Source organism: Lathyrus oleraceus, chromosome 7 (assembly GCF_024323335.1).
Source record: "Lathyrus oleraceus cultivar Zhongwan6 chromosome 7, CAAS_Psat_ZW6_1.0, whole genome shotgun sequence".
NCBI lineage: Eukaryota > Viridiplantae > Streptophyta > Magnoliopsida > Fabales > Fabaceae > Lathyrus > Lathyrus oleraceus.
In genome coordinates this window covers 228,913,890-228,985,978 of record NC_066585.1, presented here as the reverse complement: position 1 = coordinate 228,985,978, position 72,089 = coordinate 228,913,890, and the positions used below count along the sequence as shown (strand labels likewise).

The window sequence follows — 72,089 nt, the reverse complement described above, 5'->3', positions numbered from 1 at the left end:
TTTGTCACTCTAAGCTTTTAAGCATGAGTGTGTGTTTACTTGATTGAAGCTTTTAAGCAAGATCAAGTATGTGTCTTTGAAGAGTGTCTTCTTTTTATTGTAATTCTTGTTTTATATCACTGCTGTGATTGAGGGGGGGTGAGTAGGATCTCATATCTAAGAGTTCTTAGGTATAAGTCACATGGGTAGAGATTAGGTGAAAAGACTATAACTTGAAGTTGTTTACTGAGAGTCTTTGAACTGATTCTATTTAGTGGATTTCCTTCCTGGCTTGGTAGCCCCCAGACGTAGGTGAGTTTGCACCGAATTGGGTTAACAATTGCTTGTGTCTATTGCATTACTGTTCTTTATCTTCTATCTTGTTTGTATTGTTCAAATATTAGTGTCGTGACATTACCTTCGACATCTCATATCTGATACCAGAATTTCAATTGGTATTAGAGCAGGCATCCTACTCTGGTTTTGGGTGAGATCTAGGGACGTTACTTTCTGGTACTATGGATAGAGACGGAGGATCTGTTCACCGACCACCTATTCTGGATAGATCCAACTATGACTACTGGAAACCTCGATTGGCAGCCTTTCTAAAATCTCTGGATAATAAGGCTTGGAAGGTTATGTTAACAGGATGGGAACATCCAGTTGTTACTAAGGATGGAGAAGCTACAACTGATAAGAAGCCTGAAGAACAATGGACCAAGGAAGAGGATGATCTAGCCCTTGGAAATTCTAAAGCATTGAATGTTATATTCAATGGAGTAGACAAGAATATCTTCAGATTGGTAAACAACTGTGAGGTGGCTAAAGATGCTTGGGACATTCTCAAAGCCACTCATGAAGGCACCTCTAGAGTGAAGATGTCTAGACTACAGCTGCTCACTACCAAGTTTGAAAATTTAAGGATGAAAGAAGATGAAAATATTCATGAATTTCATATGAATATCCTTGAAATTGCTAATGCCTCAGGAGCCCTGGGGTGAGAAGATGTCAGATGAAAAATTAGTGAGGAAAATACTCAGGTCACTCCCTAAGAGATTTTCCATGAAAGTGACAGCCATAGAAGAGTCTCAGGACATTTCCAATATCAGAGTTGATGAGCTAATTGGATCCCTCCAAACATTTGAGATGGGAATGTGTGATGGATCTGAAAAGAAGGTCAAAAGAATAGCCTTCATGTCAAACACTGAGGAGAAAGAGGAGGAAAGTGGTCAAGATATTGATGAAGATCTGGCAAATGATATAGCATTGCTGGGAAGACAGTTCAACAGACTTCTGAAAAAGATGGATGTAAGGTCTAAGGCTAATGTCAAGAATATCTCATCTGACATCAGTAAATCCAACAATGCTGGAAGAAGAACAAGATCGGATGAGAAGCCTAAAGAAGGAAAAGGAGTTTAGTGCCATGAATGTGATGGGTATGGACACATTAGAACTGAATGTGGAACCTACCTCAAGAAACAGAAGAGGAGTCTTGCTTCCACTTGGTCTGATGAAAGTGAAACAGAAGAGTCTGCAAATCTTATGACTGCCTTGACTGGAAGATGGGGTTCTTATTGAAGACTCAAGTGATGATGAAGTAACCTTTGAAGAGTTGGCCACTACCTACAGAAAGTTGTGTCACAGAAGTGCAGAAGTGTGTCAACAAGTTGAAAGCCAGAAGAAGGTGATAACACAACTGGAGAATGAGAAGGTAGAACACTTGGAAACCATCTCTAAATTAAAAACTGAAGCAGTGTTTCTGAATTCCAAGCCAGATGAGATGACAAAGTATGTCAGGATGCTAAACAATGGATCTGACACCTTAGAAAAAATTCTCCAGACTGGACAAATGATAGGAGACAAGTCTGGCATTGGGTTCAATGAATCTAAACCTGAGTGCAGCCACACTGGTAGCAAACCTAAACCCAAGTGCAGTCACACTGATAGCAAACCGGAGATGTCACATCATATGTCACAACATTATAAAGGAAGACAACAGAAGGGGAAACATCAAAGATGGAGATGTCATTACTGTGGAAAATATGGCCACATAAAACCATTCTGCTATAAGTTGTATGGCTATCCTAGTCCTTCTCATCATCAACCTAGACCTAAACATCACATACCTGTCAATAGAAAATAATGGGTTCCTAGGACTGGTGTTACAAGCCTGATTGCTCACACTTCCTTCAGAGTTTCAACCAAAGAAGACTGGTATTTTGACAGTGGGTGTTCTAGACACATGACTGGAAACAAAAACCTATTAACTGGCTTTCATCCTCATGCCACTAGCTATGTAACCTTTGGTGATGAAGCAAAGGGTGAAATCAAGGGAATTGGTAAGCTTAATTTCCCTGGAGTTCCTAATCTTGACAATGTCCTACTTGTTAAGGGACTGACTGCAAACCTAATAAGCATTAGTCAACTATGTGACCAAGGTTTAACTGTAAACTTCACAAAAGATGAATGTTTGATTACTAATAAAGAAAATGAAGTGATCATGAAAGAAGTGAGGTCTAAGGACAACTGCTATATATGGAGTTCTCAAGAAACGGCTTATTCTTCAATGTGCTCTCTAGCCAAAGAAGAAGAAGTGAAGATATGGCATCAAAGATTGGGCCATCTGCATCTTAAAGGAATGAAGAGGATTATATCTGTTGAAGCTGTTAGAGGAATTCCCAACTTAAAGATTGATGAAGGAAGAATTTGTGGAGAATGTCAGATTGGAAAACAGACAAAGATGTCACGTCAGAAGCTCAGACATGCCCCCACTTCTAGAGTGTTGGAACTTCTCCATATGGATTTGATGGGTCCCATGCAGGTGGAAAGTCTTGGTGGGAAGAAGTATGCTTATGTAGTGGTGGATGACTTCTCCAAATACACCTGGGTCAATTTTATAAGAGAGAAATCTGATGTGTTTGAAATCTTCAAAGATCTTTGTTTAAGACTTCAAAGAGAAAAGGAAAGCGAAGTTACTAAAATCATAAGTGATCATGGGAAGGAATTTGAAAACAACAAATTTACTGAATTTTGTGCATCAGGAGAAATTAGTCATGAGTTCTCATCTCCCATTACTCCCCAGCAAAATGGTGTGGTAGAAAGGAAAAATAGAACTCTTCAAGAATTAGCCAGAGCTATGATTCATGCTAAGAAATTACCCTACCACTTCTGGGCTGAAGCTATGAACACAGCCTGTTATGTTCACAACAGAGTAACCTTGAAGAAAGGGACTCCTACTACCCTATATGAAGTCTGGAAAGGGAGAAGACATACAGTCAAATACTTCCATGTGTTTGGTAGTAAATGTTATATTTTGACTGATCGTGAACAAAGAAGGAAGATGGATCCCAAAAGTGATGAAGGAATATTTCTCGGCTACTTAACAAACAGCAGAGCATATAGAGTCTTTAATTCTAAAACAAAAGTAATGATGGAATCTATCAATGTTGTGGTTAATGATCAACAGACTGATGTCACAGACGATGTTGAGACATCTGCAAATGATCCCTCAGCTGATTTCTCAGACAAAAATAATGAGAGAACCTTCTCAAGCTGAATTTGAAGATGACAAAATCAACAAGGGACCCTCCATCAGAGTTCAGAAGGATCATCTCAAAGATCGAATTATAGGAGACCCAAATAAAGGGGTCACAACTAGATCAAGGGAAGTGATCTCACATGGCTGCTTTGTGTCCAAGATTGAGCCTAGGAATGTCAAGGAGGCCTTGACTGATGAGTTCTGGATCAATGCCATGCAGGAGGAGTTAGGTCAATTCAAGAGGAATGAAGTATGGGAACTGGTTCCAAGACCTGAAGGAATAAATGTCATAGGTACAAAGTGGGTGTATAAGAATAAATCTGATGAACGAGGGGTGGTTACTAAAAACAAAGCAAGATTAGTAGCACAAGGGTATACTCAAGTTGAAGGAGTGGATTTTGATGAAACATTTGCTCATGTAGCTCGCCTTGAGTCCATTAGACTGTTGCTTGGAGTGACATGCATTCTGAAGTTCAAACTGTTCCAAATGGATGTAAAAAGTGCCTTCTTGAATGGCTACTTGAATGAGGAAGTATATGTTGAACAACCTAAAGGATTCACATATCCAAATCTTCCAAAGCATGTGTACAAGTTGAGGAAAGCCCTCTACGGTTTGAAACAAGCTCCTAGGGCTTGGTATGATAAACTTACAGTGTTCCTCATTAACAATGGATACAGGAAGGGAGGAATTGACAAGACTCTATTTGTTAAGAATGAAGGAGGAAAACTCATGGTGGCTCAAATATATGTGGATGATATTGTGTTTGGTGGGATGTCAGATCAGATGGTCAAACATTTCGTGAAACAAATGCAGTCTGAATTTGAGATGAGCCTTGTTGGAGAGCTGGCCTATTTCCTTGGGCTACAAGTCAAGCAGATGGAAGATTCTATCTTTCTTTCTCAAAGCAAATATGCCAAAAACATTGTTAAGAAGTTTGACATGGAGAATGCAAGTCATAAAAGAACACCTGCTCTTACACATCTGAAAGTCTCCAAAGATGAAAATGGTGTTAGTGTAGATCAAAGTCTCTACAGAAGCATGATAGGAAGTCTGCTATATCTCACAACAAACAGACCTGACATTGCTTTTGCTGTAGGTGTTTGTGCTAGATATCAAGCTGAACCAAAAGTCAGTCACATAAACCAAGTGAAGAGGATACTGAAATATGTCAATGGCACCAGTGACTATGGAATGTTGTATACTCATGGTTCTGGATCTATGCTAACTGGATATTATGATGCTGACTGGGTTGGAAGTGCTGATGATTGGAAAAGCACATCAGGAGGATGTTTCTTCTTGGGGAACAACTTAATATCATGGTTTAGTAAGAAACAAAAATATGTGTCCCTTTCCACTGCTGAAGCTGAATACATAGCAGCTGGAAGTAGTTGTTCTCAACTGGTTTGGATGAAACAGATGTTGACTGAATACAATGTCACACAAGATGTCATGACATTGTACTGTGACAACCTGGGTGCTATAAATATTTCTAAGAATCCTATTCAGCACAACAGGACAAAGCACATTGATATTCGTCATCACTTTATTAGAAAACTAGTGGAAGAGAAAATCATAGCCCTGAAGCATGTTACTACTGAAATGCAATTAGCTGACATATTTACAAAGGCTTTGGATGTTAATCAATTTGAATATTTAAGAGGGAAATTAGGGATTTGTATCCATGAGAATTTATAGCAATTAATTTGGAATGGAAAAGGTAATAAAAATATTGTCTGCCCACTTAAAAGAAAGTGCCCCATTTATGGTAAATCATTACCAAATATTGAAACTACCATCTATAGCATTTCTACATGCAACCTCAACACAACCACTTCCATCTTCATCAAACTGTATCGACCATCTCTGCTAGGGCAACAAAAATTCTTTCACAAGCTCAACAAGATGTCACAACATCCTTCATCTTCTGGTTCTAAACCTACTCACAAAGCAAGAACCCCCTCCATGGATTTTCTGGATGAAGACATTTTGGAAGTTATTCCTCTTTCGGTCATCCCAGGCGACGCCCCTGGTCCTTCTTCCACTGCAGGAAACACTCAAGGTAACAGTTCTGACAACCCTCCTCCTAAGGATGACATGCATTATACTGATCGTGTCATTAGGAATCTGGTCACGAGGATCCTAAATGAAGGACCCTTAGTCAAGGGAGTTTCGACTCCTCTATCTAGAAAGGACCCCTCACCTGAGGTGGAACCTCACAATGAGAAAGATGATGATTCATCTAGGTCAGAGAAAGATATTGTTGCTGAGGGACTGTGTTCTTTAGGGAAAACCATGCCTAGTAAGAAATCTGTAGATGCTTCTCAGAAGCATGACTCTGGTAAGAAAGTGATTGACTTGGAAGAAGAAATTTCAAATGATGAAGATGACACCTTGCTTCATCACTTGAAGCCAAGTGTTGCAAAGAGAATGAAGACCAGCAAGGGGAGGTTTGTGGTTGAGATAATGACAGCCAGAACTAGTAAGAAGGCTACTGTTGTAGGTCCTTCAAAGTCATGGAGTAAAGTGGAGGTCAAGAAGAGAAAGGTCAGAGAAAGTTCTGAGTCAGAGTATGATGTTGAAGACGATGTCCCGGACATCTCTCCTGTAAAAAGGCAAACTGCTAAAAAATCTCCTGCTAAGGTTGCTGCAGTGCATTTAGATAACATTTCCTTCTATCTGGAAGATGGTGCAGCCAAGTGGAAATTTGTAATACATAGGAGAATTGATGTGGAAAGGGAACTAGGAAAGGATGTTGTGGAAGTGAAGGAGGTTATGGATTTGGTCAAGTCTGATGGTTTAATGAAAATTGTTAGTGGGTTATGTAACACCCCTTTTCTACCCTAAAATACTTAATATATAATCAGAGTAAATAAGCACGCATATAAACAAAAGGGCGTCACATCGACGTTTTCAAAAACTAAAAGCTTTCAAAAACCAAACATCATTCATCATCAATATACAATACACCTGGTCATTTAAAATAACACATTTCGCTTATCATGAATATTCAAGCATATGCGTTCGCAGCGGAAAATAATGAATACTCATGTATTTCATAAAATGATCCAAATAATCCTACTCCTCACTCTCCTCACCTCTTATATACTAGTATTCTATTTGGGCTTAAAGAATGATACCTCTAATTTAATTATTAGGCCCAATAAGACCTAGTATTATAATATCTCTATTTAATTCAAATAAATTAAACCAACTCAATATGCACACCAAGTTAATTAATTCAATTATTCAATTATATCTCATATCAACTAAATAATTAATTAACACACCAAATCAATTAATATAATCGATTATTATACTACCTAAAAACCAATTAATTAATTAACACTCCAAAAAAATAAAATAAAATATAGTAATAATAATATAAGAAATAATTACTAAAATTGGGTTGTTACAACTCTCCCCCACTTACAAGATTTTCGGTCTCGAAAATACCTCAAACGAACAACTCCGGATACGATTCCTTCATCTTATCCTCGAGTTCCCAAGTGATATTGCCATTGGCGACTCTGCGCTATATCACTTTCACCAAAGAAATCTCCTTACCACGAAGCTTCTTCACTTCTCGATCTTCAATTCGCATAGGTGATGTATCAACCGTCAAATTATCCCGCACTTGAACATCATCTAATGGAACGACATGCGATGGATCCACAATATACTTCCTCAATTGAGACACATGGAACACATCATGAAGATTAGAAAGTGATGGTGGTAATGCAATCCGATATGCCACTTCACCTATCCTCTCGGAAATCTGATAAGGACCAATGAAACGCGGCGTCAACTTACGCGACTTCAAAACTCTACCAACACCCGTTATTGGCGTAACTCGAAGAAACACATGCTCATCTTTCTCAAACTCAAGAGCCTTCCTCCTCTTATCATGATAACTCTTTTGACGACTCTGAGAAGCCTTCATCTTCTCTTGAATCATCTTAATCTTATCCGTAGTCTCTTGAATTAACTCGGGTCCAACCACAACACTCTCTCCCGATTCGTACCAACACAAAGGAGTTCTACACCTTCTACCATAAAGAGCCTCAAAAGGTGCCATTCCAATACTCGAATGGAAACTGTTGTTATACGTAAACTCGATCAAAGGCAAGAAACTATCCCAATTTCCTCCTTGTTCCAAAACACAAGACCTCAAAAGATCTTCAAGTGACTGGATAGTCCTCTCCGTTTGACCACCAGTTTACGGATGATATGCCGAACTCAAATGCAACCTCGTACCTAAAGCACTTTGCAAACCTTCCCAAAATCTCGAAGTGAACCTCGGATCTCTATCCGAAACAATGCTCGACGGAATACCATGCAAACACACAATCCTCTCGATGTACAACTTAGCCAGTCTCTCCATCGAATAATCCATCCTTATCGGAATAAAATGAGCACACTTCGTCAACCTGTCCACAACGACCCAAATCGCCTCACAATTACTCGATGTTCTCGGCAAACCCGAAACAAAATCCATAGAGACACTATCCCACTTCCACTCGGGAATAGATAACGGTTGCATCAAACCAGACGACTTTTGATGTTCAATCTTTGACTTTTGACAAGTCAAACATGCATACACAAATTCCGCTACATCCTTCTTCATACCTTGCCACCAAAACATCTTTCTCAAGTCTTGATACATTTTAGTAGCACCAGGATGAATACTCAGACCACTTCTATGCCCTTCCTCGAGAATCCTCTTTCTCAAATCCGCAACATCCGGGACACAAACTCGATCACGACACCTCATGATACCATTCTCATCAACCCGAAAGTCACCACCTTTGCCTTGATTAATCAATGTCATAACATCGACTAATTTCAAATCTGACTTCTGACCTTCTCTAATCTCATCAAGAATACCACACGTAAGCTTCAACATCCCAAGGTTAACACATGAAGACGTCGCTTCACAAACCAAACTCAAATCTCTAAATTGCTCCAACAATTCAAACTCTCAAATCATCAACATAGACATGTGCAATGACTTCCTACTCAATGCATCGGCTACAACATTCGCCTTTCCAGGATGATAATTCAAACTAAAATCGTAATCTTTCAAGAATTCCAACCATCTCCTTTGCCTCATATTCAATTCTTTCTGATCGAACAAGTACTTCAAACTCTTGTGATCACTAAACACTTCAAACCTCGATCCAAACAAATAATGTCTCCAAAGCTTCAACACAAACACAACGGCGGCCAACTCTAAATCATGCGTCGGATAATTCCTCTCATGAACTTTAAGTTACCTTGAAGCATAAGCTACCACTTGCCCTTTTTGCATCAAAACACCTCCCAAACCCAACAAAGAAGCATCACAATACACAACGAAAGTTTCTAACGGATCCGGTAAAATCAAAATAGGAGCCGTAGTCAATCTTCTCTTAAGCTCTTGAAAATTCGCTTCACACTGCGAAGTCCAAATGAAAGCTTGACCTTTCCTAGTCAACTGCGTCAATGGTAACGACAACTTAGAAAATCCTTCAATGAACTTCCTATAATAACCCGCCAAACCAAGGAAACTTCTAATCTCAGCAACAGACTTAGGAGCTTCCCATTGAGATACAACTTTAATCTTCGTAGGATCCACAGAAATACCACCACTCGAAATCACATGTCCAAGAAAACTTACTTCACTCAACCAAAACTCACATTTAGAGAGTTTAGCGAACAACTTCCTCTCTTTCAACACCGATAACACAACCTTCAAATGCTCGGCATGATCCTCTTCACTCTTAGAATAAATCAATATATCGTCGATGAACACAACAACAAACTTATCCAGATAATCATGAAAAATTCTATTCATATACTCCATAAATACACCAGGTGCATTAGTCACACCAAAAGGCATCACGGAGTACTCGTAGTGACCATACCTTATCCGAAAAGCAATCTTTTGAATATCCTCAGCCTTTACACGAATTTGATGATACTCGGACCTTAAATCAATATTGCTAAACACACAAGCTCCAACCAGCTGATCCATCAGATCGTCAATCCTCGGAAGCGGATACTTGTTCTTATTCGTCACTTTATTCAGTTGTCTATAGTCAACACATAATCTCATAGAACCTTCTTTCTTCTTGACCAACAGAACAGGTGCACCCCACGGCGACACACTAGGACGAATAAACCTCTTCTCGAGCAAGTCTTCAAGTTGACTCTTCAACTCTTTCAACTCAGAAGCAGGCATTCTATAGGGAGCCATCGATACAGGACTAGTTCCAGGAACTAATCAATCGAAAACTCAACCTCACGTTCCGGCGATAAATCACTTATATCTTCCGGAAATATCTCCGCAAACTCACAAACTATTGGCAATTCTTCAATCGTCCTCTTCTCACAAATATCCAAAGTTGCCAACAACATAAACAACTCGGCACCACCTTGCACTGATTCATCCACTTGCTTAGCAGACACAAACCAATCTTCCTTTGCACCAACTTCAGGAAAAATAACTGTCTTCTCGAAACAGTTGATATACACCCGATTAACTTCTAACCAACACCATTCTCGAATCTGACCTCTCTTCGGGTTCAGGAAAAGCACAACATTCTCAAAACAGATTAATTGGCCCACTGCACTCTTGCATGTAACAACATAATGTCCAAGCTCGATACAATTGGAACATCCAAGAGAAGCAGACGCTTCTCCCCCACTTATTTCATTCCCAGCCTGCAATGGAGAATAAAACAAGCATCGACAGTGTTCTCACACACCTGTCGCATACTAGGGAACGAACATAATTAAACAACCTGGCCGGACGGACCGACCTTCTCTGATACCACTCTTGCCACACTTGAAACACGTCCCAGAATCCTTACTACAATCAACAACACGATGACCTTCAACGCCACATTTGAAACACTTAAGTGGAGTAGAAGATCCTCCCCCATTTGGCTTCTTGCCAAAACTAGATTGTCTCCTCTTGTCATCATACGATTTCCCATGATCCTGGTTTTTCCCCTTCAAACTCTTGTAGAAAGAAGCATTTTCCCTACTATCCTCATCATAAATCCGACTCTTGTTAACCAACTCCACAAAACGAGTAATCTGTTGGTAACCAATGGCCTTCTTGATATCATGTCTCAAGCCATTCACAAACTTCAAGCATTTAGATCTCTCAGCATTAGCAGTATTGTAATGAGGACAATACTTGATAAGCTCCTGAAATCTAGCAGCATATTCAGCAACAGTACCATTTCCTTGCTTCAATTCAAGGAACTCCACCTCTTTCTTCCCACGACAATCTTCTGGAAAATAGTTCTCCAAGAAGACATCACGGAAAAGAGCCCAAGTAACCTCAATGTTGTCTCCTTCAAACCTCTAAAGAGTGTTACTCCACCAATCTTCAGCTTCCTTCTCAAGCATATGAGTACCAAACTGCACTTTCTAAGCATCAGTACAGTTCATGACTCTAAAGATCTTCTCAATTGCCTTTAGCCAAGCTTGAGCTTTATCAGGTTCATGCTCACCCTCAAAGACAGGAGGATTGTTCCGCTGAAATCTCCTCAAAGCACGGAACTCATCATCATCTCCATTTCGGTTACCAGCATTCGCTTGAGGGATCTGACCAATGAAGTCAGCCAACATCCTCAGCGCCTCAGCAATTGCATCGTCATTCCTGCCTGCAACCATCGTCCTGAACAGCCCGAACAACCAGACAAACAGTATCAATCGTGTCAGATACACAAATCAAATACAACGGGATGGAAAACCCTAACGACTATTGACCAACTGGTCAACCAGCCTCTGATACCACTAATGTAACACCCCTTTTTCTACCCCAAAATACTTAACATATAATTAGAGTAAATAAGCACGCATATAAACAAAAGGGCGTCACATCGACGTTTTCAAAAACTAAAAGCTTTCAAAAACCAAACATCATTCATCATCAATATACAATACACCTGGTCATTTAAAATAACACATTTCGCTTATCATGAATATTCAAGCATATGCGTTCGCAGCGGAAAATAATGAATACTCGTATTTCATAAAATGATCCAAATAATCCTACTCCTCACTCTCCTCACCTCTTATATACGAGTATTCTATTTGGGCTTAAAGAATGATACCTCTAATTTAATTATTAGGCCCAATAAGACCTAAATTATAATATCTCTATTTAATTCAAATAAATTAAACCAACTCAATATGCACACCAAGTTAATTAATTCTATTATTCAATTATATCTCATATCAACTAAATAATTAATTAACACATCAAATCAATTAATATAATCGATTATTATACTACCTAACAACCAATTAATTAATTAACACTCCAAATAAATAAAATAAAATATAGTAATAATAATATAAGAAATAATTACTAAAATTGGGTTGTCACAGGTTACCCCAATGTTTTGAAGGTCTTGTGAAGGAGTTTGTGGTGAACATCCCGGAGGATATTGCGGACAAGAACAACAAAGAGTTTTGTAAGGTGTTTGTTAGAGGAAGGTGTGTAAGGTTCTCCCCAACTGTGATCAATAAGTTCCTAGGAAGAGGAACAGAAGGAGTTGTTGAATTAGAGGCCATAGACAATGAAGTCTGTAGGACAATAATTGCTGGACAAGTCAAGGAATGGCCAAGCAAAAAGCATCACTCTGTTGGCAAATTAACTATGAAATATGCTATCTTACATAAGATAGGGTCAGCCAACTGGGTTCCAACAAACCACATCTCAAAAATCTCTAATGCTCTTTGAAGGATAATATATGCTATTGGAACCAAGCTTAATTTTGATTATGGAAGGTTCATGTTTGAACAAATTGTCAAACATGCTTCCACCAATGCAGTGAAGCTGCCAAGTGTTTTCCCTCTATTGTCAATTTACTACAAGTTATTTGAAGGCAGTCATGTCAATGACATTGTCACGACATCTGCGATGAAGAAGCCAGCGTCTCAAGATGGCCTGATTGCTGAACTTAAAGAGACCTGTAAGGAATTAGAGACTGGGATTAGGATGGCTAAGGCTAGGAAAGAAGCTTTAGAGGTTCTAATTAACAGCTTGGAGCAAGGAGATATGCATAATGTTAGTGAAGCCAAGGAAACAGATGCCCACACCTTAAGTGAGAGTTCTGAATCTCAAGATCAATCTAGTGGCAGTTCTAGATCTGAAGCTGATGAAGATGCTAGCTCCTCAGATTGAGTTGTGGTGAAGATGGTCCCTCTATTATGATGATGTTTTGGATGCTTTGATGTTTGCTATTTGATGTTTGTAGTTTTTTTGGCAGTCTTGTCTGATGCCATGATGTAATTTTTGGGCTCTTTATGAGTTCTCTGGATTTCTTTTTATCTCAGCTTTTATAGCTGTGTATAATTATGGTTATGTAACACTTGACATTATGTTCTAACATTTTATATGTTATGACATTCTCTGCTGGACTAATTGACATTTATTTTTTCTAATTGATCTCTTTGGTCTATTTTGACTAAAAAGGGGGAGAAGTTATTATGTGGAGGGAGAGCTGATATTATTATGTTGAACAGAATGATGTTCTGTGGTGTATAGGTGATGTTGAAGGAGATGGCAGATGGGGTGATTCTGAATGTTACAGGTGTTGTTGAAAGAGAAGTCTGTGTTGAACAGACTTAGGGGGAGAAGAAGCACATATGTGTCTAATATGTGTGTTTACTAGTTGCTATTATAGCTAGTAAATGTGTGGTTATTACTTTTGCTGCTGCTTAAATGCTGATATGTTTGTACTCTTGTGAACAAATGGACTGATATATGTTTTAGCCCAAATTTTCCAAAGGGGGAGTTAGTTGGTTCTAAATGTTGGCAACAACTTTGGTAAAACCTAGAGTGTTCACAAGTTGTCACATGTGTTGTCTTGACATAAGATAACTTGTACATGCAGGAAGTTTAAAATGTAATTATGCAGGATTTTACTGTGATGTCAGACCCGATGTCATGACATCTGTATACAGAACATTCAGTCTGAATGTTATGTATTGTGTGATTGCGTTTTTAATGCAAATCTATGTATGATTGATGAGATGATTTAAAAGCGCATTCAATCATTAATTACAATCAGATTTACTTATTTTCCAAAGAGATCTAATCAGCTATCATGAGAAGATTTGAATGGAAAATAGTTTTAGGGTTTTATGATGTCCAAGCCTAGCCAAATGCTTATATAAAAAGGACATGGAAAACCTGATTTTATACACAAGAAATAAAGAACGAAATATTGAGAGTAAATAAGGGTTTTAGTCTTGTGTGGTCGTGTGAATTGTAAGCCATTCAATTCATCCATAGATAATTGAATTGGTCTGATTCTTGAGTTATAATTTGTCATTATAAGCTTTTAAGCATGAGTGTGTGTTTACTTGATTGAAGCTTTTAAGCAAGATCAAGTATGTGTCTTTGAAGAGTGTTTCTTTTCATTGTAATTCTTGTTTTATATCACTGCTGTGATTGAGGGGGAGTGAGTAGGATCTCATATCTAAGAGTTCTTAGGTAGAAGTCACACGGGTAGAGATTAGGTGAAAAGACTATAACTTGAAGTTGTTTACTGAGAGTCTTTGAACTGATTCTATTTAGTGGGTTTCCTTCCTGGCTTGGTAGCCCCAGACGTAGGTGAGTTTGCACCGAACTGGGTTAACAATTGCTTGTGTCTATTGCATTACTGTTCTTTATCTTCTATCCTATTTGTATTGTTCAGATATTAGTGTCGTGACATTACCTTCGACATCTCATATCTGATACCAGAATTTCAAGCATGGTAGGAATACACATATGTACAACATGTGAACATGAACAAAGGTACAACAACATCAATCAAAGATGTATAAAGTTACATGAATATGAATAACATGGATATATCATCATGAAAAAACAAATATGAATGACATAACAGTTCATGAACATGTATATGGATGTCATAATAAGTATGAATGAACATGTGTATGTATGAAGTAAGACATGGTTTAGAAATAACATCAACTTGATCATGAAAACAATTTAATGTATTAAATACATGCATGTTAAGGTTCAATATAATCACAAACAAATGTTCAACATCATACAAAAAGTTTGAACATGTAAGCATACAACTCATACAAAGACATGTTACTACAAGTTTAAAGCATTTGTAAACACATAAACAAAGACAAACACAAGGGAACACATGCACACAAAGGTCCAACAAGACATGAAATAAGGACATGTGAGTCATGGATCAATGGGAAAATAAGCACATAAAATTTCATGGCATATTAACAAAAGTTCAAAGCACATAAACATGTAATCGTACATTAAAGTAAGTCAACATTAGGTAAAAATCAAGAGGCACATATTAAAAACATCAAAAAAGTTCATATATGATTCATAACATTCATACAAGTCATGGTGATCAATAAAAATTAAAGTATCAACCAAAGAAGATTATTTGAAATCCTAAGACAATCCTAAAAAGGTACCAACTTTAGATAAGTATAAGTATGTGAAAAATAAATAAATTCTGGAATTTCTTTATACCATCATAAAATAGACAAAATCATGAACACATAGCAAAAAGAGTAGGTCAAAAACGCTTAGGGATTATCAAGTTATGAGCACCTGAAGTTATGAAAAATAACAAGGTCAAAGGGAAACTAGGGATTGCTAAACTACCTATGACATTAAGTCAATAAAGAGGTCTTTCCCTTGGATTTAGGCAAAAAGATAAACAAAATATAAGAAAGATGAATAATATGTTCAAGCATGACATCAACAAATATAAGCACATGATAAAGAAAGATGTTCAAGTATGACATCAACAAAGATAAACAAATGGTAAATAAGATGTTCAAGCATGACATCAACAAGAACAAACAAGTATGAAGAAGATGTTCAAAAATGATATCCATAAAAATAATCAAATGAAGAAGATGTTCATACATGACATTAACAAGAACAAACAAGGATGAAGAAGATGTTCAAACATGACATCCACAAAGATAATCAAATGAAGAAGATGTTCATACATGACATCAACACGAACAAACATATGATAAAGAAGATATCCAAGCATGACATCAACAAATATATAAAAGCATGATCATAATAATATCAAGCATGGTAGGTATACACATATGTACAACATGTGAACATGAACAAAGGTACAACAACATCTATCAAAGATGTATAAAGTTACATGAATGTGAATGACATGGATATATCATCATGAAGAAACAAAGATGAATGACATAACAATTCATGAACATGTATATGGATGTCATAATAAGTATGAATGAACATGTGTATGCATGAAGTAAGACATGGTTTAAACATAACATCAACTTGATCATGAAAACAATTTAAGGTATTAAATACATGCATGTTAAGGTTCAATATGATCACAAACAAATGTTCAACATCATACAAAAAGTTTGAACATGTAAGCATACAACTCATACAAAGACATGTTACTACAAGTTTAAAGCATTTGTAAACACATAAACAAAGACAAACACAATGGAACACATGCACACAAAGGTCCGGCAAGACATGAAATAATGACATGTGAATCATGGATCAATGGGAAAATAAGCACACAAAATTTCATGGCATATTAAAAAAAGTTCAAAGCACATAAACATGTAAACATACATTAAAGTAATTCAAAATTAGGTAAAAACCAAGAGGCACATATTAAAAACATCAAAAAAAAAGTTCATATATGATTCACAATATGCATACAAGTCATGGTGATCAAGACAAATTAAAGTATCAACCAAAGAAGGTCATTTGAAATCCTAAAACAATCCTAAAAAGGTACCAACTTTAGACAAGTATAAGTATGTGAAAAATAAATAAATTCTGGAATTTCTTTATACCATCATAAAATAGACAAAATTATGAACACATAGCAAAAAGAGTGGATCAAAAAGACTTAGGGATGATCAAGTTATGGGCATTTGAAGTTATGACAAATAACAAAAATAAATAGGCAAAAAAAAAACAATGAATAAAAATGGGTCTGTGACAAGCAAGATTCAAACCCCAAACCTCTTGCACACACAAAGCCTTAACACACACACTCTAACCGCTGGGACGGTGATACATCTAGTAAACAAAACGCAAACACTAATATACATAAGAAAGGGTTTAAGAAATTGGAAAATGACATCAACTCATCATCTTCTTCCTTGTGTTCTTGCATGTTTCTTTTCATTTTTTCTCAAAACTTCATACAACCATAACTTCCTAATTTTCCATGAAATTAAAAACCGTAAGAACCTAAATTGATCTATTTTTCGTAAGGAATCTAATGATATCATTATCTCATCCTAAAACTCAATTTACAAAGCGTGCCATGGCAAAAACCAGAACTGCACTTTTGATTTCCAAACAACAAAATCTCAATGCATGAGCATGGTATAATGCATACAATAGCAAACATACAACAAACACACTATGTACTATATTTTTACTTCAATAAATACTCAAGAATGATGCATGAACAAGAGTTTTCAAGTGTAAGTGCACTTACCTATTGGAGAAAGTCCAATGCTTCTTCTTAGCTACTACATAGATAAGAGAGAGATTCTACCAGCCTTGTTGGTCCTTGAGGATAGTGTTTGAACAATGAGAATGGCCAGAAACAACTTGTATTATCTCACACAAATTTTCTTGCAAAGTTAAGAAGTGAAATGGTGAATGATAAAATAGATGTTACAGAACTTGTTCAAGTGATTAAACAAGCTTTGAATGATGTCTAGAGATGATTTGTGGTGCTTGTTTGGAAGATACATGTGGAGAATAAGTTTGGTTAGAGAACTTGCAAAAATAGTGTGTTTTTGCAAATTCTAATGGAATGGTAGTTTGATGAAGTTTTGAGGGGTTATTGTTGTGTGTTTTGAGGATTAAGGGATCCCTCTATTTATAGGAGACGAGTGAGGATTGGAAATGATTAGAAACAAAAGTTGTGAAGTTATGGTTTTGGTTGAGAATGAATGAGAAGTTTGCATGAATAGTTGAGTTTCAAGGAGTTTGTCGTATTTCCCTAGCCTCTACAAGATTGCTTTTGATCTCTTAAGATTGTTTGTGATCTTTAGGGACAATTTTCAAGGGTGAAAGAGTGAGTTGTTGGCATAAAGCTTGCTTTATCAAAGTAGTAATGTGACCTTTTGCAAATTCACCCATAAATGGTATAATGTAATGGACAAAACCTCAACTCCTTGTGTAATGCACTTAGGATTCATATAAACATCTGATTATGGAGAGATTTATACACAAGAGGACCTGCAATCAAGAGATTTTCACATCTGAAATGGTTTTCCTCCAAAAATTCATCATGAACATGACTTGAAATTCAAGTTTGGAACCCCAACTTCCCATTTTCGAAACTCCCAGCTCATGCATGGGAAAAAATGTACTTGTACTTTTTAAAAATCCTCAAACATGCTGTACAACTTTCATGTTTTGAGTTTTTTCTGAATCAAAGTGGATCATGATGAAAACTGGATGTAAAGTTTATCACTTTTTAGGGATCAAAGCTGACTTGAAAATTTTCTAAGTGTTTCAACTTGAGACACCAACTTTATGTCCTCATAACTCAAAATCCTTGCACTTTTATGGAATCAACCCTATAGGACAAAATTGAAGTATGGAACAAGAGCTTTCATTTGAGCTTTGTAGCAAAGAAAATGGCTGCTCGGATTAGAAGTTATGGCTTGAGAAAGTAGTGCACTTGAACATGAAATTTGGGCACTTAGTGAAATTTTCAATGTTTTCAAGATTGCCCTTTTTGCAAGTTACCTTATTTATCTTGATTTTTCTTGATCAAATTCATAAATTAAGCATATACTCATGAAATTTAACTTGAGAAGTTCATATTTGATCATAAATCTCAAAAGTCAAAGGTTTGACTTTGTAGTGCAGTGGTTGTGTATCAGATGAATTTGAATTTCTTGATCTTCAATGGATTCAAACTCTTGAGCTAATTGAACATCATGTATGGGCTTTAAGATGTACTTTAGTGTGTTGATCCATATCTAAAGGCTTGATATCATGTCTTGATCAAAATTCTCAAATGAAATTGAATGTTGCTGAGAAACCCTAATTTGTGAGCCAAATGAAAGTGAAGCTTGATGCACTTGTGATTAGGCTACAATACCCTTATTTGTTGATGGAGAGAGATGTATTGAATGTATGAGAACTTCATTTATTGATGACCAATCCAAAACTTTGAATGATCAATCCTTTGAGCTCTTTAAGGGAAACCCTAATTCACATATGAAACAAACCAGGTATATCATGATCTTGAGGTTAGCTATGCATGAATGATGTTTATGATGAAAATGATTATGAAATCTAGGGATAAAATTTGGGGTGTGACAGTTGCCCCTATTTAAATAACTTTGCCAGATGGCATGAGTGATGATAATACTCATGAAATCAGGGTGAAAGGTATTTAAATATAGAAATAATCGGAAATTTTGCCCTTAGATGCAATGGCATGCTATGCTATGGACAAACAAACTCTCTTTTTGCTATTTTTTTCTTCAGCTTGGGATATGATGAAAAATGCAATGAATTCTAGCATGATGATTTATGATGAATGATGAATATGATATGTAGAAAATGATGGAGATAAAGTATAATGTCAATGACCACGAGCAACAACTCACTAGGGATAACATGTATTGGGATAAAACAAATTGGGGAATATTCAAAGCAGTTGATCACCAGATCAAGAAATAAACAAATTGGAAAGAAGTGATTGATCACCAGGTTCAGGCATGACCGGATGACACTAAAAATAGAAAGCTGAAAGTATTCAAATTGATTGATCAACAGGTTCAAGCATGACCAGTTGACACTAAAAATAGCAAACTGGAAGTATTCAAAGTGATTAATCAACAGGTTCAAGCATGACCGATTGACACTAAAAATAGCAAATTGGAAGTATTCAAAGTGATTGATCAACAAGTTCAAGCATGACCAGTTGACACTTAGAAATATCCTCATTGGAGTTTTCAAACAAGATAAAACATCCAATCCTATGGAAATTCCTTACAATGAAGAGTTCAAACATGACCTTCGGGAACCATCAAGAAGAATACAAGGTAATGAAACTCTTGTGTATGTGCCAAATCAGGTTCGATTTTATACCACAAGCAAAGGTATCATGACCACCTTCTAGCGGATTTAATGCCAACAACAACTGGACTTTAACAATGATGTCAATAATAATTAGACTTTCAAAGTAGAATGCCAGTAACAACTGGACTTCAAGGGGAATATTGGGGTTAACCAATTGGACTTTCACAAGGGACACCAATAACTTACTGGAAAAAAACATTGGTCATGTTCAAACTTCAAGGTACCAACAACAATTGGATTTTCAACTAGTGTGCCAGTGATAGTTGGACTTTTGGAGTTAGAAGAACGACAACTAAGAACAAGAATTTAGATTAAATGTCAAATGCACATGATTGAGCATGATGTGAATGATCATGATATGCAAATGCTGACTCTGGAGAGACAAAGAGTTTTATGGAGACTTAATGGGGAATACATCCTCAACACCAGTAACTTAACTAAGTATCACAAGATGGACACTAGGGAGATCCTCAAACTTGAGAGTTGCACACAATCGAAGGATTTATCCAAGAGTGCTTGTCAGTTTAGACTTCAATGGGGATTTCTATATTGACAGTGTAAAAATGCTTCTGCAACCTTGAGACTTATTGGGAAGACAAAACATTTACCTTTCAATGTTTCCATATGTCAAATAAAAATTAGGTTTTTCAAAGTTTTTTCAAAATATTTTTTTTTCAAAACCTTTTCATTTTCAAAAATCATTATTAACAAACAAATAACGTTTTGCATAACAAGGAAAGGTAAGAGAAGTACAAATGAAAAAATTGATAGGAAAAGTCTATTTTTTTATTCAAGAATGGTAGCTTGCAAGTGGCAAAAGCTCCATGGAGTATTACATTTCGAAGATGGAAATAGGGAAAGGTTTACATTGAATCCAATAACCACTACTATCCCTAATAACTAAGATTTTCCCAAAACTTTGCTTCTGACGAGAGCAACTGGATTGATCTTCAACTTTGATTCTTTAGTAATGGTAAACAATCTGATACAGTCAAATGCCTTTTGTCCCTAATTTTTGCCTGGACCTCCCTTTCGGGTTTTCAATCCACCAGAACGCTCTTTTTGCCTAAGTCGCCCTTTCGGGTTTTCAACTTAGCGAGCTTTCATTTTTTTATTTTTACCCCTAACTTTTTCCTGGATCTCCTTCATAGGTTATGATCCTCCTAGATACCCATTTTTTTGCCTTAGTCGCCTTTTTAGGTTTTCGACTTAGTGGGTTTTATTTAGGCATAATATTTTTTTACCGCATCAGAGTTCACAGGGTGCGCAAGCTCTTCACCATCCATAGTTGTGAGAATCAAGGAACCTCCAGAGAATGCTTTCTTCACAATATATGGACCTTCATAATTCGGACTCCACTTTCCACGCATATCCTTGTGTACGGGCAAGATCTTCTTGAGTACTAGATCTCCTTCTTTGAATTCACGAAGATGGACTTTTTTGTCAAACGCCCTCTTGATCCGCTTCTGTTACAACTGACCATGACACATAGAAGTCATTCTCTTCTCATCAATGAGGTTCAATTGGTCATATCTATTCTGGATCCATTCAGCTTCCTCTAGCTTGGTCTCCATCAAGACTCTCAAAGATGGTATCTCTACTTCAATTGGGAGAACTGCATCCATCCCATATAATAGAGAGAAAGGGGTTACCCCTGTTGAAGTGAGAACTAAGGTTCTGTATCCATACAAAGCAAAGGGTAACATTTCATGCCAATCTTTGTAAGTTTTCACCATCTTTTGCAGGATTTTCTTGATATTCTTATTTGCGGCTTCAACAACTCCATTCATCTTCGGACGAGACGGAGAAGAGTTGTGATGTTCAATCTTGAAGGTCTCACACAACTCTTTCATTATTTTGTTGTTCAAATTTGTCCCATTATCCGTGATAATTATGCTTGGAACTCCATAGCGACAATTAATTTGGTTCTTAATGAAGCGGGCAACCACTTGCTTCATCACGTTGGCGTATGACGTAGCTTCTACCCATTTGGTGAAGTAGTCATTGCAACCAAGATGAAACGGTGACCATTGGAAGCTTTAGGCTCAATTTACCCAATCATGTCGATGCCCCACATTGCGAAAGGCCAAGGTGATGATAAAACATTCAACAGTGTCGGAGGCACGTGCACCTTGTCAGCATAGATTTGACATTTGTGACATTTTTTGGCATAGTTGAAACAATCAGATTCCATGGTCAACCAATAATAACCAGCTCTCAAGATCTTCCTAGACATGGCATGTCCATTGGCGTGAGTTCCAAATGATCCTTTATGAATCTCTTTGATCAACAGGTCTGCTTCGTGTCTGTCCACGCATCTGAGTAGAACCATGTTATAGTTTCTTTTTATATAGCACCTCGTTGCTAAGGAAGAATTTGGATGCCAACCTCCTTAAAGTCTTCTTATCTAGGGTTGTTGCATTTACTGGGTATTCTTGATTTTGTAAGTAGTTCATGATATCATAGAACCACGGTTTCTCGTCAATTTCTTCTTCAACCAATAGGCAATAGGCTGGTGCAGTTTTCCTCTCAATTTTGATGAGTGGTGCCTCATTGAGAAATCTGACTTGGAACATAAAGGCTAACATAGCCAAAGCATCTGCTATCTGATTTTCTGCTCTCGGAACATGATGGAAGGTGATTTCATCAAAGTACTTTATCAATTCCATAATGTGGGCACGATATGGGATTAACTTCTCATCACGAGTTTCCCATTCTCCTTTGACTTGGTAGATAACCAAGGCTAAGTCTCCATATACTTTAAGGATCTTGATTCGGGTGTCAATTGCAGCTTCAATACCTAAGATACATGATTCATACTCTGCAATATTGTTGGTACATTCAAAACACAATCTTGATGTGAAAGGAGTATACCCACCATTGGGATTCATCAACACAACTTCCACACCATGCCCCATGCAATTGGAGGAACCATCAAACATCGTCTTCCAACAGGAACCTGGCTCGGGACCTTCATCTGGGCTTGGAGTTTCACAATCTTTCACCAACATAATGTCTTCATCTGGGAAATCAAACTTCAATGGCTCATATGAAGGTGAGAAAAACAAGAAAGGGGGGGGGGGGGTTGAATAGTTTGGAAAATAAGCGCTTTTTCAAAATGAAAATCACACAAGGATTTTATACTGGTTCGCTTATAACACAAAGCTACTCCAGTCCACCCGGCCAAGGTGATTTCGCCTTCAACAAGGACTTAATCCACTAATCTTGAAAGATTGTTTACAAACAACGTCTAAGAGAAAGATCTCTTAGTCCTCTCAAGTCTACAGACTACACAGAGTCACTTGAGGAAAATAGAACAATAGATGAAAGCTTATGTAATCTAGAGTGCTTCTAAGATAAGCAAATATTACAACAAAAAGAACAAAGTATTTCACGTACTAAGCAAAAGCTTCGTGAAGATTGAGAGAATAAACAGTATTTTTGTGTGTTGATGTTTCAGTAAAATCTTGTTGTATATCTTGTACTGAATGTTGATTTGCAGTCCTTTATATAGAAGAGAAGGATCCGTTGAAAAATCATGGCAGATAATAACTCTTGAATAATAATTAGTGCCATATCTTATGTTGCTTGTTGTCAAAGCAACTTTCTCTTCTTGAATGACTACTTACCACAAATAGTTCCTTATCATTTGTATTTTTGGAGTTAACGTCTCTTCCTGTATTTAGGAAATCCATTTCCATAACTTTATTTGAAGTTAACGTTACTCTTCCTTATTTAGCAATTCCATAATCAGAGTCTTCATGTTTCTGGAGATCTTGGAATCTGCTATCTAGCTTCTGATGTTGATCTCTTGAGTTCTGATGATTTCTTCAGATAGCGCCAAGAGCTTCTGAAGTTTGACATACCGTTGTTCAGAATCAGAACTTCTAGAGCGTACTTCTTGTTCAGATGCTTCTGATATTTTGCTGTTTTGCTCAGAGTTAGACTTTCTTGAACGTGTTTCTACTTCAGATGCTTCTGGTCTTTTGATAATTTGTATCTGATATGATTATGTATCTGATCAATTCTTCCTTCTTTCCTTAGAACCCTGCACACTTAGAAACTTTTCGTTAGGGTGCCATTTTTGGTTTCATCCTTTGTTATCATCAAAATCATGGAATCTGATGTAGAACAATTTTTGTTCTTACAATCTCCCCCTTTTTGATGATGACAAAACAAACTTAATTAGCAGATGAAACATAAACAATATCAGATCAGATAGACAAGAGCTCCCCCTGAGATAGGCTAGGGAGTTCAGAAGTTCTTACCAGAGCTTCCAAGCAATGAGGTTTCTTGATACCTTCTGCAATTTCTTAAGTCTAGAGTTAGATAAATTAATTTTTAAGAAAAATATGTTGCAGAGTGCTTAAGGTATTTAGACATTATTTTCATCAGAGTTATTAATGACTTCTCCCCCTTTTTGTCAGAATCAAAAAGACATTGCAAAAATAAATAATTGAAGAGAAAAACATTGTATTCAGATAAAAAGCAATAGAGGCAAAAGGAACAAGTAAACATCAGAAAACAAAACAAAGAAGGCAAACAACAAAATCCTAAGTGCCTAAGGGTTCGGAGGCGGAGGCATTCTCTGAAGCAACAAAGCCAGCATGTTCTGAATGTTGTCGTTGACAGTGTCTTGCTTATCCATTCTGGCCCGGAGTTCCTTCTGATCTTTCTTCAGTTCTTCCAGAGTCTGGAGAACCATGGGAACAACAGATGAGGACTCCCCCTAAGTCAGAGCCTGTTGTGCTTCAGCAGCGGCCATTGCTTCAGCTTCAGCAGCAGCTTGTGCTTCAGCGTCAGCAGCAGCAGCAGCATCAGCCAGAGCTTTAGCTTCAGCTTCCTTTACCCTCAGAATTTCAGCTTCCCTTGCTTTTTCTTCCTCCAGCCTTCTAGCTTCTTCTTCAGCTTCCTTTGCCAATCTCTCTTCCTCTAGCCTTCTAGCTTCAGCTTCTCTTGCAAGTCTTTCCTGGAGTCTTGCCTCAGCATCTCTGATAAAGTCGTTTCTGACTTGTTCAGAGATGTGCTTCAGTTTAAAAGCCTCAGAGGTCATCCAGCCAATGACTCTGTTCCAGTGTGTCCTTACAGAGTCAGGAGCATCACTGACTTCAGAGTTAATGGTCAGAGACTTGACCTTTTGTACCGAAGCCCCAACGAACAGCATTATGGCTTCCTCAAGGGTAGGTATAGAAAGGCCAGGTTCAGAGGTTTGAGGTGAAGAGGTTGGAGGGCTGAGATTTAAGGTTAGAGGTTCAGATTCTGCTTCAGGTTGAGGTTCAGATCTTTGGGGTGAAGCGTAAAGAGGGTTTAAGTCTAATGGTAAAGGTTCAGTTTCAGCTTCAGCTTCAGGTTCAGCAGAGGTGTTTGGAGGGGTGATATCAGAGGTGTGGAGGTCAGAGGGTTGAGTTTCAGAAGGTTGGTCTTCAGAAGTAATGTTGGTTGTTTGTTCTGGAGGAGGTGAAGTTGCTTCAGATTGTGTTTGTGTTGGTTGTTGTGAAGCAAGGTTTTGAGCCTGAATTTGGGCTAAGGTTGGGGAGTTAGGGTCAGAGTTTTCTGGGTCTGAGGAGAGGATAAGGTATGTGAAATGTGAGAAAAGTGTTTAAATACCCTAAATGAAAACACATGCAAAACGACACACATTTCAGCGTTAGCACAAGAATCAAGTTAGCACGCTTGGGGGGAGACATGATTAAGGCTCATTAATGAGGGTCTAATCCCAACAGTATGCACACTGCTCGAGGAGATCTCAAACGTCCTTTGATTTTCTTCTGGACAGCTATCTAGAAGTTCTAGGGTTGGACGCTAAGTGCTCCACGTGTTGATGTATCTGATCTTCAGGAATACCAAAGGATTGGTTCCTGGAGATTTCTAACTCAGATATCTTCTTAACTGGTAGAAGTATCAGAGTTAGAGGCAGAAACACATTTGTTTATGTCAGAGTCTCATTTTACATCTTCAGAGCCACACTTCATTCAGGGCAATTTCGAATGTTCAGATTTTCTAAGATAAAAAGAAATCTATCTTCAGCTAGAGGCTTAGTAAAGATATCAGCCCATTGATGATTTGTATCAATGAACTTCAATGTTACTATTCCTTTCTGAACATAGTCTCTGATAAAATGATGTTTTATTTCAATGTGTTTAGCTCTGGAATGTAGAATGGGATTCTTACTTAGACAAATGGCAACAGTATTATCACAGAAGATAGGAATGTTACTCTCAAAGATTTGCAGATCTTCTAACCGATGCTTCATCCAGAGCATCTGAGTTGTGCACAGTGATGCTGAGATATATTCTGCTTCTGCAGTTGATAGAGCGATAGTTGACTGTCTTTTGCTAGCCCAGGATATTAGATTGTTTCCCAGAAGCTGGCAATTTCTAGATGTGCTTTTTCGTTCTAGTCTATCTCCTGCATAATCTGCATCACAGTAACCAGAAAGTCTATACTCTGATGTTTTCTTATACATCAGGCCCAGGTTAGGAGTTCCTTTCAGATACTTAAGAATTCTCTTAACTGCTGTTAAATGAGATTCTCTAGGATCTGATTGGAATCTAGCACAGAGACAGACACTAAAGAGAATATCAGGACGAGTAGCAGTCAGATAGAGAAGAGAGCCTATCATACCTCTATAGAGCTTCTGACAAACCTTTGCGCTTACTTCTTCCTTTTCAAGAATGCATGTTAGATGCATTGGAGTTTTTGCAGAGTTGCAGTCAGCCATGTCAAATTTCTTCAGAACATCTTTAATATATTTGCTTTGATGAACATTTGTAACTTCTGAAGTTTGGTTAATTTGAATTCCCAGAAAGAACTTTAGTTCTTGCATTAAGCTCATTTCAAATTCTGCCTGCATTAACTTAGAGAATTCTTGACAAACAGAGGCGTTAACTGAACCAAAAATAATATCATCAACGTATATCTGGCATATCATGAGATCATTGTTAAGGTTCTTACAGAAGAGTGTGGAGTCAACTTTCCCTCTGATAAAATTGTGTTCCAGAAGAAAGTTGCTTAAACGTTCATACCAAGCTCTGGGAGCTTGTTTAAGCCCATATAAAGATTTTTTAAGTTTAAAAACATGTTCTGGAAAATTTGGATTTTCAAAACCTGGAGGTTGGTTGACATACACTTCTTCTGATATATAACCATTAAGGAATGCACTCTTGACATCCATTTGATATAATTTAATAGAATGGTTAATAGCAAAAGATACAAGAAGACGAATAGATTTTAACCTTGCGACTGGAGCAAAAGTTTCATTATAATCAATACCTTCTTGTTGACTATAACCTTGAGCTACCAGTCGAGCTTTGTTTCTGACGACTTCTCCTTTCTCATTCAGCTTGTTTCTGAATACCCATCTGGTTCCAATGATGTGAGTGCCTCTGGGCTTTGGAACAAGATCCCAGACATCATTCTTTGTGAATTGATCTAATTCTTCTTGCATGGCTGAAACCCAGTCGTTATCTTGAAGTGCTTCATCACAGGACATAGGCTCAATCAGAGACACTAGTCCCAGAGGAGTATCTTCAGAGGTCCTGAAAGTAGATCTGGTTCTAACAGGTTCGCCTTTGTTTCCCAGAATCAAATCTTCAGATACATTGATACGACTTTTAACTTTCTTTGGGATTTCTGGGGATTTAATTTCTTCAGAATTCTGAGTGACAGTTGCTTCTGGAGTTTTATCAGAACCTGCAAGGATGATTTCTAAATCTGCAAAATCTTCAACTAGCTTTGACTTTTCAGGGTCAAGCTTATCATCAAATCTGACATGAATTGATTCTTCCACAATTTTGGTTTCTGTGTTGTATACTCTGTAGCCTTTAGAGCGTTCTGAGTATCCTAACATAATACCTTTCTGTGCTTTGGAATCAAACTTGTTCAGATGTTCTTTAGTGTTTAAGATAAAGCAAGAACATCCAAAAGGATGAAAATATGAAATGTTTGGTTTTCTTCCTTTACACAGTTCATAGGGAGTCTTTTCCAGAATAGGTCTTATAGAGATTCTATTCTGAATGTAACATGCTGTATTTACAGCTTCTGCCCAAAAGTGCTTTGCCACATTAGATTCATTGATCATGGTTCTGGCCATCTCTTGGAGTGTCCTATTCTTCCTCTCTACAACTCCATTTTGTTGTGGAGTTCTAGGGCAGGAGAAATCATGGGATATTCCATTAGAGTCAAATAATTCTTCAAAATCTTTGTTTTCAAATTCCCCACCATGATCACTTCTAACTCTAATAATTTTAGAGTCAAATTCTTTTTGCACTTTGGAGCAAAAACTAGTGAATACAGAGTGAGACTCACTCTTGTGCTTTAGGAATTTCACCCATGTCCAGCGACTGTAATCATCAACAATGACTAGTCCATACTTCTTTCCATTGACTGATGCTGTTTTCACAGGACCAAATAAGTCAATGTGGAGAAGTTCCAGAGGCTTAGAGGTAGAAACAACATTTTTCTTTTTAAAAGATGTTTTAGAAAATTTTCCTTTCTGACATGCTTCACACAGAGCATCTAAAGAAAACTTCAGTTTAGGTAGGCCTCTGACTAACTCAAGTTTGTTTAGCTGAGAAAGTTTCCTCATGCTAATGTGGCCCAAGCGTCTATGCCATACCCATTGCTCTTTATGAACAGACATCAGACATTTAACATTTTGTTCTTTTAAATCAGAAAGATTAATTTTATAAATGTTGTTTTTCCTCTTGCCTGTGAAAAGGACAGAGCCATCGTTCTGATTAATGGTTTTACATGTTTTTTGATTAAAGATTACATCATAACCGTTATCACTTAATTGACTTATGGATAACAAGTTATGCATTAATCCTTCTACGTAAAGAACATCAGATATAGAGGGAAGAGTACCATTACCAATAGTTCCGGAGCCTCTGATCCTTCCTTTCTGATCTCCTCCGAAACCTACGAATCCAGCATCTTTAAGTTCCAGGCTTTTGAACATAGACTTTCTTCCCGTCATGTGTCGCGAGCATCCAGAGTCCAGGTACCATGACTGGTGTCTGAACTTTGCTGCATAGGATATCTGCAACATACACAATCTTATCTTTTGGTACCCAGAATCTCTTGGGTCCTCTTTGATCAGTCTTCCCAGAGTTTCTCATAACTTTGGGTTTTCTAGCATTTTCAAATTTTTGTTCTTGTGTGTGTGTATAGTGATATGAAAATGGAGATTTAAGTTGGTCACTAGAAGAAGTTTTAACTTCCTTAGGATCATACCCAATTCCCTTTTTATTGTTCTGACTGACTCCATAAATCATGGATGCCATAATACTCCTACCTATTCCATTTTTCAGAAATTCCTGAAAGGCTTCTTCGTATTCAAAAATTATTTTATTTGAAGTTTGTGGTGCTTGAGACAACGCTTCTTCTAATTCTAAGCTTTTTCTTTTTGCTCCATCTCTTTCTAATGTTAAAGATCTTATTGTATCTTCTCGCGCTAGAATTGTTATCTCAAGCTTGCCACATTCTTCAAATTTTGCTTTAAGACAGCCTTTTATGTTTTTAAGCTTTTGTTTTAATTTCTGATATGAGCTAAGAGTTTCTGACAAGCATGATTCTAGATCTGATCGAGAGAGTTCAGAGAATACCTCTTCAGATTCTTCATCTGAGCTGCTCCTGGATGTGGTAGCCATAAGTGCCACGTTGGCCTTTTCATCAGAGTCAGATTCTGATGACCCAGATTCACTATCATCCCAGGTAGCCATTAATCCTTTCTTTGTCCTGAAGGTATTTTTCTTGAAACTTTCTTTTCTAGGATTGTCTTTCTTTAACTTGGGGCATTCATTCCTGTAGTGACCTGTTTCTTTACATTCATAACAAGTAATATCTTTGTTAGTTGTACCTTTTGAGGTTGATTCTGATCGATCCCCTCTGGGTCTTGATCTTCTGAAGTTGTTGTTCCTCTTTTTCCAGAGTTGTTTAACTCTTCTGGTCAGGAGGGATAATTCTTCTTCATCATCAGAATCTTCTAGTTCAGAGTCATCAGTATCTTCAGTTTCTGCCTGGAGAGCTTTGGTTCTGTCAGGTTTGCGTCTTTCATATCTGGACTTTAATGCTATGGACTTGTTCCTTTTCTGAGGCTCGTCTTCCTCTAGTTCTATCTCATGACTTCTGAGGGAGCTAACAAGTTCTTCAAGACTGATATTGTTCAGATCCTTTGACAGCTTCAGAGCAGTAACCATGAGTCTCCATTTCTTTGGCAGACTTCTGACTATCTTTTTGACGTGGTCTGCAGTTGTGTATCCTTTGTCTAGAACTTTGAGACCTGCAATCAGAGTTTGGAATCTAGAGAACATTGCCTCTATGGCTTCATCATCTTCCATTTTGAAAGCTTCATATTTTTGGATAAGCGCCAGAGCCTTTGTCTCTTTGACCTGAGAGTTTCCTTCATGAGTCATCCTTAGAGAGTCAAGTATATCTTTGGCTGTTTCTCTGTTGGTGATCTTTTCATACTCGTTGTAAGATATAGCATTGAGGAGTATGGTTCTGGCCTTGTGATGATTCTTGAAAACTCGCTTCTGATCATCTGACATTTTACTTTTGGGAACTTCAGCTTCATCCTCTGTGACAGGAGGTTTGTATCCATCTATGACAATGTCCCAGAGATCAGCATCATAACCTAGAAAGAAACTTTCGATTCTATCTTTCCAGTAATCGAATTTTTCTCCATCAAAGACAGGAGGCTTAGCATTGTAACTATCCTTTTCATTTGTGTGGGCCATAGTTTTTCTCGTTCTGGATCTCTCTACACTGTTAAGTGTTTGATTAGAAAATCAATAACAGAACCAGGCTCTGATACCAATTGAAGGTGATAAAAACAAGAAAGGGGGGGTTTGAATTGTTTGGAAAATAAGCGCTTTTTCAAAATGAAAATCACACAAGGATTTTATACTGGTTCGCTTATAACACAAAGCTACTCCAGTCCACCCGGCCAAGGTGATTTCGCCTTCAACAAGGACTTAATCCACTAATCTTGAAAGATTGTTTACAAACAACGTCTAAGAGAAAGATCTCTTAGTCCTCTCAAGTCTACAGACTACACAGAGTCACTTGAGGAAAATAGAACAATAGATGAAAGCTTATGTAATCTAGAGTGCTTCTAAGATAAGCAAATATTACAACAAAAAGAACAAAGTATTTCACGTACTAAGCAAAAGCTTCGTGAAGATTGAGAGAATAAACAGTATTTTTGTGTGTTGATGTTTCAATAAAATCTTGTTGTATATCTTGTACTGAATGTTGATTTGCAGTCCTTTATATAGAAGAGAAGGATCCGTTGAAAAATCATGGCAGATAATAACTCTTGAATAATAATTAGTGCCATATCTTATGTTGCTTGTTGTCAAAGGAACTTTCTCTTCTTGAATGACTACTTACCACAAATAGTTCCTTATCATTTGTATTTTTGGAGTTAACGTCTCTTCCTGTATTTAGGAAATCCATTTCCATAACTTTATTTGAAGTTAACGTTACTCTTCCTTATTTAGCAATTCCATAATCAGAGTCTTCATGTTTCTGGAGATCTTGGAATCTGCTATCTAGCTTCTGATGTTGATCTCTTGAGTTCTGATGATTTCTTCAGATAGCGCCAAGAGCTTCTGAAGTTTGACATACCGTTGTTCAGAATCAGAACTTCTAGAGCGTACTTCTTGTTCAGATGCTTCTGATATTTTGCTGTTTTGCTCAGAGTTAGACTTTCTTGAACGTGTTTCTACTTCAGATGCTTCTGGTCTTTTGATAATTTGTATCTGATATGATTATGTATCTGATCAATTCTTCCTTCTTTCCTTAGAACCCTGCACACTTAGAAACTTTTCGTTAGGGTGCCATTTTTGGTTTCATCCTTTGTTATCATCAAAATCATGGAATCTGATGTAGAACAATTTTTGTTCTTACATCATAGTCTTCAACAGGATGATTAGCGAGGTAGTCAGACAAAACACTTCCTTTGATAGATTTCTGGGTTATGTACGGGATGTCCTATTGAGATAACAACATGTGCCAACGGGCAAGTCTTCCGGTCAAAGCAGGCTTATCAAAGATATACTTTATTGGATCCATTTTGGAGATCAACAAAGTAGTGTGACAAATCATATACTACCTAAGATGTCTGGCAGCCCATGCTAAAGCACAACAAGTTTTTTCTAAGAGTGAATATCTGCTTTCACAATCAGTAAACTTCTTGCTCAAGTAGTAAATGGCATGATCTTTCTTTCCAATTTTATCATGTTGACCTAGTACGCAACCCATGGATCCTTCGAGCACAGTCAAATACATGAAGAGGGGCTTCCCTGGAATGGGTGGAATCAAGATAGGAGGTTCTTGCAGATAACCTTTAATCTTCTCAAAAGCTTGCTGACAATCAGAATTCCATTCAATTGCTTGATCCTTTCAGAGTAATTTGAATATAGGCTCACATGTAGCAGTCGTGTTGGAAATAAACCTGGAAATGTAGTTCAATCTTCCAAGAAAACCTCTAACTTGCTTTTCAGTTTGTGGAGCCGACATTTCTTGTATCACTCTGACCTTATCTGGATCTACTTTAATTCCTCGTTGACTAACAATGAAACCAAGTAACTTCCCCGATCGGACCCCAAATGTACACTTAGCTGGATTCAGACGCAATCTAAATTTTTTGAGGCACTCAAATAGTTTCAATAAATGGTCCAAATGATCCTCCTCACTCTGTGATTTGGCAATCATATTGTCCACATAGACCTCAATCTCCTTATGCATCATGTCATGAAAGAGGGTGACCATCGCCCTTTGATAGGTTGCCCCTGCGTTCTTGAGACCAAAAGGCATAACCTTGTAGCAGTAAGTTCCCCATGGTGTGATGAAGGTGGTCTTTTCCATGTCACCGGGATCCATCTTGATCTGATTATAGCCTGAAAACCCATCCATGAAGGAGAAAACAGCAAACCTAGCAATGTTATCAACCAAGGTGTCAATATGTGGGAGAGGGAAATCGTCCTTCGGACTAGCTTTATTCAAATCCCTATAGTCCACGCACATTCTGACCTTGCCATCCTTTTTAGGCACTGGCACAATGTTAGCTACCCATTGAGGGTACTTTGCAACTGCAAGGAAGCCAGCATCAAACTATCTTTTGACCACTTCTCAAATCTTCAAAGCCATGTCTGGTCTTGTTCTTCGGAGTTTTTGTTTTATTGGTGATAATCTGGTCAGAGTGGTAATTTGTGAACAACAATGTCTGTGTCTAAACCGAGCATATCTTGATACGACCATGCAAACACATCCACATATTCTTGTAAAAGCTTGACCAATCTTTCTTTGATGTTTTCCCCAAGTGTTGTACCAATCTTGACCTCTTTCTTTGTCCTCGGTGCCAAGGTTGATTGTCTCTACCTGCTCTTGATGTGGTTGGATATTTGTGTACTCGTACTCAACCAATCTTGCCAGTTCGTCGGGAACATCACAATTTTCCTCACCCTCTTCTTCAGCTTGGTAGATTGGTGAATCAAAGTTAAGAGTGAAAGTAGAGTCATTGGATTCAACATGGTTTTCTTTTATTCTGCATGTTTAAATCATTTATTTTTATTAAAAGTAAAAAAAAGAGGAATGCAAGAGGAAAATGATTTTTATTTTAATGGTTTTCAAAGATTTCCATTTTTCTTTAAAAGTGAAAGAGAAAAAGAAGTAAATGAACAAACAGGAATTTAACAAAACACCTTTATTGATATAATCTTGAAAATGCAAAGGTGGCCCTACAAAATAGTTCAATAGCTTTGGGCATAACTATGGAATTTTGAAAACACTAAAGAAAAACAACAAATTACTTTGACAAAGGAAACATCTCTGGGATTTCAATCGCCTTCCAATTATTCAAAGCCACATCAGATTGGTACACCAGGTTGCTCAAATCTTCATCTTCAAGATATTCATCAATAGCATTGACTTGATATCCAGTGCTGACAAACACTTCTTGGATAGTCTTCGGACGTCCTTCGATGGAGGTTGATGCTTCCTTCTTGACATTGGTTGGTTTGTAACCCAACCCAAAACGGTCCGACTTTAGTTTGACATCAATAACATCTCCCTAACCTTCGGGACTTCCTTCCTCAATGGTTGATCTTGCTTTCTTCCATGATGCATAAGATGGAATACCCTTACCCTTTGGTTCTTCGACTTCCATAAGGACAATGTTGGCTATTTCAAGAGCTTGGAAAGAAGTTTCCAAAGCATCCTCATCAGCCTCAATGTAACTGAACGAAGAGAGGTGGCTTACCATAAGATCTTCCTCACCTGACACAATCACCAGCTTATCATCAATAACAAATTTCATTTTTTGGTACAAGGTTGAAGTCACGGCCCCAGCGGCATGAATCCATGGCCTTCCAAGCAAACAACTATAATTTGGGTTGATGTCCATAACCTGAAAAGTAATTTCAAACACACGTGGACCAATTAATATTGGCAGCTCCACCTCCCCTATGACGGTCCTCCTCGATCCATCAAATGCCTTGACAGTTAATGCGCTTGGCCTCATCTCAGTCCCTTGATATGCCAACTTAGTGAGCGTCCTCTTAGGTAAAACATTAAAAGAGGAACTCCACAAGGACTCTTGCTAGGGCATCTTCTTGGCATTTCATAGATATGTGCAAAGCACAATTATGGTCTTGGCCATCCTTCGTCAAATATTCTCTACTGAAGCTAAGATGGTTGCATGCTATAATGTTGGCAATGACCCCATCAAATTGATCAATAGTAATGTCGTGAGTGACATGAGCCTGAGTTAACAATTTTTGCAAAGCACTCCTATGAGTTGGAGAACTCATGAGAAGAGACAAAATGGATATCTTTGAAGGACTTTGATGCAACTGATCAATAATCTTGTAATCACTCTTCTTGATAATCCTCAGAAATTCAGCGTCTTCATCAATTGTGATCACCTCTTTGCCTTTGTCGCTAACAGTAGTGGTGGTTTCTTTCGGTGGAATTGGCGGAGCCAATTTGAAATGAGGGGTATAAATGCGACCATTGCGAGTCATTCTACTTCCCATTGCTAAATCAGTGCTTGCAATATTTAGACCTCTTTTTGACCTACTTTCTCAGACCTTTGGTTAACCACAGATGTATCATACTTCCAAGGAACTGCTTTAGTATTCCCAAAAGGAAAAGAGCTAGGCCTTTGGACAACCACTGGATTAGGCATGTTGAAGATTGGTTCAACTGATTCTGGAATGTTGAAAATTGGCTGAGCAAAAGTAGAATCTAGAATGTTGAATATTGGCTCTGGAATGTTGAAGATTGGTGTTGTAGTACTTAACTCAGGTAGATTGAAGATGGGTTCAATCACTGCTACCTCATTCTTTTTCATACGACTGCTTACTTGCAACACACCTTGGTTAATCAATTCTTGAATATCCTTTTGGACCATTTCACACCCTTTATGACCAATAGTACATTCTTCACAACTCTTATGGCAATTTTTCAATAAACCTGCCTCCACTAACTTTGCATGAAAATCTCTGAGTGGAGTCTTGATTTTGGTTGCATCAAGAATTAGACTTTCATCAGGCTCATCATCAATATCATTTATAGACCCATGAGCGAGCAAAGGATTGTTTTTGACATTTGGACTGGTATCCCCAAATGAAAGAATCTTTTTCTCAATCAATTCCCTCAGAATATGTTTCAAGGCATACCAGCCTTCCAAATCATTCCCTGGGGCACCTTCATGGAACAGACAATGTGAATTGGGATTGTAATATGGTGGGAGAGGATCTGGTGGAGGTCCCAAAGGTCTTGGAACAACTAATCCTTTCTTCAACAATGACGGATATAATTCAGTGTAAGACATAGGAATCTGAGGAATCCGAGGTTTTCCACGTTGTATTCTATTTTGAAATGGAGCATTTAGGCGTGGAGCTGAAGTCCTTTGTTGATAAGCTGGAGTGTTGGGCGCTTGTTGATAAGTTGGAACGTTGGGTGTTGTTTGAAAGATCGGAACTGCTTGGGTCAACTGATACACTAGGACTTGTTGATTGAAAGTTGGTGTAGTAACTGTTACATACGGATGTTGAGCAAATTGCGGTTGTTAAACATATTATTGTTGAGCAAAAGATTGTTGTTTTTTCCAAGACTGATTCTTTCTTCTACTACCCATCACTGCATTTGTTTCTCCTTCCTTTTTCTTAAGGAAACTGCTAGAGAATTTCTTGGTATTGTTGTTATTGTTACAATTACTAGCTGAAATAATCATCTTGCCATTTTTTAAGCCAAGATCCACTTTGATACCCACGGCCACCAAGTCAGAAAAACTTGCAGTCACGCTTCCCACCATCCTTTCAAAAAATTATGGTCGCACTGTGTCGATGAACCAATCTGCCAATTTTTTTTTCAGTTAATGGAGGTTCCACTTGAGATGCAGTCTCTCTCCACCTTTGTGCATATTCTTTAAAGGATTCAGAATCCTTTTGGGACATGCTCAACAATTGCCTTCTATCGGGAGCTAGATCCATGTTGTACTTGTATTGTTTGATGAAAGCATCAGAAAAATCTTGGAAACAACGAATGCGAGTCTGATCAAGGGTCAAGTACCATTTAGAAGAGGCACCTTTCAAACTGTCTTGGAAATAGTGGATCATGAGTTTATCATTGTCCACGTGAGCTTCCATCTTTCTATAATACATGATGAGATGACTTTTGGGACAAGTAGCTCCTTCATATTGATTAAAGTTGGGTGTCTTGAATTTTGCGGGGATCACCAATCCAGATACAAGGCACATTTCTCTGGCAACAACACCAAAGATCTGATCACCTTCCATTGCTCTCAGCCTTTTCTCAATGGTTTCAACATTTTCTCTCAGATTTTCATGTCTTTCATCACCTTCTTCAAACATATCAGGTATACCATACACTTGTTGATGATCATCGAAGTACGGTTGAACTCGAGTGTGCATGGCAGTGGGTGCAAAAGTAAGAATCACTTGATTAACTTCAGTAGTTAATAGAACTGTGTGTTGAGTGGACTGTCCTTGAGGAGGAGGAACAAAACCATAAGGAAGACCAAAGGGAGGCCAAGTTGCTGGAGTAGTAACTATTGGCTGAGGATTAATCACCGGATTGACGATCTCAGAAACAATTGTGGGTTGAGTATCCATCTTTGCACGTATTACTTGCAACATCTCCATGATTTGACCTATATTCCCATGTAGATCTGTAAGCTCTTCATTGACTCTTTCCATATCTTGCTCTTGCTCGGCCATTCTACGTCGGTCTTGAGCTCTGGTGTTGTATTGGTGTGAGGGTCTCAGTATGGAAACTATTGGAGAAGGAATGACGGAAATGAGTTTTTATTTTGATAAAAAAAATGCAAGTGTGATGACATGTGCATGAATGCAATAAAAATGCAAAATTTTAAAAGTTTCAAGGAACTTAAGAGATAATTGCAAACATCAAAAGGCAAATGACCAAAAGAAACTCATTTCATTAATCAAAGGGAGTTACAAAATTTGAGTACACTTTCAAAAGTTCTAAACAAAGCTAAATAAAAGCTAAGTAAAGTCCTAAGGAGATTCCCCTAGTAGCCTCAAGTTGAGCTTCTTAATTTGTTCTTCCATCTCATCCTTCTCGAGCACAAGCTTGTCTACGATCAACTTCCAAGGAGTATTTGACTGAACACCATAGGAAAATAAATCCTCTTGCACCTTCCTCTTCTTGTTGGAGAGCTCTTCTTCATTCTTCATTTTCAATTGCCTTTGAAGTTCTTCATCCTCATTGTTGATGATTTGATACTTGTTCTTCCAAGCGTCCCTTTCTCAATGCGCTTTGGTCAAAGCAATCTTCAACTTCTCTGCATCAGCCATGAAGATATAGGTAGGTTCTTTGTCAACTAAAGGCAAAGGCTCTTGGCGAGGATAAGGAATTTTCAAGTTGATGGCCTTATCTTTCACCCATTTAAGATAAGGTTCTAAGGAGACACAATTTGTCTTCCCTAAGACTTTCTTTTCTAGCTTATGAACATGGCGCCAAGTGTGCACAATCTTCTCTTTGAGCGCTTTTCAATTTTCACATTCCTTAAAGAACAAACTCTCCAAGTGAATATTCTTTGGTTTATCTCTCATTGGATAATCGAGTTGACGTCGAGCTAGGATTGGGTTGTAACTGATGCCTTCTTTTGTACCAAGGAGAGGTACATTAGAAAATCCTCCACAACTATCAATGATACTAACTCCATCATAGTCACGACTATACCAAACAATATCTGAATGTGTGAGCGACATAATCTTCTGTGACCACAAAATACCATCCTTAAGATCCCAAAAAGCATGAGACCTAGGCAAGTGAGAAATAACCACTTGTACAACATAGGCATACAACATGTAATCATTCCTCCGCTGTAAGAATTCCTCATATGAACAAAATGATAGGCATCAGCAAGCAAAGTAGGAACTGGATTTCCTATTAAGAAGATCTTGATGGCATCCATGGCAACAAAGTCACCAAAACTAGGAAAGAGGAACAATCCATAGATAAGTAGAGAAAAAACAGCCTCAAAAGCATCCACACTCCTCATTCTAGCAAAATACTGAGCTTTGTTCATTAGAAACTTAGTTGTCAAACCAAGCATTTTTCCTTTTGTGGTCATGTGATCCCTGATCTCTGACATTTTCAAGTGAGTAGCCTTTGCAATGTCTTGATCTTTGGGATCTTCCTCCATACCAGAAAATGGAGCTTGACTAGAAATAGGAACACCAATCAGATGAGAGTATTCTTCAAGTGTTGGCATAAGCTGATAGTCGGGGAAAGTGAAATAGTGATACACGGGATCATAAAACTGAATCAAAGTAGAAAGAAGTCCATCTGCCATGTTGATCTTCAAAAGAGAGAGCAAATGTCCATATCTTTTGTTGAAAGCCTCTGTGTCAACAACCAAATATCCCAATCTTCTTAGGTCTTCTAACTTAGAACTCTTGAAAGTGTACTTTTGAGTCTTTTTCCTTCCAAAATCCATGATAAACCTAATGTTTGCAACAAAAGTTCCTAAGTTCCTTGAAAACATTGTTAAAAAAACGATGTTTATGATGCATGGATGCATGAATGCACAAACACACGAACAAGGGTCACACACAAATAGGGTTCAAAGGTTCGATGTTGCGAGCATGAGGCCATGGGTCTAACCATCCCAAATGTACTATGGGTTTATTTTGTACCTGTACAACGAGTTCTACAAAGGTTCCCAAAAATCATTGACCCATCTTTCAGATATTATCAACATGCCAATTACTCGGGAGTTAATAATATTCTCAAGAGAATCTAATTTGAGTGTAGTATCGCGTATCAACTATTTCAGATTTACACCTTCATAGTCATCGCACTACATCCTAAAGACCAAGTGGGGTAAATGGGGTTACTAAGGTCCTCAGCTTCTCAGGTTACCCGAATCAATATAGTATATGTTTTCACAATTTATTGATCAACAATACTAATTGTAAAGGGAACCTCCACAAGAGTGGTGGATTCTCAAGTCAGCTTCTTCGGGATTAAACTCCCTATAAGCCTTCTTGACTATACCATATCATATCTTATTTATGTACACTCAAGTCTGGGTTAGGACTTACCTCACCACACAATGGATCACCCAAAACAAAGGTCCAAACAAATAATGAAAACAACTAATAATAACAATACAAATATAATCAAAATAGGCTTAACCCTCTTTCAATGTCTCCCCACTGAAGTCTCCATTTATGTCGCGGTGAGAATCAGATATCAAGCTATTGTATCAACTTGAATCACAAAACATTAAATGTTCACCACCGAACTTTAATTTATCTAAGGGAAAGGGAAAAGATCGAATAAAACCCTAATTGTGCAATGTAAAAACAATGCGAAGAGATCTAAAATTCAGGGGTTGGTTATACTAAGGGAAGGTATTAGCATCCTCAGTATCTATAGTATCCTATAGGAACCTTTTGAAAGTATTTGTGTTATGTTATTATTTGGAAATGTTTTGTTGGGAAAGACCTAAAGGTTTTATTAAGTTTGCTCGCCAAAACTTCGCGGTCATGTGCCTACGTATCCTTATAAGGATGGAATCAGAGCAACTGTAGTTCACCTAACTAAGGGTGAAAGAACACTTGGTAGTGATCAAGGCTCCAAAGGGGGAAGTAAGTGTTTATAACAAACATACTTACAAGAGTTACCAAGTAACTCTTACTTGAGTCTAAGTTGAAAGTGAGAATGACTCTAACAAGGTCAAAGGGAAACTAGGGATTGCTAAACTACCTATGACATTAAGTCAATAAAGAGGTATTTCCCTTGGGTTTAGGCAAAAATATAAACAAAATATAAGCAAGATGAAGAATATGTTCAAGCATGACATCAACAAATATAAGCACATGATAAAGAAAGATGTTCAAGCATGACATCAACAAAGATAAACAAATGGTAAATAAGATGTTCAAGCATGACATCAACAAGAACAAACAAGGATGAAGAAGATGTTCAAACATGACATCCACAAAGATAATCAAATGAAGAAGATGTTCATACATGACATCAACAAGAACAAATAAGGATGAAGAAGATGTTCAAACATGACATCCACAAAGATAATCAAATGAAGAAGATGTTCATACATGACATCAACAAGAACAAACATATGATAAAGAAGATATTCAAGCATGACATCAACAAATATATGAAAGCATGATTATAATAATATCAAGCATGGTAGGTATACAATATGTACAACATGTGAACATGAACAAAGGTACAACAACATCAATCAAAGATGTATAAAGTTACATGAATATGAATGACATGGATATATCATCATGAAGAAACAAAGATGAATGACATAACAATTCATGAACATGTATATGGATGTCATAATAAGTATGAATGAACATGTGTATGCATGAAGTAAAACATGGTTTAGACATAACATCAACTTGATCATGAAAACAATTTAAGGTATTAAATACATGCATGTTAAGGTTCAATATGATCACAAACAAATGTTCAACATCATATAAAATTTTTGAACATGTAAGCATACATCTCATACAAAGACATGTTACTACAAGTTTAAAGCATTTGTAAACACATAAACAAAGACAAACACAAGAGAACACATGCACACAAAGTTCCAACAAGACATGAAATAATGACATGTGAATCATGGACCAATGGGAAAATAAGCACACAAAATTTCATGGCATATTAACAAAAGTTCAAAGCACATAAACATGTAAACATACACTAAAGTAAGTCAAAATTAGGTAAAAACCAAGAAGCACATATTTAAAACCTAAAAAAAAAGTTCATATATGATTCACAACATTCATACAAGTCATGGTGATCAAGAAAAATTAAAGTATCAACCAAAGAAGGTAATTTGAAATCCTAAAACAATCCTAAAAAGGTACCAACTTTAGACAAGTATAAGTATGTGAAAAATAAATAAATTCTAGAATTTCTTTATACCATCATAAAATAAACAAAATTATGAACACATAGCAAAAAGAGTGGGTCAAAAAGGCTTAGGGATCATCAAGTTATGAGCATTTGAAGTTATGAAAAATAACAAAAATAAATAGGCAAAAAAAACAATGAATAAAAATGGGCATCTAACAAGCAGGATTCAAACCCCAGACCTCTTGCACACACAAAGTCTTAACACACACACACACTCTAACCATTGCAGCGGTGATACATCCAGTAGACAAAACGCAAACACTAATATACATAATAAAAGGGTTTAAGAAATTGGAAAATGGCACCAACTCATCATCTTCTTCTTTGTGTTCTTTCATGTTTCTTTTCATTTTTTCTCAAAACTTGAAACAACCATAACTCTCTCAATTTTCCATGAAATTAAAAATTGTAAGAACCTAAATTGCTTTATTTTTCGCAAGGAATCTAATGGTATCATTATCTCATCCTAAAAATCAATGTACAAAGCGTGCCAAGGCAAAAACTAGAATTGCACTTTTAATTTCCAAACAATAAAATCTCAATGCATGAGCATGGTATAATGCATACAGTAGCAAACATACAACAAACACACTATGTACTATATTTTTACTTCAATAAATATTCAAGAATGATGCATGAACAAGAGTTTTCAAGTGTAAGTGCACCTACCTATTGGAGAAAGTCCAATGCTTCTTCTTAGCTACTACTGAGATAAGAGAGAGATTCTACCAGTCTTGTTGGTCCTTGAGGATAGTGTTTGAACAATGAGAATGACCAGAAACAACTTGTATTATCTCACACAAATGTTCTTGCAAAGTGAAGAAGTGAAATGGTGAATGATAAAATAGATGCTACAAAACTTGTTCAAGTAATTAAACAAGCTTTAAATGATGTCTAGAGATGATTTGTGGTGTTTGTTTGGAAGATACATGTGGAGAATAAGTTTGGTTAGAGAACTTGCAAAAATAGTGTGTTTTTGCAAATTCTAATGGAATTGGAATTTGATGAAGTGTTAAGGAGTTATTGTTGTGTGTTTTGAGGCTTAAGGGATCCCTCCATTTATAGGAAAAGAGTGAGGATTGGAACTGATTAGAAACAAAAGTTGTGAAGTTATGGTTTTGGTTGAGAATGAATGAGAAGTTTGCATGAATAGTTGAGTTTCAAGGAGTTTGTCATATTTCCCTAGCCTCTACAAGATTGCTTCTGATCTCTTAAGATTTTTTGTGATCTTTAGGGACAAGTTTCAAGGGTGAAAGAGTGAGTTGTTGGCATAAAGCTTGCTTTATCAAAGTAGTATTGTGACCTTTTGCAAATCCACCCATAAATGGTATAATGTAATGGACAAAACCTCAACTCCTTGTGTAATGCACTTAGGATTCTTATAAACATCTGATTATGGAGAGATTTATACACAAGAGGACCTGCAATCAAGAGATTTTCACATCTGAAATGGTTTTCCTCCAAAAATTCATCATGAACATGACTTGAAATTCAAGTTTGGAACCCCAACTTTCCATTTTCGAAACTCACAGCTCATGCATGGGAAAAAATGTACTTGTACTTTTTAAAAAGCCCCAAATATGCTCTACAACTTTTATATTTTGAGTTTTTTCTGAATCAAAGTGGATCATGATGAAAACTGGCTGTAAAGTTTATCACTTTTTAGGGATCAAAGCTGACTTGAAAACTTTCTAAGTGTTTCAACTTGAGACACCAACTTTATGTCCTCATAACTCAAAATTCTTGCACTTTTATGGAATCAACCCTCTAGTACAAAGTTGAAGTATGGAAAAATAGATTTCATTTTAGCTTTGTAGAAAAGAAAATGGCTGCTCGGATTAGAAGTTATGGCTTGAGAAAGTAGTGCACTTGAACATGAAATTTGGGTACTTACTGAAATTTTCAATGTTTTCAAGATTGTCCTTTTTGCAAGTAACCTCATTTATCTTGATTTTTCTTGATCAAATTCATCAATTAAGCATATACTCATGAAATTTAACTTGAGAAGTTCATATTTGATCATAAATCTCAAAAGTTAAAGGTTTGACTTTGTAGTGCAGTGGTTGTGTATTAGATGAATTTGAATTTCTTGATCTTCAATGGATTCAAACTCTTGAGCCAATTGAACATCACAGATGGGCTTTAAGATGTACTTTAGTGTGTTGATCCATGTCCCAAGTCTTGATATCATGTCTTGATCAAAATTCTCAGATGAAATTGAATGTTGTTGAGAAACCCTAATTAGTGAGCCAGATGAAAGTGAAGCTTGATGCACTTATGATTAGGCCATAATACCCTTATTTATTGATGGAGAGAGATCTATTGAGTGTATGAGAACTTCATTTATTGATGACCAATCCAAAACTTTAAATGATTAATCCTTTGAGCTCTTTGAGGGAAACCCTAATTCACATATGAAACAAACCAGGCATATCTTGATCTTGAGGTTAGCTATGCATGAATGATGTCTATGATGAAAATGATTATGAAATATAGGGAGAAAATTTGGGGTGTGACACGTAGTCTCCTTAAGAAATCAAACAAACAGTTTGAATGATATTTTTTATGTTACAAGTTGCTTCTATACAAGCAGTTTTTACACAAATGATAACCAAATACTTAAAGAAAAACTGTATAGAAAAATGATAGCTTTTCAAAAATAAACTTTGTCAAGTTTTGCAATGTTTCAGTATTCTTCTATATATGTATAATTTTTCAAGTCTCCAAGTCCCACTTATATAGCATAAGAAGAAGATCGTTGAAGGGAAAAATGGGGAAACCAATTAGAGTGGTTGTCCACTATTGGATGGTGAAAGGGGTGATACTGCATACTGTCCTTCGCCCACAAATTCAGTGATAGGTGTGATATATAGTACAGTCCTTGCCTACAAAATTAGGTAGTGGAAAGAATATTTATTTGTACTATGTACTATTTGATCAAGTACCTATTTAATATTATCTTCAAGTTCATTGGCTTATGATGAAAGTTGATGAAGCATGAAATGAAGAAACATAAAGCTGGATTCAGAAACTTCAGAATCTTTGGTCAGAACCTTAATAGCGTCAGCAGTCTAGCTTGAGATCTTCGGTATCTCCAGAATCTTCAGAGTCTACAGTCAGAACCTTGATAACCTCAACGTTTGGCTTGGGATCTTAGCTTATCTGACTTCATTAGTTCCCTCATGGCAAACTTCTAATGCGTCCCACATAGCTTTGGTGGTTTCTCAATAAAAATTGATAATATTTATCAACACCAAGTGCGGATATGAGAATATTTTGTGTCTTCCAATCATGTGACCACAATTTCTTATCTTTCTCATTCTGTTGATTTTCTGGTTTTGGCACGACAACACCTTCACCATTGGTCATTGTAATTTGATAAGAACCATTGGTGATGACTGAAGGAGAATAGCGATCCAAAACGCAACAGAAATTAAAATTTTCTCCTTTAGTGATCCTTACTGTCATACCCCAAAATTTGCCCATTAATCTTGCAAAACATTTCTCGAAGCACTCCAACTTATTCTGCAAGGCACCGACCTTAAAGGAACAAAAGCCCAGCTCACAACAGGCTCAATCCAGAAAAAGGCCCAAACTAGCTCGCTCGCTAGGCGAGCAACTCCTTCGCCTAGCGAATCTTGCGAATACCAGAATTATTGGGCTTCATTCTGAGCCCATTAGGTCACAAATGGCCTGCTCGCTAGGCGAGCAAATCCTTCGCCTAGCGAACCTTTCGCTACAACGCTCGCCTAGCGAAGCTTGCGATACATCAGAATTTTTGGGCTTCATTCTAAGCCCATTAGGTCACAAAAAGAGTATTATAAATACCCCAACTTCAGTCAGAACAAGGGAGGACGAAAACAGAACGAAAAGGGGAGACGAATCGGAACCCTGGCAATCAAACCTTGGAGGTCAACCAAGAGGATTCAGAGCAACCCTAAAGGAAACCCTGAAAGCAATTCAACGGCACCAAGGTTACCTCCGCCCAACTCCACCCGATACCAAAAGTGATCTGCCAATCCAGTGTTACAATCCAATTGCAAACAGGTTTGCGCATCACTACTGTTTTATGCTTCCAATTTGTAATCTCTAAATACATAATGCATCATGATTGAATTTTTGGATATGTAATTAGACTTTGCATGTGAATTCCAGTATGCCTGAATATCCTGAATGTTTGACCATGTTATTTCTGTAATTGAATGCCATGGGGCGTGCAGCATGCTGAGATCATACTGTTCTGAAATTCAAAACCCGCAGCCGCTCGCTAGCACATCGCTAAGCGAGCATGTAACGAGTATTCGCTAGGCCTTCGCTAGGCGAGGCAGAGGCGAACGTGACAGTCGCTAATATTTTGGTTGTTATGTCCTATGCTTATCTGATCTATTCTCTGTTAATCATGCGTTGTTTTGCCTGACATTCATACTGCTGTGTTTCTTTAGCGGTGTAATCTTCGATTGCACCCTGATTTGGTATTCTGACCTGTTTGCTGAATGTTGTAAGGGTTCACATACTCTCGGAAAAGGTAGCTTGCTAGGTATTCCACTTTATTTGTGGGATACCCTTGGGAAAATTCATCCTAATTATTTAATTGATTTTAATGTGGAGATTCATCTTAATTATGTAATTGACTTTAACATGGACCTAATTACCTAATGGACTACAACTACTTAATCGATTACAAAATATTGCCTTGGAATATGTGATCTTGGACCTCTCTTCGTTGCCTTACTGTATTACGGCATTACGGTCATGTCCCGCAAACGTAGGGATACACTTAGCAAAGACCCTTCGATTAAATCATCATGTCCCTATAAAATAAATCATAGTCCCTCGGATGTTGCCTTCGAATATATGATTTTGTCCCGCGATGACCCTTCGGTGTAGCCTACGGTTAAATGATGATCGTCCCTTCGAATGCTAAGGTATCCTTACAAATGTTGCCTTCAATGACCAATCGATGACCCTACGATGACCCTTTTACATCCAAAGGATAAAACTACTTACTTCTCAATAGTAAGGACAGTTTTACCATCATAAGGATAGGAAATGCCCATAAAGACCTTGGGTAGGTATAACTCCTAAATGCTTGCTCACAACTTAAACTACTTTTCACACCTCACACTTTACAAAACATCTATTAGAAAATCACCACTTGGTATACATTCATACTAGAATCATTACCAAGTTATATTTTTCTAAAACCGCTTTCAAAATTAAACGAGATAAATACTTTGTATACATTCATACGAGAATCATTACAAAGTTAAACTCTCTTTTCAAAACATTTTCTAAGCCGTTCACCAGCACTTTTTTAGACAAGAAAAATAACATAAGTGATCAAGCAATTAAGAGCCCATGGATAACCATGGATACAAAGGGTGCTAACACCTTCCCTTTGTATAATGTACCTCCCGAACCCAAAATCTAATTAAGGTCTTTCCTGTTCTTTTCCGCCTTTCCTTATTGGATAAAAGAAAAGTCGGTGGCGACTCTTGCTATCCGCGACATTGCGATTAAAAGCAAAACACAAAAAGTCAGTTCACCGTATGACACTTACGAATGGGCATGATCAGTGATAGAATCGTTACCTCTTGTGGCGATTGAAACCTTTGATGCAGATCTAAGGAGGGATCACGAATGTTGAAGAGTGACAACGCCTCTACTCAGTCCACACGAACAGATTCCTTCAATCTCAGTGCTAGCTAATACGAATGAAGGCTTTGAGAGAGAGAGAGAGAGAGAGAGAGAGAGAAATGAAATTTCAACTGCACAAATGCTTCTGCACAAGGGTTCTATTTATAGAACCACTTGTGTGGGCTGCAAGCTAAAAAGTCCACTTAAGTGTATGTGGCCCATATCTTATGATATGTCAAAATCACTTAAGCGCGTGGTACCTTACCATATTTCGTATTCTACTTAAGTACACTGTACCTTATGATGTTCTACAATTCACTTAAGTGCACCGTACCTTACGGTGTTCCTTAGTTACTCTATCTCTCATCAATCCGTCCTTTTGTGTGTGACCCTGTAGGTATTAGCAATTATATTAAATCACGTATTTAACATAATAAATAGTGAGTGGTATCTAGCAACACATCACTGCTACCCAAGATACATAAATGTCATGTGATCTGACAAATCCTTTTGTGATAATACTTATGTATATAATTACCCTTTTGCCCCTATGTTTATATTGAACACAAGGCATAGACCGTGCCATCCTTGTCCAGTTCAATATTGGCCCCGTAGACATTTATCCTGTTATGCAGGATGTGCAAATTCCATCTTGGTCACTCATGACCCTCAGCATGCTTCGTGGAGTACCCATCAACTGTCTTTATGATCATCAAGTTACAGACAATGTTCGATCAGCGATAAGGAACTCGACTCTACATCTAGGGTCCATAGTAGTTTCAGGTCGAAGGGTGGTATACACCACTATCACCATGAGAATAACTTATGACACTTTACATAAAATTCTATATAGTATTCTCATAGTGGGTCAATCTAGTATAAATATTACTCTTAATATTCATACCTATGTTTAAGACTTGATAACTCCTTATCCTTATCCATGATACCTATGTTTAAGAATAATGTCCTTATGTTTAATGAGATCTCATGATTAAGTCACACTTGATACATTAAACGGACTAACTATTCTAGGGACTTTATTAAACAAACATAATAAAGAAAAAGCTTTTTATTATTAATAAATAATTCGATACAAGTACCAAAAGTATTGGTCTCTAGGTCTTACACTAACACCTTCATCATTGGTCATTGTAATTTGATAAGAACCATTGGTGATGACGTCCCAAACACCTTTATCAACCGAGTTGATATGTATACGTATACAAGCTTTCTAATAGCCATAATTTCTACTGGTAAAAATGGGGGCTCTACTATACGCTCCCTTAGGTTTGGTACTCATCTTCTAATAAGTGAATATTGAAGCACGAAATTAATCGGAGCTCGTGATACCACTTGTTAAATGATAGGCTTTGATCTAAAGGGGGTGAATAGATCACTAGTTAAAAACTTTGAACAAAAACAGTTTTGAAAAACTTATGGCGAGCGAAAGTAAACCGAATTAAATCGTCTAACTGAATCACTATCAAAAATCTCATATATGCGTAATTGTAACCAAGATGGTGATAATTACAACAAATCAATCAAAAAACTATCAACCACAACCAATTGAATGCAATGGTAAGAGTATAGACTATTCTCAATGATAAAAAACACAAAAAAAAACCTATAGAGTTAAATTATTGAACATCTTGTGTGCAATTGATTTCGTTTAGAATTATATATTGTTTTGTTGATCTTCAAATCCAATTACAATCTAAAGGACCGTGATCTACTCAACAAAACCTCTTTCAAAAGGTTTATAAAAAAACTATTTAAACGTATTGATTGCATAATCGAAGAATTCAACAATTTGCGAGTGAAAAATAAAAGAGAGAGAGAGGGAGAGAGAGTACATAAGGATTTGTTTAGGCAGTTCCCCAATCCATCTCGTTATAGGTACGTCTGCCCTCAATTCGAACTCGAATTGAGATAATGAAATTAACCTTACTTCACAAAAGTAGTATACAAGAGAAATGTAGCAATCCAACCCTATAACCCTAAGTTTGATGTTGATTATGACAATTTCTCATTCCTTGATCAAAGCTTTATCAAGTAACTCAACAATGCCAATTTAATTCACCGCCTCATGCTACTTATTTGTAAGAAACCCCTTGTTCTTCAAAGTTTTCACTTGATTGAATCCAAATTGTGAATTGTTCTAACCCAAGATTTACCACTATGATCCATCGTCCCACGCTACTCCTTTGCAAGAACCTTCCGTTCTTCAAAGCCTTCACTCGATCGGATCCAAATTGTGTAACCTTGTCCAAAACCTTGAAATCCATAATTGATCTTAAAGTAAAACCCCAACTCGGTTTTCTTATTTGAAACCCTCGAAGATCTCAATCCAATTTACAATTCAATCAACCTAAATTGGACGTTGTCAACCGATTCTAGATGGAACCCAAACAAAGAATAATTATGTGTAATTTGTTTGTGTGTATGCATAGAATGAGGTTGAAGATGATGAAAACACTTTTAAATTCAAGTTTCATGTAGGTTTACTCTAGAACCTTACTAAAAATGATGCATGTATGAAGTATTTATATGCATGCATATTTGGAGGCAAAAGGAATGCAAAAGATTTGAAAAGGAATGCAAATTTTCAAGATTTTTAACACATGTGCCGACCTATGTAAGTCATGTGTTGACCTGTTCGATGTATGTGCCAACTTGTATATGTCATGTGTCGACCTATGGAGGCGGAACATCAAACACAAGCTACAAGCGTTAAAAATGAGGTACATGTGCCAACCTAAAAATAGTATGTGTCGACACATAGGAAACATTTTCTTCCATGTGTTGACTTATAACACATATGTATCGACCTGTATACTTGTTTTTCATATAAAAACTTATTTTTCATGCAAAGAACATTTTCTAACTTGTTTCAAAATGTTTTTATGCCTCCTAATCTTAAGATGCACATTAAGATTTAGAGGATACCGTCCAATATACATAAACGCTAAAGTATTCTAGTTTTTACATCATACAAAATACATCTAACGAAAAATTGCACTCATAATCATGCGCGTGATGATCCCTTTTTCTAGGTTTTTTTTACGCATTCTGATCCATTCTCAAAGCTTTTTAAAGGGGATTTTGACACTTTTTCAAGGGTGGCAAAATTTGGCACAACAAGTACAAGTTTTAAAGAACCATAAATGATTTTTGAGAGCATTTGAAGTCATTGGAGGCCAATTCTTCAAGGGATCTCATATGCAATTCTTCTTAATTGTTTTTGGTATTGTATTTTGAATTATTAGTAACTAAATATCTATATGTTAGGTTGTGTTTGATGAACTTGTTTCGATATTATTGGGACATGTGTTTGATTTGATATTGCATGAGTATTTTACCTATAATTATATTCAATCGCTTCTTGTTCGTAATTCTTTTTATGTGAGATACTCTTTTAATTTGATTTTGGACACATAGGGAATACTGACCATTAGTTTATGTATTGGACTCAGGGCAATTGTTGTGCTTACGCTGGTTGAATAGGGATAGGAGACCCCGAGTAGTGGCTAGTGAATAAACAACTTGTTGCATTGTCTAACCATGCTTACGCTAGTGGACTCGGGATAGAAAACTACGAGTAGCGATTAGTGATTTATATCACAAGGAATTGGTTATAGCAATTTTGTTAATTTGCTGTGAAATTATAGTGTCAATATCATTTATGTAATGCATCGAACATCAAGAATAGAGAAATGAAGGATTTTATACACAACCTGGATGCTTTCGTAATTATATTTGAACACTTTATTTTATTTTCACATTTCAAACTTGAAACCCCCCTCAATTTACTATTTTCTATGCATTGCATTATTTTGTCTTGTTAAATAGTAGTCCTTGTGAATTCGATCTTATTTATTACTGCGACATTATCGGTACACTTGTCGAGAAGTCGTCACTGCCCAAATCAAAAAATGCATCAAATCAATATTTTTTTAATTTTTAATATATCAATTTCAAAATTTAAAACATTCCTCAATTATAAAAATAAATTCCTTATTTGTCGTTGTTCAACTCGAATTTTCTTATTGTTATTCAATTAAATATGTTGTATTATTTATTTTTGTAATTGTATATTATTTAGTTTAGGTATTCTTAATTATTTAAATTTATTTTAGTTATTAAGTTATATTATTTTAATTTTGGTTTGAATTACAAATTATTCTTAAATGATGATTGAAATTAAGTGTAAAATTATGTTGTGGTATTATATGTATTATTGATGTTGTTGTATTGAGTTTGTAATAGATTTTTAAAATATTTATTTTATTAAATTGTGAAAATATGATTCTGTGTGACATATTTATTAAAATTTAGTTTCATATTATTAATTAATTTAATAAACGGTTCGACCATAAATTTAATTGGTTAAATCAACAAAACTTTAATCTAAATATTTTAGTGATTCAATCTTTGGTTTGATTTGATTTTTAATTTATGATTAGGCATAAATTATATGATTAGGCATACCATATCATTTAATTTATGATTCTAAGTAACATTATTGGAACACCTACTTTAAAATTCAATTTATGATTAGGCATACCATATCATTTAATATCATTTAAAAACTCAATTGTAATTCAACAACGATAAATTCTCGTATCTTTGTCACACTTTCAATATATCATTAGAATTATCATTTCCACCCTAAATATATATATATATATATATATATATATATATAATATATATATATATATATATATATATATATATATATATATATATATATATATATATATATATATATATATTGATAGAGCCAAAATATTATGATGTCTGGGTCAAAATTTAAAGACTGCAAATTCACATTGTATATAATATATAAATAGTCATCAATAAAAAAAACTCATAAGTGAGTTTTGTACAATTTTTCATAGTAGACGGAACTGCCTCAGAGAATTTATTTTGTGAAAGAAATAAAATATAAATTGATTATGTTACCTGTGGAATGTGAGATTTGTCCGATAAGAGCATTTAAGGAAAAATATATTGCACTTAGTTTTGTTAAATTTCCAATAGTGGAAGGAATTGGTAGAGAGAGTTCATTTTCATGAAGCAAAATGGAATACATATTGACCAAGTTACTTATTGAAGATGGAATTTGTCCCGTGAAATCATTTGAGAGTAGATATAAAATATTTACTCTCGTTAAATTTCTGATAGTGGAAGGAATCGATCCATAAAATTTATTTTGTGAAAGATCAAGAATATTCAAATTGACTAAGTTATTTATAGAATATGGAATTTTTCCAGTGAGAGCATTTGAGAAAAGAGTTAGTTCACTTAATTTCGTTAAATTTCCAAAAGTAAAAGGAATGTGGCCAAAAAATTGATTATCATATAAGTTGAGAATTGATATATTCGCCAACATTCCTATTGATATTGGTATAGTCCTTGTGAAATTACAGTTATGGAAATCAAGTACTTTCAGATTTCTCAGTCTACCTATCTCAGATGGAATAATCCCAGCGAGATGATGATTCCCACATATATGAGAGTGGACAGATTACCAATGCTATTGGGAATACTACCATAGAATAAGTTGTTTCTTAAAACTAAACTATAGAGTTTTGGAAGTGATGAGAAATTGAGACTATGAAGCGTACCTTTTAGTTTATATTGGTGAAATTTACCATGTTGATGAATTTATACTCATCATCACATTCAATTCCTTCCCAGCCACAAGGATTACTACCAGTCCATGAAGAGAGCAAAGTATTGTTTTGGTTGTCAAAGCTTGCTTTCCACTTCAACATAGCAATTGCCTCGTTGCCTTGAATTTTTGTTGCATCGCCAAGTGATATGGCCATTACAAACACATAAAAGAACAGAAGAAGACATGTCATTAGTAAAAGCATTATCTTCTGAAGCATTAACATAATGAAAGTACATTTTGTTAGACTTAATAAATTGAACATAAATTGAACCTCATGTAAAACCGCCCTTGTTAACATTGTTTAGGTGCATAGAATAAATTAAACCTCATTTAACATAAAGTGAAACAATCAATAACAACAATTCAACACCATAATTCGTAAGAAACAGAAACGAAAAAGGAAAAGAAACTTGGTTGAGGCAATTTACCGAACACTTAGTGTGCAAGTTGCAAAATGGTGAAAACGACAACAATTTGATACAGACTCATAAACCATCACCTGCAACAACAACAATCATCAACCAGAACAATTCAACATCATGAAATGAAAGAATTGAAACAAAAAGAGGCGAGAAATTGGTTAAAGCATTCTATCGAACACCTTGCAGGCAAGACTAAAAGTTGTATTTTTCTGCATTTTAAATAGGTAAACATTCATCAACTTGGCTTCATAATATTGTATGCAAGTATTTACAATGAATACCGAAACTGCAAAACGAGAACTGACTCGAAATTGTGTCGAAAAATTAACTTGAAACTATGAAAATAGAACCGTAAAAAAGAAGTCAAAAAATTTGAGCCAGAGCATGGGCATGTGTCCAGCAGGGTCGGGCCTTAAAACCTATATATATATATATATATATATATATATATATATATATATATATATATATATATATATATATATATATATATATCGAAACCGATTCAAATAAAAACCGTAAACCGATATGAAAATAGAACCGTAAAAAAGAAGTCAAAAAATTTGAGCCAGAGCATGGGCATGTGTCCAGCAGGGTCGGGCCTTAAAACCTATATATATATATATATATATATATATATATATATATATTATATATATATATATATATATATATATATATATATATATATATATATCGAAACCGATTCAAATAAAAACCGTAAACCGATATAAAAAATTAAAAAACCGCAAAAATTCGAATATTATTAGATGTGTTTGGATGTTATTTTGTAAAAATTGCTCTGTTCTGATCGGATTTCGGATTGACTTTTCAAAACCGATCTAAACAGAACCGAACCGCGTGTATATATTTTTATTCTTATTTTTACTATAATATGTAAGTATAATTTATTATTTGATGATACTTATTTTTTTAATACTATTTATTAGTTTAATTTATTATATTTATTTTTATTGTTTAATTTTTTTCATTTATAATCTATCATTCTTATTTTGTAATATTAATTTTTAATATATTATATATTATATATTATATATTATATCAAATCTATTATCTATTATCATTTTTAAAATCTTAAAAATATATAATTTATATTTTAGATATGTAAAAATTGATCCAAATTAAACTGCTAATATTAAATTAGATTGAATCAGAGGTTTCTAATTAATTATTCAAAATCGAACTAGACCGCAAATAAATTTATATTTGAATCGGATGAATTTTTAACTAAAAACTGATCCAAACCAAATCGCAAACATATATATATATATATATATATATATATATATATATATATATATATATATATATATATATATATATATATATATATATATATATATATATATATATATATATATATATATATATATATATAATATATATATATATATATATTGAGTTCCAAAAGAAACACATCTACTTATTTAAAAAAAAGACCAAGAAACTTTTTAAATATCGCTAGTTATTTACTTAGACTAAAAACCTTGCCATCAGCTTTGAACTCCAACATACGGCTAACTTATAATTTTTTATATCCTAGGTTGCTAACTTATAATTTTTTATATCCTAGGTTGCAATAATATCTATAAGAAGATTCTAAATAATTGATGCTATAATGCACACTCACATTTACCATTGGAAGATAATATATGCAAATAATATTACACACGAAATTAAAACTTTACACGCATAAAATCAATCTAAAAAATGTACTTATGTATGAGAAGTCAACTCAAACACCATCATCTTGATCACTTTGTCATCCTTAACATATTCTCTCTCAGGTATAGGTTAGTCATCAGACCTAGGGGTGGTGGACACGGTTCGGGCGGATTTGGATCCAAAAACTTCAATTGGCTTAAATCGCGGGTAAGAATTTATGGCCAATTCCGTCCAAAAACTAGATTCGGATCATATGGGTAATAGGTTTGCGGTTCGCGGTTCGCGGTTTAGCGGGTTGGTTTAAGCGGTTGTGTTCATCAGTCTAAAAAGAAAGAAAAAAAAGTAAAAAAATAGTTTTTAAGTGCAAAACAAAAATTTGTATATTTCATGTCAGGTCTAACTTCTTTACCGAAGAAAAAAAAATCAAATCTAGATTTATTTGAATCATGAAGATTCATATCATCAAGAGATAAAAATGAAATACTTACATTACTCACATTTGCTACATTCTCAACACCCTCCCTCAAGTGTGAGTCTACAATGTTCCCCATCAAGTGGAAGTTCCTCTTACTTCCACAAACTTGTGTACCACACGAAACATTTTTACTCACCACCCTTGTGGGCCTGTTGACACTCTTCAACGAAACGTTTCTTACTCACCACCCTTGTGGGACCGTTGACACTCTTCAACAAAACGTTTCTTACTCACCACCCTTGTGGGGCCGTTGACACTCTTCAACGAAATATTTTTTACTCAATACCTTGTGACGCCGTTAACTTTCGATAAAAGTAAGATGATCCCTTTCTCAAAACAAAGGCTCATGATACCATATGTTGGGGGAGTTTTTCACTAGGGAGCATTGAACATTGTGGGGCTTCTTCTTTTAGAGTAACACCTTTATGAGTATACACCATATATTCACCTAAAACCTTAAGGTGATAGGTGGGTGAATTCTCTCACTTATAAATACTTAACTCCATATTTCCAACCAATATATGACTATTATCCACAATACTCACATTTGCTACATTCTCAACACACACACACACACATACACACACACACATACAAACACACACATTCACACACGCACACACATATACACACGCACACGCTCACACATACACACACACACACGCACACGCTCACACATACACACACACACACGCACATGCACACACACACATACACACACACATGCGCGCATATGCATGCACGCGCACACGCTCACACGCGCACGTACACTCACTTACACATACATATACATACACACACATGCACACACACACACACACACATGCACAAGCTCACACAAACACACAAGAACACGCTCACACATACACACACACATGCACACACGCACACACACATACACACACACACACGCATGCACGCGTATACACACACACATGTATACACACACGTACACGCACACACACGTTTACACACGCACACGGATATACACATGCACACGCTCACACACACACACACGCACACACAGACACACACACACGTGCGTACCTGCACACACACACACACACACGCGCGCGCATGCACACACACACGCACGCGTATACGCACACATACATGTATACACACACGTACACGCACACGGATATACACACACACGCACACACACACACACATGCACACACACACGTGCGTACCTACACACACACACACACACTACGACACATACATGTATACACACACGTACACGCACACACACGTTTACACACGCACACGGATATACACACACACGCACACACACACACATGCACACACACACACACACGTGCGTACCTGCACACACACACACACACTACGACACACGCATGTACACGCATATGCGCACACACACATACACATGCATGCACACACATACAAAGACACGCGCGCACGTATGCATACACACACACACACTCACACACGCACGTACACACACTCACACATACACATATTCACACATATACACACACACACATACGCACAAGTTCACACACGCACACTCACAAGCACACTCTCACACATACATACACATATGCATACACACACACGCACACACACATATACATACACACACACACATACACACACATGCATACGCACACACACGCACACGCTCTCACACACACACACACACACATACAAGCACACGCACACACACACATGCACATGTACGCGCGCACTCGTTGACATGCACACACACGCACATACACACTCATGCATACACACGTACACATACTTATACGCACATATGCACACGAGCACGCATACAAATGCACACACACATGCATGCACACACAGACACTCGCGTACATACTCTCTCTCTCACACACACACACACACTTATACATGCAAACACACACACACACACGTATACGCTCACATACGCACATGTATACATACATACACGCACGCACACATGCGACCCCCGCACACACACGAATACACACACACATATATGCATATACATACACACACACATTCATACACATGCACACACGCATACACACACGTACACGCGTATAAGATCACACACGCACACGCACAAGCACAGGCTCACACGCACGCGTACACGCATGCACACACTCACACGCACGTATAGACACATACACACACATATGCACACATACACACATACGTACACGCACACGCACACACTCACGTACACACACATACATACACAGAGACACATATACTCTCTCTCACAGACACACACATACACACACACACACACACACTCACACGTGCACAAGCACACGCACAGACGCACGCATGCACAGACACATGTATAACACCCCATTTTTTAATTATAAAATTTATTATATTTGAATTGTTTGAATTATATATTTTTATAATTTATTTTATGGCTGGGTGTTGGCGGAGTATGTATCCTTAAGTTAGGGGTATAGATGGATGATAGAAGTAAGTAGAATAATTTAGAATTGTTTTGATAATTAAAAATAATGTTTTATTTATTTTTATTATATTAATTAGTGAAGATAAAATAATTGGGCCAAATATGAGAAATTGAGAAAGTTAATGGGAGGAAGGAATATGAGATAATTAAGTTTGGGTAAAGTTGGTGATTTGGAAAAGTTTATCCTAAAAATAAAAAGTTAAGAGAAACCTAGGTTTAAGGAGATTTTCACAGTACGTGACATTTAAGAAAAAAGAGTAAATAGGCAATAGGAAAGGTGATCAAGGGAAAGTTTTAATTCATAATTTTTGCAAGGAATTCAAGTTCCAATAGTAATGAGTATGATAGAAGGGTAGAATGGAGGAACCTTTAACCTCCTTAGAATTGAGTGTTTTGATTCATAATTTTGAATTTGGATGCTATGATGGTTGTTATATGATGAATTTCGTGTTCATTATGTGCGTGTATTTTTCTGTTTTTATGATTGAACATATATCCACCATTGTTTCAATTTCGAAGGTTTTAGGCATAATCTTAAAATTATGATTAAATGATTTAATTGTGTTAAAATTGTAAATTAACTTTAAATAATTAGAGTATTGCATGAGTTGTAATTTTTGGAGCGTTTGGCTTTTTACGAAATCAAAATCGGAGGTCTGGAAGGCCTCCAACGATGAAAAACGCAGAAAATTATGCATTTTGTCCGTCACGACCGCGCTCAGCACGGGAGCTTTTGTTTGTGTTTTTCAGTCAAAATCGTTTTGGCCATAACTTTTGATCTGTAAGTCCAAATAGAGTGTCGTTTAAAGTGTTAGATATCTAAAATAGAGGGCTATAACTTTGTTTCAGGGATAAAATAATTTTAGTGATTATTTCATGGACGTTTTTGGGGTTGAAGAAGATGAAAATTGTGTTGGAAATTTTAGAAAACAATAACTTTTTAGTAACGCCTTCGTGCACGGTTTTGATCATAACTTTCAACTCGTGAATCATTTTGGGTCGGGGTTTGAAACATTAGAAATATAACTCTAAGAGATATAATGTGACAGTGATAAGTGAATTGATTGAGTATTATTCATATGCCTACTGTATTAGTGAAGTTTTGTTCATACGTTCGGTTAATGAATTGTTGACATATCCTGGCGACTTTGGTCATAACTTTTATTCCATAAGTCTGATTTTGATGTCGTTTGAAGCGTTAGAAATCTAATGCTCATACCTATAACATGGTAGTGATTGTTGAGATGTTTTAATAATATTGGCATGCCTAGTATGCTAATAAATATATTGGTTTATATGTTTGGTTGGTGAATCGTTGCATTGTTGTAATATCGTGGTGTGATAATTATGTTGTTATGTAAATGATGTTAAGATGTTGACGAGTTGCTTCTATTTGTTGATATTATTCACGTGGTAACATGAATTGGTTGTGGCATGATGAATGATGTGATGCATAAATGGTGAGATGTGTGGGGGGATCCTTTAGGTGAACTTTGTTGTGTTAATGCATGTTATTTGAGAGCCATGCATCTTGGTGTATGGGCTTCGGTCCAATTTTGGTGAGCCTCGATTCTATGATGATGGATCGGGTGCGAGTAGCTAATTATTATTATGAGGGATTAGTGAAGAGTTACCTATGTTGATGGTAACGAGTTTGGCGAGCCTTGATCCCATTGTGATGGATCGAGTGCGGGTAGCTAATTCCTATTATGGGGGATTAGTGAAGCGTTACCTATGGTGATGGTAGCGATTTTGTTGTGCTCCGGTTCCAAGAGGGAATCAATCCTATGGCGGGGATCATGGAGTGAGATGAACCTGAGTGTTCATATTTGGTACCACATGCATGTCAAGTCGGTGTTGAGTATATTGCATAAGTGTTGCATTTGTATTGGCTATTGTTGATGTGTTGTTGGATGAGCTGTTGTTGCATATGATGTTAATGATAATTGAGATATGGTTTTGTATGATGTTGATGATAATTGAGACGTTGTTGTATATGATGATGATTATGACTTGGATGTAAGAATGTGATATATTGTTGTGTATAATTGTGTAAATGTTGGACCATATTCTTCATTCTATATCATTACTATTGAAATGAATTATCATCCCTTCTGTTTGAATGTTTCTTTTACATGGGCATCGTGCAGATACTCAAGAGTAGTATTGCTGAAGTAAGTGGAAGGTAGCTCTTGGATTACTTCTTTATTTTGTCGATTTTACTAGTGGTACCTTGCTCTGATCATGTAACACCGGGTTGGGTTAAACGCTTATTTTATTCCTTATGTCTGATTATGTTGAAGTCATAAGACTAATTTTTTTGTTTATAATTCTTAAGATGTTGAGTTGATTGATTACAACTCTCTTATTTTTTTATTACAATTGAAGTTGAGACTAGATGTTATTACTTGCATTATGTTCGATAATTGTGATGATAATCCACTGCGATGATACTTTAAAATGGAAGTGAGCATGCAGTGACAAGTTATGAATGTCTTATTATGTGAATATGTAATACCGATCATATGAGATGAATGTCGTGTAAACATCTCAGGTATGATTCAGATAAGTGGAGTATCGTGTAAACATCCTTATTAAAAATGTGTGTATTGAAATTTACTGTTGAAACCCGTGTTACGGAGCAGGTCATGTGTGTTATGAAGGTGTGACACCCTACATGGTTTTATTTTATATTTAATTTACACGATAAATTATGTGCGGGATTTTAGGGTGTTACAACATGCGCATGCACACACACACACACATGCGTGCTCATATACACGCACACAGACATGCACACACACACGCACATACACACGCATGCACACACACACATACACATACACACACTCACACATACACGCGCACACACATACACAAGCACACGTTCATGCACGCCCCACACACACACATACATATACAGACACATATGCACGTACACGTACACACACACACTCACCCCTCCACACACACACACACACACATACACACACACGCAAACCCATATGCACATGCACACACACACTCACTTACATGCACACGCGAACATGTTCACACACACACACAAGCACACACACGTACACACATACACACATAACTTTTAAATTGGATACACTACCAAATGACATAAAGATATATATATATATATATATATATATATATATATATATATACACTGACATTACTATATATATTTCCAATTTACTCCCCATGTTTCATAAAAAGTTACTCATTTGCACTTTTTCTCTATCTAAAAAAAGTTGTCCATTTACCGTTCAAATGCATCGTTTATTACTATTTTTTCACTACTATACCCCTATTTTTAACTTTCACTTTATTCAATTATTCTATTAACTGTAATTAATAAGAGTATTTTAGTAAATGATATTAATTTTATCATCAAAATCAACACATCTGATCATTTTATTAAGAAATGCGTATTGGTCAAATAAGACACTCTTTATGAGACAGATGGAGTAACAATCTTCAAAATATAATCCAATACTCACCATGGTAATAAAAACCTTATCATATTGGTTGGTTGAAGCAGTTTTATCGAAAACAATCATGTGTCTGGCTTATCAATGTCTAAACAACCGTCATTTCAAAGAATCAGAAATTGATCAGAAAACCAAATGACAAACCAGAGGTTCAACTTGTTTTACATGGTGGACCACACTATGTGTTTTATTACCATTCTTTAACAACAGGAATATAAAAAAAAATGAATATCTTACTTTTTCTATCACCTTCTCTATTATTAATATTATAAAAGTAAAATAATAAGATAGAAGTAAGAAGATATGATTTCTTTAGAAAAATAAGAAAAAGAAGAAACCATGTAGATTTACAAATAGATGAAATTAACATCATGGAGAGGCACAAATGAAGAAGTGAAGTGCAGGATGGGAGAAAAAAAATATAAGTGACTACTAGTTTTCTTGATTTCTCTTTCTCCTTTCATTTGTCAATTTGAGATTAGGATTATGAATTATAAATGGGCTTGGACCATAAAAAATTAAACTAGAGGATTTCTTAATATACCCTATATGTTTTTAAGGAACCACGCAAAAATACTAAAATGCCTCTAAATTTTTCAGAGATACATCTTCAGATGCACCTCAATACACATATTTTATTTGTTTTTTAGTTACACCCCAATTTTATAAATAAATTTGTTTTAGAAATGCATCTCCGAAAAGTTTTCGAAAATGTATTTCCGAAACTTAAAAAAATAAAAAAGTACAATCACAAATATGATCGAACAAGGAGTGCTTGTCATAATCCAATAAGGAGTACTGAGAAAAAAACACAAGTGTTAGGGACCTGATATTCTTTAATGAATTATAGTAGTAAATAATTTTTAGATAAAAGATTTCTGGACATACTACCTTAAGATAATGTGTAGATAAACAAAACTTTTCCTATTAGTTGTTTTCAGACTACTTAAATATGAAATTTTATGCACCTTATTTTGTTCCACTACACTTACAATGTATGCCATAAGTTTAATACGGTTAAAATATGCCCTTAAGACCTTGTGATTTATCAACAATATACATCAAACACTAATTTCATAGTTTGTCATGTCTTTTATCAAGATATATCATTTTTCCTTGTTGGATCATGACAACTACCATATATGTGATTGTATTTTTCTGTTTTTTTTAGATTTTGGAAATTTATTTTTGAAAACTTTTTGGAGATGTATTTTTGGAATAAATTTATTTATAGAATTGAAATGTGACTCAAAAATAATGAAATGTGTGTATTAGGATGTATCCGGAGATAAATCTTTAAAAACTAGGATGATTTTAGTGTTTTCGCGTGATGCTTAAGAAATATATATAGTGTATTAAGAAATCCTCTTAAATTATGATAAGTTGAGCCTTTATTATCTTTTGAACAAATGATTCAGTATTTAAATTTGGATTTAAAAAAATAACATTAGACATATAAATAAAATAAGAAATTGTTTTATTTAAATAAATATTTTATAAATAACATTGTTTAATATTATATATATATATATATATATATATATATATATATATATATATATATATATATATATATATATATATATATATATATTTATATATATATAAATAAATAAATAAATAAATAAATATATAAATATATATATATATATATATATATATATATAATTACTGTCAGATTCTGATTAAATTACAGTTTTGATCCTTTAATTTTAAAGATTAAATTACACTTCTAACCTTAATAAAAGATTAAACTACAAATTTGATCCCTTAATTAGATTCACGGAATTTTTTTCTTTATTTCAAATTCGATATTTTTTTATTCCCTATCATTTTCTTCGTAGAAAATCAATAAAATGTTTGTCTTTTAAACTTATATTTTTATCTTTAAAACTTTAAGACAGGATTATATACGATAATTTATAATCTATAATCAAAATTTATCAATTAAAAAATAAATATATTATTTATCATTCAATATATCTTTTAGTAAATAAAATAATCAAATTGATCCTTATCATCTTTCTCTTGGATACTGGATATCTCTCATATGCATTATCTAATTATTTCTAATGAGTATAAAAAATATTTTAAATAACTTCACTTAAATAATATAATAAAATAATATAAACCTTAGGTAATGTCATTGTACATATTAGGGTTGGACAAAAACCCGTGGTCTAGTTCAACCCACCCAAAACCGGACAAAAAAAATGGAATTTGGCGGTTATAAACGGGCCACGGTTTTGCGGGTCAATCCACCAGTTTAGACTGGGTGGAAATGGGCGGGACCGGATAAGGAAAGTGTGTCCGCGGGTATCCTAACCCACCCGCAGAAACCGTTAAAAACAATGTTGCTTTTTATGGTTTTTAAACTTAACTCGTTCACATAATTCTCACACCCATCTCTCTCTATTTCACACACTTCTACTTTGGAAATCATAAATCTTAACCTTCCCTAATCTTCATTCAACACTCTCCACCTACACCGCCAACTTCCATCCCAGATCTTGCATATCAAGTCCATAATGAACAATCACCACCATCACACCATATGTATTTTTACTCACTCAATCTCTCTTTATCACCCACTCTCACAAAATCTACATTTATCAAACTAACCTTTCAATCTTTCATCTTCTATATGTTGATACTTCAATCTCGTTGTTGTTTGCAAGGTTAGAATTTAACATATTTGGAGATTTGGAGATTTTGAGTTTGATTTTTAGGTTTTTCAATTTGGATTCTAACAATTTTTTTTAATTTTTTGATTGTGTTTCATTTTCTCAGTCTCTTGCCTCTGCATATTCCATAGGAAAGATTTATTCTCTGTTTTTATAAAGATTTTATTGATTTCATTAATAAAAGTTTTATTGATTTCATTCTCAGTGTTGTTGACACTCTTCACTAAAATGTTGTTTTATCAATTTTTAATTTATTTAAGATTTAAGAAGTTCTAACATGAGCTTATGTTCAAATCATATGAAAAGTCATTATAAAAATAATAATAATCATCAACCGAATAAACCGTCCGCAACAACCCGCAACCCGTTTGAATCCAAATCGTAAAAACCGAGGTTAGAATTGGACGAAAATGGGTCTACTTATGTCAACCGCAATTTGGGTTGGACGACACTTTTGGGCCCGAACCCGTCCAACCCGGCCCGTTGTCCACCCCTAGTACACATATAAAAAATCTGAAGTAGCACACATGCTCTTAAATGCAGTTGAAATCAACAAAATAAAGTCCACATTAATAAATAAAAATAAAGCTTAAATTTATTTTTGGTATATATATATATATATATATATATATATATATATATATATATATATATATATATATATATATATATATATATATATATATATATATATATATATATATATATATATATATATGACGTTTTAAATTATTGATCATCCTATTACAAAATCAATTATTCTTGTCCCCTTAAGTTTAATAACATTTAGATTAATTAACTGATGTTGAATTTTTATAATCTTCTTCAACTTTAATTAATATATATTTTAAAAAATTTATTAATACAAATTTAAAAAAATAATTATATGGACTTAAGACTCAGTTGCTTCTAATTTTTCTTCAATCCACGAGTAATCAATATGATTGGTTTGAATAAGCTATAAAATACGAAATGCAAGTCTAACAAAAATAATGTAGAATTATACCATATCTCATTTCTAATACAATAGATATTTATCATCTTCATCACGCTTAAACCATCTTCATTATTATGTTCAAACCAACTATAAAGAAGTTAGAAAAAATTGAATCTTAAATCTATATAATTAATTAATTATGTTTTAAAATTTATATTAATAATTTTTTTAAAATATATATTAATTAAAATACATAATTAATTTAATTAAAAAATGTTAATAAATAAATAATTTACATGTCAAGCCAAATATAAAAGGGTAGTAATTGAAAGTAACATGTATTGGAGACCAACAGTGGAATTTGAATAATTTGCTTTGTTAAGATTATGGATGTTTAATCCAAAATTAATATTTGAAATAAACTGAAACTAGTTCTGGAAGCTTACGTGTTTTAATCGAATTTTAGTTATCGGTTGAAGTCGTTCCGAATCCATGAATAATAATATTCAACATAATTATATTTTAAAATGATATAAAAATGTATTGATAATACACTGAATAGCTTTTTTTTTTAGTTTTATACAGCCTTAATGGGCTAGTTATGTAGGTCCAAAACTTTTTTTCTAATAAATAATAATAATAATAATAATAATAATAATAATTATTATTATTATTATTATTATTATTATTATTATTTATTATTCTAATAATAATTATAATTATAATTATAATAATAATTATTATTATTATAATAATAATAATAATTATTATTATTATTATTATTATTATTATTATTATTATTATGAAATTAATTATTATGTACTGTCAGTGTAAAAAAATTTATATTGTCCATTCATCACCATCACCTGTTTACATTATTTTATAAGTTTTTAATATAAAAATTAAATTTATTTTAATATCTAATATTTAAGATTAAATGACGGTGTAAAATCCTTTTATATTATCAGTGTATTTCAATTAAATCTTATTATTATTATTATTATTATTATTATTATTATTATTGTTTGTGGACAACATTGTTTTGTCACTTTCTCTTCTTAGTTAAGTGTTGCACTATATTTTATTACATCGATATATTATGTGTTATTATAAAAAAATCTACTTTCATTCATCAAATGAATCTGTTTTAATTTAAAATAATTTTTATTTTAGTTTTTCTACACTAGAGAACAACAAAGAAACGGAATAATTTTTATTTTAGTTGGTTTTACATTAATGCTACTAGAGTGATCGGAGAAGGAAGAAGTAAAATAAATTAAGCAATATTTTGATTTATAATAAAATCCCTTATAATATTTTTATAAATCAAAAGTAAAATTTGACCGACCTTAAAAATAGTCTGAGTTGTCAGTTTTTTTTATTTTTAACTAGTTTTTGTTTAACTTTTAATTTAAAAATTTAAGTAGATCAATTAGGATTTCGGTTCTCAATCTATCTGAACAAACAAATCGATCCAATCCAATTTTAATTACCATGTTTAACACCAATAATAAGATAAGAAAAGGGTTTGAATCTTCTTACTAGCATTTTACTATTCTTTTAGAATTACTATACATATAAAAGTCTATTTTTTTCACATTACAAATAAATATAAAAAGATAATAACAAATTATCTTTTATCTTTATTTTATTACTAGCATCTAGATGAGGGCGCTATCCTCTTTTTATTAATAAGCACATGCATAAAATCATAAATAGTATTTATTATTCCTTTTAATTCTATTTATAAAAAAGATTAGATTCTTTGATAAATGATGTATCTCGACAAAATAAGATCATATATATTAGTTATTTAATTAATCTAAAAAAAAAAATTCTTATAAATAAGATCTTAATATCTCATAATTTATTATTGGCATCTTCCTTTTATATATGTGAAATTTAGTCAACTAACTAATGAAAGATATTCCTTCGATAATTATCTATAAGTAGAAAAATACACATTTTTGTTATAATTTATAAGAAAAAAATATCAACTTTATTTTATTTAATTATTTTATTCTAAAATTATATTTTTCTATGATAAAATTAAATTCAAATTGTACTTAATTTTATTTGTCTCTCATTTATTTTAATAATAAATAATTAAAATTGTTTTTACATCATCTCATAAAACATATTTTTAAAAAGACACAATATTTTAAATTTTCTTAATAAATAAAATATCAATTTTTTTCTCATAAATTATATTAAATAAATTCTACTACATATATTTAAACCGAAATTATAACCATAAAATTTTTAAAGAAAAAATATTTAAACAGGTGTGTGGCCCTTAGAATTCTAAAGGGAAAAGAAAGAGATGATCTATTTATTACGGAGTATTAACAATTTTTTGACTTTAAGACAAATATCATTGAAAATATAAAAAAGAATTAAGAAATGTTGTTTAATTACAAATAGATGTATATGGTGAAAATATATATTAAATATTTATGTTTTATTTTGTGTATTATTATATTTAAGAAGGTCTCGTCTAGGGCGATGTCTTTAAACCATTTTGGAGAAGGTGACGATATGATGTCATCCAAAGGAGAGGTATCGCCTCGTCCCACAGTCTTCCCTCGCCTTTACGTGGGAAACGTGGGATATGGCGTTTCTTGTGCAGAGAGAAAATCAAGGTCATCAATTGACCCACGACTCCCATGAAAATAGATATTCAACTCTCAACTATTGACTAAGTGGGTGATGGCGCTTTCTGAAAAAATTGTAGGTTCCGAAGACCTCTACAAATACATCTCATCTTAAGGAGGATGGACATACCCCCGAGTAATACACAATCTTAAAAAGAGCATAATGCTCACTACTGTCTTAACATACTACCATCGGTAATTATACGCTTGCTGCCAAATATCACCACTCAATAACAGAGCATATCACCTCACGTGAGCAGGTCTCATAAATCACCTCAAAACATCATCATACATGACTTCTCGCCGTCGTGGGCAAGCCCTAACCATTATATTGTGTTATAAACCTACTAAGGCCTCTAAGTCCCATTTGCCCTTGCAGGAGGGACATGCACACCTGTACTTTTTGATCAGTACAATGACGTCCACCGTGGGTTCCCGATAAAATTAACTTAGACCATATTTCTACCCTAATATTCTCCAAGGAGGATGCCCTCTGACTCAACCCTCACAACGATGACCTTCTGGTCATCACTGTGCTACAAGGGAATTGGGACATCAAATGCGTTCTTATAGATCCTAGAAGCTCTACTGACGTCCTTTTTTGGAGCGTCTTCTAGAAACTACAACTCAACCCTAATAACGTAAAAACGTTTAGTGGTTCTTTGATAAGTTTATCAAGCGAATAAGTACTAATAATGGGCCACATATCCCTAGAAACCACATGTGGAGAGGGAATTGACGTCAGGGTGATTGACGTCAACTACCTCATTATGGATGTTGTATCACCATACAATATCATCCTTGGGCAGCCGGCTATCAACGCCTTCGGAGCGGTTGTATCCACTTTGTACCTAATCTTGAAATATTTGCTCCCTAATGGACGGGTTAGTACAACCAGTGGGGATCAATAAGCGGTTCGCGAGTGCTACCTGAGTAGTTTGGAGACAATCAGATAAGTCGCCCTTGTTGATGTTCCCCCTTCCGAAGATCCAAATATTAACTTCGAGTATTGGAACCCCAAATTAGGGGAGCTGAAGGAGAGAGGCTCACTCCCACGGAAAACTTAAAGCAGGTCCAAATAGGTCCTCACACCCATCAAGTGACGAAGATAGGCACACTTCTATCCACATAAGAGGAAATGAAACTACTCGAGTAACTCATTAAGAATGTTGATTTGTTCGCATTTGCTCCCTTCGACGTGACAGGAATAAACACCAAAGTGGTGAGTCATTGTCTCGTCATCCACCCTTTCGCCAAACCAGTGGCACAAAGGAAGCAAAATGTTGACGAGGAAAAGAGGGATCCCATAGATGAATAGGCAAGAAAATTATCAAACGTCGAGTTCATAACAAAAACAAAGTATCTCACCTGGTTGGCTAACGTGGTTCTAGTACGGAAAGTTAACAACAGGTGGCGCATGTGTGTAGATTTCACCGATCTGAACATTGTCTGCCCTAAAGATCTGTACTCACTATCGAACATTGATCGCCTCATCGACGAGTCATCAGGCTGCCGCATATTGAGCTTCATGGATGCCTATTCAGGGTACAACTAAATTCTGATGGATCCCTTGAACGTGTCAAAGACATCATTCATGTCAAACCTCGACAACTACTATTATAATGTCATGTCAAATTTTAGAGCTGCATTACAAAATCATCCCGAAAAAAATTATGGATATGCATCTTTAGAGTAACCCCTGAAAGCATTTAGGATGGATGGTTCACTTGTGAAGCACAAAGTGCTTTCAGAGGACTAATCCAGATATGCATCTCCGTAATTTTTCTGGGTGATTCTAGAGATGCATTTCCGAATCAGTTTTTGACAAATATGGGGTGAATGATTCATTTATGAAGTGTTGTATACATTTAAAGTGCGTCCAAGGATGCATCTCCAAAATATAAAAATGAAAATTTTGGATCTTCAAAATGTTCTCTCACCCCATTGGGTGGATAAAGTATCCCCAAAAATTTGTTGTTTTTCTGTCCAGCAGAAATGAATCGAAGGCATGACTGAGAAGTACATTATTTAGCACAACTAGGAACTTCCTAAAAATATCCAAATTTGACCAAACAACATGGAGAATAATATTGATTGTGATACATATGTGTAAGTCCTTCTATATAAATCATATACAAAAATTCTTCAATACTCACATCTTTTTGGATAAAATGTGAATAGCCATATAACGATAAAAGACATTCAATATCCTTCCCGATTGTGACGGACTTCTCTAACATTGTCTCTATATTACATATACATTGTCTATGTATTATATATTATATATGATGAATGAAACATATATAAAAAAATATAAAGAAAAAAGTATTACTACCAAAGCAATATATCCCTATTTATGATGAAAAGAAAAATGGTTGATATTTTTTTTTTGTAATTGTTGAAAATATAAGAAAAATTATTAAGAAAAATATCAATATTAACTATTTAAATATAAGCATGGTCCTAAGTAAAATATTATGACAAAAATTAATAAAACGTGATTTGTTGTTGTACTTGACATTCCATAGTATTGCATCCAAAATGAATACCATTTGAAAAGAAATTTTCAACCTCAATGAATTGAAAGTCACTCCTAACTTTGCAGTTGCAAACTTCTACATAAGTTTTACACAAACTCCTAACAAGTATATTCACATGATTATCTTAGATAAAATCTTACAATAACTAGAACATATTTTCTTTGTAAAAAAAAGTATATTTAATAAAACAAAATGATTTCATACATAACTTAAATAACACCTTTCCATATTTTTAGACACCTTTTTTCAGTTCCTTTGTTTGGTTTCCGCATTGTATTTTGTATTCTTCTATGCTATATAAAGTTGGTGAAGGTCAAAGATGGGGTAGTCGGTGGTTTATGGTGGTTTGCAGTTTCCTTTTCTAAACAATTTGGGTATATGTTATCAACAGCTCCACCTCCATCTACTGCGGCGGTTGCTCGTTTCAAGCATGGTTTGACAGCAAAGGTGTTGGTGCAAAGGTAGAATGAATGATGAATGGAAATATTCTATTAAGAGAATGATGGCTACAAAACATGATAAAAGTTACAATGATTGCCACCCTATTTATAAGCTAAAATTAGGGTTACTAGAATAGGATAAAATACTAAAATACCCTCTAACAAACTTAGGGGCTAAGAAAATAGTGCAACTAATAAATATGAATTACTTCTAATACCATCCCTTAATTCATATTCCATCAAAACTTGTAACACCAATTCCATCCCTTAATCTGAGAAATTGATCAGTCTTGATAGCTTTCGTCATAGCATCTGCCAACTGTTTCTGAGTGCTGCAGTGTACAACTTCTAACACTCCCCTCTGAACTTGATGTCTCAGAAAATGATACTTGGTCTCAATGTGCTTGCTTCTCCTATGCAACACTGGGTTTCTGGCAAGATTGATTGCAGACTTGTTGTCAATCATCAACTTCAGAGGCTTGTTTACTTTAATCTTCAGATCCTGCAATAGATTCAGAATCCACACAGCTTGGCATGCAGTAACAACACCTGCAATGTATTCAGCTTCACAAGTTGACAACGCCACAACAGGTTGCTTCTTGGAACACCAAGAAATGGGACCTCCCAGAAATTTGAATAAGTACCCAGACGTACTTCTTCTGTCAACTCTGTCTCCACACCAATCAGAATCTGAATAACTCAGAAGTTCTGACTCATCCTTTCTTCCAGAAGGAAATAATACTCCATACTTCAGAGTTCCCTTGATATACCTCAGAATCCTGACAACAGCTTGGTAATGAGACCACTTAGGTTTACTCATGAACCTACTAATCATCCCAACTGAATAGCAAATATCAGGTCTGGTATTGCACAAATACCTCAGAGAACCAACCAACTGTTTGAAGGTTGTAGCGTCCACATCCTTTCCATCAGAGTCAGAATCCAGTTTCTGATTTGTATCAGAAGGTGTGACAACAATCTTACAATTCTTCAGTTCAAATCTCTTCAGAAGTTCTAATTCATACTTGAGCTGATGCAAAATAATACCTTTCTCAGAGTATCTGAACTCCATCCCTAGAAAGTATGTCATTTTGCCTAGATCAGTCATTTCGAATTCATTCATCAGAACTTTCTTGAACTTGGCTATCTCCTGTTCAGAACTTCCAGTCAGCAGTATATCATCAACATATAAATATACCAGAGTCATATTTCCTTCAGAAGTATGCTGAACATAGACACCGTACTCCATCTCACATTTCTGAAAGCCTTGCTTCTTGAAAAATGAATCAATCTTCTGATTCCAAGCTTTGGGCGCTTGTTTCAATCCATATAGAGCTTTGTATAATCTGTACACCATCCCTTCCTGATTCTTTTTCACAAATCCAGGAGGTTGTGACACGTAAACTTCTTCTTCTAATGAACCGTTCAGAAATGCAGATTTTACATCTAAATGCATTAGAGGCCAATTCCTGTTAGCAGCTATTGCAATCACCATTCTGATTGTTTCATGTCTTGCTACAGGTGCAAACACTTCAGAGTAATCCAGCCCAGGTTTCTGTAGAAATCCTCTGGCTACCAACCTTGCTTTATGTTTGCCAATTGAACCATCTGGCTTTAACTTCTGCTTGAAAACCCATCTGACGCTGATGGCTTTCTTGTCTTTTGGAAGTTCTGTCAGCTTCCAAGTCTTGTTTCTCTCTATAGCATCAAGTTCTTCTTTCATGGCCTTCAGCCAGAGTTTCTGCTTAAGAGTCTCTTCTGTACTTATGGGTTCAGAGTCCTGAGCTTCAGAGTTTCTAGCTTCAGATGGTTGACTTCCTCTAGAGCTTTGATCATCTTCAGGGTCTGGCATATTTCCAGAGTCTGAATTGCC

General features: G+C 35.4%; 4 protein-coding genes across 4 annotated transcripts; all 4 read right to left on the bottom strand.

Moving 5' to 3' along the window:
* Nucleotides 1-21,980: 21,980 nt before the first annotated feature.
* On the bottom strand, nucleotides 21,981-22,658 carry LOC127103089 (uncharacterized). The gene has a single exon (XM_051040378.1). The coding sequence runs from the start codon at nucleotides 22,656-22,658 to the stop codon at nucleotides 21,981-21,983; it is 678 nt and encodes a 225-aa protein (XP_050896335.1).
* A 12,053-nt stretch (nucleotides 22,659-34,711) lies between these two features.
* Nucleotides 34,712-35,971, bottom strand: LOC127103088 (uncharacterized). Its single transcript, XM_051040377.1, has 2 exons — nucleotides 35,791-35,971; nucleotides 34,712-35,691 (listed from the first exon to the last, which is right to left on the bottom strand). Exons 1-2 carry the CDS (start codon nucleotides 35,969-35,971, stop codon nucleotides 34,712-34,714), a joined length of 1,161 nt encoding a protein of 386 aa, XP_050896334.1.
* A 4-nt stretch (nucleotides 35,972-35,975) lies between these two features.
* LOC127103087 (uncharacterized) lies at nucleotides 35,976-36,896 on the bottom strand. Its single transcript, XM_051040376.1, has one exon. It carries the CDS (start codon nucleotides 36,894-36,896, stop codon nucleotides 35,976-35,978), a length of 921 nt encoding a protein of 306 aa, XP_050896333.1.
* Nucleotides 36,897-37,691: 795 nt separating this feature from the next.
* On the bottom strand, nucleotides 37,692-38,692 carry LOC127103086 (uncharacterized). The gene is made up of 2 exons (XM_051040375.1): nucleotides 38,008-38,692; nucleotides 37,692-37,894 (listed from the first exon to the last, which is right to left on the bottom strand). Exons 1-2 carry the CDS (start codon nucleotides 38,690-38,692, stop codon nucleotides 37,692-37,694), a joined length of 888 nt encoding a protein of 295 aa, XP_050896332.1.
* Between the last annotated feature and the right edge of the window lie 33,397 nt (nucleotides 38,693-72,089).

Coding starts and splice junctions, on each gene's coding strand:
- LOC127103087 (XM_051040376.1), bottom strand. CDS start 36,896: ATGGCCGAGCAAGAGCAAGATATGGAAAGAGTCAATGAAGAGCTTACA.
- LOC127103086 (XM_051040375.1), bottom strand. CDS start 38,692: ATGTTTTCAAGGAACTTAGGAACTTTTGTTGCAAACATTAGGTTTATC. Junction 37,895..38,007: donor CGGAGGAATGATTACATGTT/GTATGCCTATGT, acceptor TCACACATTCAG/ATATTGTTTGGTATAGTCGT.
- LOC127103089 (XM_051040378.1), bottom strand. CDS start 22,658: ATGTTGGTGAAAGATTGTGAAACTCCAAGCCCAGATGAAGGTCCCGAG.
- LOC127103088 (XM_051040377.1), bottom strand. CDS start 35,971: ATGGTGGGAAGCGTGACTGCAAGTTTTTCTGACTTGGTGGCCGTGGGT. Junction 35,692..35,790: donor AGAAACAAATGCAGTGATGG/GTAGTAGAAGAA, acceptor CGTATGTAACAG/TTACTACACCAACTTTCAAT.